This window comes from Thermobia domestica, chromosome 12 (genome assembly GCF_964235325.1).
Source record: "Thermobia domestica chromosome 12, izTheDome1.hap1.1, whole genome shotgun sequence".
Classification (NCBI taxonomy): Eukaryota; Metazoa; Arthropoda; class Insecta; order Zygentoma; family Lepismatidae; genus Thermobia; species Thermobia domestica.
The window spans coordinates 179,962,666-180,034,754 of NC_137465.1; the positions used below are offsets into that span (position 1 = coordinate 179,962,666).

Genomic DNA, 72,089 nt, shown 5'->3' on the forward strand with positions numbered 1-72,089 from the left:
CAATAAGGGTTCAGCTGTTGCTAAGCGGGAGGAAGCGAGTGGAATTCCTTCAGCCGATAGCAGCGCTTGCAACGGAAGACTAGGGATCAAGTCAATGTGGCATTAGTATAGCTGTACCTTTTGTATTTGGCAATGTGGTGATATTTGGCATATTTAACATGTGGTGGTATTTGGCAATATTATGGCATATTTAACTAATTCTAACTTAGTCAGAAACGAAGTTATTCTTGTCGAAATATACTGTATAACATATACGGTGCTTATTCTTCCTAATTAAACTAGTCGTGGGTTAATGTACACGCTCATTAGAGAACTGCGTGAACACTATAATCAGATTATCATATTTAACCATTACAAGTGACGCATTAGGCGAATAGTTTATTTTATGGGGATGAAAGGGAGAGGGAATATGAGGGTAGAGAGCAAGGACCTCTTGTCAATGATAAATCGTTAGTGATTAGGTTAAGCATTTGCAAGCGGCTGTAAATGCGCATACTACTTTGAAAAAAAAAACTAATGAAATAAAACCCTATTGTTTTCCTGATATATATCTAGACTATAGCCGTATATATTTCATAATATATGGAAGCAGAGCTATCAACTTTTAGGGCTATTTAACTTCCTCTAGATTTATAACCTGCGCTATTTTTAATGTTTGAGTAATGTGTACGCGTAACATGTTATTAACGTGTATGAAAAAATTTATATGCACAGAACGAATGATTCAAAATAGAAATACACGTATAAGGACATAAGTGCATACGTGTATGAGTACGGTAACTAAACATTCCAATCTCTGATCCTTTTCCTCCACAAAGATACCAACAGAATAATTGTAAAACACATTTAGGATACTATTAATTGGCTTATTTGTTTTAAAATCTTTTGTAGAGAATAACATTTACTGTTATTTACATTTAAGTAGTTTGGTTTACCAAAATTCCTTTATATATTTACCATTGGCGTATTTAAGGGGGGCTTCCAGGCTTAAGTCCCCCGAAATGTTATTTACTATTTTAAAGTAAATGAAATATCTTGCAGAATTTTTGCATTTCCAGGAATAAAGTTAACCACCCCCGAAACAAAATCGTAAATACGCCACTGATATATACTATATCTGTTCGTGTGTATCTCCGGGAGTCAAAAAAAAAAGTCTCAAGAACTACTTGACAGATCTTTATCAATTTGTTGCAGGGAGTACGGAATCAAACGTTTTGAATTTGATTCATTACCGTGATGGAGGTGGTCCATCCACCTGAAATAGTAAAAAAAAAAAAAAAAAAAAAAAATCAACCATTTTATTAACAGGAACAAAATATTTGCTGAGCAAAACAATACATTCACATTTAAAAAAAACTACATACTATTCTTTAACGTTGAAAACTATAGAGGAAAAGTGGCCATTAAAAGTGAAAAGCTGTTTCCTGCAGTCGATTTAAAGTGTCTCAAGAGTAATTTTATCTCCATGCTTCTCACTCCTCAAACCGGAAGTGATAGAAATCCACTACCATAGAGTAATTAATATAGTATGAGAGCTTGCAGCTGCTGTTCCCTCTGAAACTGTGACGACCGTAGCGCCACCACTCAAGGAAGTTGGGTACCACGAACTACTAAAAGAAAGAACGAATCAAATCATTCAGAGCGCCTTAGTCTGATAGAATTAGCCAAGGATACACTTGGCTACTGCCAGTAGCAGACAATGTAGTTAGTTACAACTCTAGCCGGTAGTGTCGCAGAATCACTTTCGTTGCATTGTCGGAAAAAAATTAATTTCCATGACTTATATAGGAAGTGGTTCATTAGGGTATTCAGTGACCACTACAACTTACGGATTCATTATCAACCTACATAAAGCAAAAACTACACCAATAGCCAGAAACATGTTGGTTTATCAATTTCTGAATCGATTAAGCGTCCTAAGAATTGGTATCTAATCCTCTATTCAAAGCGGAAGTAGCAGAACTAGGAGCATCATTTAGGAAGGACAGACGAAATTAAATCCTTCACTTACAGTAGATGGATGATTTCAATCGACGAACTTGAATTCTATGCTTAACAGTGGACGGATCACCTCAATTTACGAACTTGAATCCTAGGTATTAGCCCTCTACACTATGTTCAAACTTTATGGTGTTCAATGAAGCAATTCTTAAATTTTTTGTCTCCTAGATGAACGGACACACAGACGGACAGACAGGATAAATATCTATATGATACTGGAAAGATATGATATGTCACTTTTTGGTCATTTTCTATTCTTTTTATCTCTGGTAGTTCGTCACACTAAGATATACCGGTATATGCTGTAGAAAGTTGATAATGGCTTAATTAAAAAGTGGATTGAATGAATTTTTAAATTTAACTCATGAAGTTGTTATTTTTTGTTCCTACAAATGTGTATAGAATGTTTTGACATCCTCCTATATATATATATATATATATATATATATATATATATATATATATATATATATATATATATATATATATTGATAAACCAAACTCCTTTTAAAATTCCTCAAAGAATTAAGTCATTTTCTCAATAAGTGCTATACGATGTTCTTTTCCTTGAGATGAAAGTTACTTGATCCTTAATAGCAGTTTAAAAGTACCAACAAGTGTCTTTTCTTCGTATTTTGTTTGGTTTCGATGGATATCTAATGGTATCGAATACGTCAAACTATTAATGTAATAAAATTTCACTTTTATTCTTCTCATAACACTTAACTACACGAATTTTAGACACATTGCTATAATTTATCAATTAGCTCAATTAGATCAATTGTCTCAATCAATCAATCAATATGATCTTAGCTCATATTCTTCATGTTCCTTTATAACAATAATAAATTTGCGAATATCCCAAAACAACCTCATTAAAGACTTACGAACAACACCATGTATCAGTCTTGATTGTTTCATCCCGTTCTGGCTTCTATTATGATATATTGATCAATTATGTAGTAAGTTAACTGATCTTCAGAACATATATTAAACGTTCTAGTGATTTCTCGCCAGTATTTTGAAGAACACAATACAATAAGCATGGGATATCATTGCACTAAGTAGACATCCCTAAACACCTTAAACAAAAATTGGCAACCTTATAACTGGTAACATAACAAAAGTGAAAGGCTATAAAGCTGTGGAAGTGAAAAGTTCCCATATTCCATAAAGTGAGAAGTTACGTCTTCTCGAAGTGAAAAGTTACAGTTCCTTAAACTGAAACAAGTTAATAATATTTTTTCCGAAGCAAGAAGTTCCAACACTCCATTCGTCAAAACCTAGAATATTTCTGAAGTAAAAATTTACAACGCAACAGAAGTGAAAAGCACGGACACTCATACTGTGAAAAGTTACAACTCCACAAAATGTAGAATTAGCTACAACGCTATAAAGTAAATAGTTACAATCTTCAGCAAACACAAAACTTACAGCTTGTCGAAGTAAAATGCTCTAGTTCTCTGAAATGAAAAAATCTACAATATCTTCTGAAGTGAAGATAGTTAAAACACCCCATACGTCGAAAGTTAGAATACGTCCGAAGTGAAAACTTACAATACGTCCGAAGTCAAGAACTAGGACATTCTCCATACTAAAAAAGTCTGCAACTTCCCGAAATGTTAAGTTTTAATATGTTTTAAAGTAAAAAGTTATATCTTCAAGAGGTGAAAAGTTACAGTCTCGTAAAGTGAAAAGTTATAACACACTTTCGAAGTGAAAAAAAAAATTAAAAAAAACAGTTCTATAATGTCTCCTGAAGTGACAATATAACTTTCACTTTTCAAACCAAGCTTGGTTAGCGTTCAAAACTTCGTTTCGTCAAACAGAAATGAACCGTAAAGATTACACACGAAAGGCGAAAGTGACTAACCAATCGTCTACGAGAAAATATTTGAAAATAACCTCAAGAAAGAAAAAAAAAATCAAGCACTCAATACATAGAAACTCAGACATAGATAGAAACAAATATTGATTGTGACAAAACAAGAGACTTTGATGAAGAAAGAGAACGATCCAGAGAGAGCTTATAGAATAGTTTTTTGTCCGTGAGTTGACAACAGTGAATTTGTCACTTTGTCGACAGAAGACGGTCCCCTAAAATAAAATAAAGAAAAGAGTCGTTGCAATGCAAACAGTCGGGGGTGTCATTTTGTAGATTCAAGGATAACGGGAAAAAGTAAGAAAAAAAGACGAGAAAGAAACGGATATAGGACAAAAGGAAAGAAGAAGAAGGAAATTCCAAAAAAGATGGCCGTGAACTTAGTTAAAGGTGAGGGGACGTTCAATGAACTTATTGAGACAGAGAAGAAAACGCAGAGGGGGCTGAAGACGAAGAAAAGAGAGTCAATATTCACTCATATTCCTCCCACGCATAATTTAGAAGAAGCTGGTTGGTGAATCGATATTATGTAAATTGAGGAAATATGGCTGACATGGAGAAAAAGGTGTGAAAAATGGAAACAGCATTTTCGTTTGAAATATTGCCTTCAGAGGTAGCATTATAGGCTGCGGGCATATGTGCAGAATATGACTACTGCAGATAATACCTTTGCTGTCTTTTATGTACAAGAAAGATACACGCCAGTGTTTTCAACTAAGGTAATTGTGCTGTTTATTGATTAACATTATTATTATTATTATTTTAAAGAATAGCGGTATCATAGTCGGTAAGGACATGGTGTTGCCAACTACACGCAGGGATGCGCACGAGACAAGATTTGTGACTGTCTCGTCTCGAAAATGTACTGCAAAGGTGATGTCTCGACTCGAAAAATGTATATTTTTCTATTGGAAGAGACGTGTCTCGACTCGTTTTTGTCCGTATCCCTAACTACACGAGACGAGAAAGAATTTTCGTCACAAAATGCGAGACGAGACAAAATGCCTTTCCCATAGAAGTACTTTTCGTGGCGAGACAGTATCCTCAACTGATCTTTTCGAGATGCGAAGCTCCAAAGGTGGTTTCGTAGACAACACTACGTTACATAGCCAAGGCGACTACCTACAAAGAAGGCGCCCTGAATTTCACTCAGGATGAAGGCGGGAAACTTTCCTTGCTCTACTTTCGTTCTCGTGCGGCTATGAAATTGGTTCACCCAATCTAAAATGGGTTCCTGGGGAAACCTGGGGAAGTAAAAGGGGCTGAAGTATAGTGTTAACCACACCTCCTCAATGAATGCCGTAACCGTGGTGTATTTTGTCACTGTAAAAACTACTACTTCAGAAAAACGTAAGTGTAAAATTATGACTAGATTGTAAATTTTTATAGAGTATCCAAAATCCTGGACCCATCCTTCTGCGGCCCGCCCATCTTAGAATAGGAATGAAACTATACTAAAAAAAAAAATTAAAAAAAAAAAAATAAACGTGTAAATTTTTATGACAGGTCCCGGTTTTCTGGTCTGAAAATCTGAGAATCCAAGTTCTAGGCGTAATTTCCGGTGAACAAATAGTTTCATGTTAGCCTAATATCGCAAGGTATCAATACATAGCAGTGAACTCCAATCTCGCAAAGTCATATGTAAGTTAACTGCCATATTTCTCGTCGTTCGAGAGTCATTTCCAAGCATGGACGCCGGCGTACTTACATTAAAATTCTCATTATTGTCGCCTTGCTAGATTATATGTGGTGAACCTGACTGAACCCCTCGAAAGTTATATAGTAATCGGCGCTACTGGCTTCCAGCGATGGCTACAACATTGGAATCAGTGTATAGATGCAGCAGGTAAGTACTTTGAAGGGAATAAGCACGAATAGACGCTCAGTGCGCGACAATACGTTTTGGAGAATGAAGCGACAGGAGAGTAAGTCATAAGCTGGTGAGCACCATTCAGCTCTAAGCACTGGTCATTATCTTTGATTTTCTGTATACGTATTCCAAAATAATAGCAACGACGCCTCTTCTTGTTTCATTCTATTCACGTCGTGAAAGCTGGAGTGGACAAGTACTTTCCTAAGCGTGGACAAGTACTTTGGAATTAATTTAAACCAGTGGTTTCCAACCTTGTTTACCTATCACCCCCTTCATAACCTTGCATAATTCGTTGGTCATACGTGGTTTACTGTGACCCCTTCTGCAACTTCAGATGCAATTTTGAATCCTAAAATCTTCAATAATAATAATAATAATAATAATAATAATAATAATAATAATAATAATAATAATAATAATATAATAATAATAATAATAATAATAATAATAATAATAATAATAATAATAATATACTATTCTCATGATTTCATATTTGTTTTCAGTAAGACATCGTTATTCTTATTATCAAATTTGGTTTTTATGAAACAAGTATTTATTCAATAGTAATTTGTGTTTGTATAATATTTAATTTAACTCTCCTTTGTTACAGCATTTGTAACATTTGTAAGTTAATTACTGATAAGAAAAATCGTAATTGTGCCCCAATCTTTCTTTTCTTGGACTTTTACCCTATTTACTATTTCTAATTTTAACCCAAATATCTTTCATACAGGGGCGGATCCAGGACGAACCTCTGGGGGGGGGAGTTGTGATGCTGCTATTTAGAGCTACTTTTAAGAGCTCCAAACTTTAGGATGAGGTTTATTTATATATAAAATAAGAAAGTATCCTCTTCTGGGGGAGGGGCAATTGCCCCGATCGCCCCCTGGAACCGCCCCTGCTTTCATAGTAGTGCAATGCGAAATTAATATTCACTTTATTATTAAAATTTACATGTTTACAATTTTCCTATGCTTAAGTTGTAAATGAAAAGCAATTTGATGAAATAAGAGTTCAGCTCGATACCGTAAACTAAGAGTGTTGAGGAAGCTAATTGCTCATGGTCGCAAAAAGCCTCTATAAAATAACCTTACTTCTCAAAATCATTTTTTTACCACTGAATTTATTATATAGAGTATCTTGATTTTTCCAAGTCGGTGCTCGATAAGGTCACAATCTGATACTCCTTCTAAGTAAACCACACGGATAGGGCAAGGAGTAGTCAAGAAAACATGGGAGACAGAAAAGACTATTGATAGCATAGTGAATGCTTTTGTAGGCAACACTGCTCATGGATCAGTTATTAATTCTATTCTTCAATGCCATCCTCTTCTCTCCTTTGCTAAATGTGTTTCTGTTTGCCAATTCTCTGGCAGTGAAACCGTGTTTTAGCATCATACAGCGACTAGTTGGGAATGCCTGATCGATCTATCACTTACACATTTCAACTTTTTATGTTAATCTGAAAAAGCTTCTGGAATTCACTACTTATTTTCTATATACAGTATATTGGTCTTGTTCAAGATCTACTGGTCTTCCGACTGTCTTAGAAAAGTCCTGTATCCCTTATTAACAATTTGAAATAATTTAAATAAATGTGTGAATAACACTACCACAGAGAGTAATTGATATATTAATGAGAATTTTTCACTAGTGATTCTCAAACCTTTTCAAAGTGGGGGGTCATATTCGTCGGTCAAAATGTTCTATGGATCATCCTATTCTTGTTCATTTCAAAAGCAAATTTACTATTAATTTAATGTTTTGAACTACACTAATACTTTTTAAATAGTACTAATTAAAATTCGTTTATTTTTATACTGGTATTAGCACTTTGCGTTTTTGTTTCGATTGAGACTAAGGTCCTGGAGTATTATCGGCCAATACTCTATAATAGGAGCTGTCCGAGGGAAGAGCTCGATTAGGTTAAGCAAAAGGTAACATTAGAACTAGAATACAGAAAAGGGGCAAAATGTCTTTCTTAACTAAAATCAACGATAACAAATTATTAAACATTAATATTCTTTAATTTTTCGTTCTGTTGGCAGGTAATCTATACACTATAAAATGTCTGCACTTAAATTTTATTCGGAATCAACACACGCAGCACAATGACATTTGAAAGATTAGTACTTAATTTCAGGTTTTTATTGAATCATTCATTAATACACTGGATTGTGTCAAAAACATATCAATCAATTGGTGTCAATCGATTTCTTTTGTTGCCCTGAATTGATTGATGTGAATATTGTCTTTATGAGACTAATACAAATGGCCCTGGCCCAGAAAGTAAATAATTCCCATTAATTTTGATTTTCATTCAAATTTAATTAGAAATCACTTTAATTACACTATTATTATTATTATTATTATTATTATTATTATTATTATTATTATTATTAAAAATGTTATTAGATAAGGAAAACAGGATAGCTAAACTTTAGTTACTACCTAGGTGCTTTCGGACACAAACTAGGTTAACCAGAGAGGCCAACTGGAGCCTTCCTATTTCAAGCATGTCCTCGGAAAATATGTGAAACAACTTAGGCCCCACCCCTGCCGCTCTCTTACGGAGGAAAGTCTTTCCCTTTTCTTTGGAGAAAAAAGTGAATGATCTCGGCTGTGTTGCCAATTTGTCATTCAGTCGTTTGGTCTTGGCGTATAAAGATCGTAAGCTACTTCGAATGGCTAACAGGACAGTGCTCAGCGGAGTCCATGAAATGATTCATTGTGGCAATCTTGTCCGCATTTAACTATTGAAGGATCTTGGCCAAAGGACTTTGTCCCTCCTCTTCCGAGGAAAATACGGGAAAACATACATCCACAGAGCGCCAACAGGGGCACACTTGAAATTGAAAGGATCTACCATTCACTTTCCAGTGCTTTTGCACATTTCGACCTTGAGAAAAGAAAACGCACAGCAGAGGAAAATATAAATTCGTTTTCATATGAAAAGATTGGTCAAAAAATAGCAGATAATTTGCTAAAGCTTGGTAATGGTAAGTATTAGAAATATGGAATTTTGTGGTAGAAGCATTGGTCTTTTGCAAATCTAACCTCGTATTCCAAATGTTATTCCTAGTTATTGCAGGTAAGCCACTATGAATGATCGGCGTGACATCCTACTACTCTGGAACTCCGGCTACAGATCCGGATATGATTAAGTAATATTCATGTATATTAAGCTACAAAGACAATAAAGTGAATTGAAGTAATGTGCGAGGAAGGCTTCGAGGGTTTCTGATTGGTGTTTGCAGTGTTCAGGACCAGCCACGACCAGGTAGTTCATCAACTGTCGCAACTGTTGAAAACACATCAGTCATTCTGAAAATCATTTTAAAAAAAGAGCAGAAAGAAAAATACAGATTCATCATTACAAGACAGCTAACAGAGCACGCAGATATGGCAAAAGTCACTACCTTAACGCTAGTTTAGTGTTTGGGACACACACACACACACATACAATGTACTCTCTAAATTCTATGGTCCTTGACAAGGGAGAATGATGAAATCAGGAAAGGTGTGTGGTGATATTTTGGAAAGTTTTTTCTAGAGTTTATCCAGAATGTTTTAATGGACATAGCGTCACCGCATTTCATTCTATTTGGACGACTGAAGGCTCATTTGCGTGGAAAAAGTTTCGAGATGACAAGTCGCGGGTGCGCCTACGCGGTTTGAACCCCTCCTTCCAAAATTCCGTAACTCGACTTATATTAGTACCCTTTCTTAATAAAATTATATTTGTTTAGCAGAGAAGTAATTGATGTTGCAAGATTTCATCTGACACTTCATCTTCACTCTTTTCTTCGTTCTATCTGGTGCATGGGGTCCTTGGCTCGATCCCAGCTCCTGTCAAATGTGCTTTGTGATGAACAACCACCGTGTGCATGGGTTCTCCCGTTTCCTCCAACTTTTTTCATTCCACCCTTTCACTCATTTGTCCTCATCAGCGTCTCCTTTACCCTTTACCCGGCATAATCGTGTGACGTAAAACTTAAAGATTTCATTTTATGTTTCGTTATAATAACAATAAAGTTTTATCATTTTTTTTCTAGAGTATAGGCATCAATAATACTTTTCGTCTTTTGAGAGGTGTAGAATAACACTGGTTCAATAGTATATAGATGTATTGTCTTGTAGTATTGGAACCACTTTCCTAAAAAAACAAAACGAAAAAAAAACTTTAGACTCCTCTTAACAAAAATTTCTGGATACGAACCTTCAACAAACTTATTGTGCGTGTGAAAAAGGTAGTTCATGACCAACATCAAGACTTCTTTGAACGTGCATTCGCCTCATAAAAAAAAAAAAAAAAAAAAGTGGATCATGCATTAAGTGACATTTCCAAATTGCATATGATTCCGCTTACAAAATGTCATTTCTCTTGTGCTTACCATTACCAAGTTACCATTGTGGATTGTGTGTTACTTTTTAACCTACCTTTGTAATTTAAAGGCTATCAATAATTTTCTATAATAATACATTTATACTATTATGCTATAATTTATACTATCTTTACCTTAATAGTCTATATAATCCAATATTTACATGATCTATACCTATTTAAGATTCTCAACCATATGTATGATATATAATTCACTCGACTTTTCTTTTTCTTTCGTTTTCTTCCTTTTCCTTTCTTTTCTTTTCTCTCTTTTTTTTGTAGAAATGTTCAATCTATTAGGACTTCAAGGATATACCTCGAGGACGACTTCTGATCTGTGTACCACAGGTTGAAAAACATTACTGTATGCCGGTCAAGAACGTATTAATAACTTGTATCAATTATCACCAGCAATCTCGTGTTCAATATACTGCTGTATAAATATACACTGCTCTTTTTCTCGTCTCTTAATATTCTATTAATCAAACATTGTTTTTGCTCTCCTAACATCACATCTTCTTGCGATATGCCTGACCTACGTACTTCCATTTGAGTCCCTTTTCAATCACAATCCATCTGACAGTGGTGTACACAGAATTTCACCGAGGAAGAAAAGGTCAAATTTTCAAGTTCAAATCGTTTCAGAATTTCTGTTTACATTTTTTTTTATTTTTTATAGTATCTTGTTTAAGGAGAAAGATTAAAAAATGGAAAACTTATCATTTGTGCTCACCACTAACTGTTACTCTTATAAGACTTTTTCTTAGCTTCAATTTTATGTCAAATGTTAGTGAAGACATATCACTTCGGAATACTGATGCTCATTAGACAAAATAAATTAAAAGAATTTAACGTCGTCATTGAGTAAATCAATGAACATGAAGGAAAAATACACCTTTAAGAGGCCCAATCACGGCGAAATTAAAATACTGCTAATTTTACAGTAATTATGTGATATCTTCAAATAGATAAAAGATAATCGAAGAAAGGAACAAGAGCTCGCTAGACAATATTATTTTACATGAGATACCGTTATTATGACTCATTTATCTGCTTTTGATTTCCAGCTATTTAGAAAAATGGCTGCAAACGGAAAGCTACTAGGTGACTCGTGATAACAGTATCTCATGTAAAATAATATTGTCTAGCGAGCTCTTGTTCCACTTTTCGATTATCTTTTATCTATTTGAAGATATCACATAATTACTGTAAAATTAGCGGCATTTTAATTTCACAGTGATTTACGTAGGAATGAACCCAGTATATTTTTCTGTTCCTTTCTTAAGAGTTTACTAGGTGAATAAATAAGCTTTTTCTTCTTCACAATTTTCATCACTATTCAAACTGCATTCGAGAAAAACATAAACAGGTTTCTCTGACTGGGGTTAGCATTGTGTATTGTGTGCAGTGATGCCAACCTGAAATGCTATAAAATCTCATCCCAAGAGGCAAAAGATCCCATTTTGCATTTGAATTTCCCACGTATTATTATTATTATTATTATTATTATTATTATTATTATTATTATTATTATTATTATTATTATTAAATTAATAATATAGACAAAAAACTTAAGTAGGTCTATATGTTAAACTCTACTTTTCGCAATTTATGGGTGAATTATCAATAAATTTCGATCTACGTATATAGAATAGTTTGTGAGTACAATAGAGAACAAGTGTATATTGTAATTTTGTCAGAAATGCAGTGACTCCATGACACCCTTGTATCATCATATTATACTGAGTCGAATGATATCGAAAAAGTTTCGATCTGCACACATTTCATGTGGAGAGTTTGGAGGTAATTTTCCTCGTTTGATATTTTACTTGCTTTCTTTCATTCGTTCATTGTTTTGTTTTCTTCTTTCTTCAATGGTACTTGATTTTTAAGAATCACGTATGATTAAGTCACTCCTCATTAGCATGCACTTTGCCGATAACAAAGAAAAAAACTTTAGACTAAATATTGACAACATAGATACGCTTATTGATGACTCAATATATATGCTTCTTGTTCGTAGAAAATTTTGTTGGCGTAGATTATGTATGTAGTGAAAAATCCCATATATGTGATCAATTTCGACGAAAATTCCCTTTATCCAATTCCGAATAATTAATGTCAAAAAATTCCCACGAAATGGGATTTTTCCCATGAGTTGACATCATTGACTTGGTAGTGTGCGACTACTGAACGTGTCTGCGGCGGTCGAATCTGCTCGTGTGTATCGATCCTAATAAAAAAAAAAAGGAAGAAAAAGTAAAACTTTGATAGTTTAGTTTTAACATGACTGTACGAAATCCGTAAAAATGAAGCTTCATAATATACCTTCCAAGTTAAAATTTAAGAGTACAAAGGAAGTACACAACGACTTTAGAAGCCATAGTATTCCCAGTAAAATATGTAGATAGGTCTACATTTATATACGGTAAAGGATAAACAGAAACGTTTCCTTGCTTTTTTTGTATATAAACAATACCGACGATAAGAGAGAAAATGGCTTCCATTTATAGTCTCATCTCTTTAATGCTCTCCTTTTTCTTATTTCTTTTATCTTCTGTTCTTGTTACCTTTTGTTCTCCTTTCGTCCCAACCCTTCGTGGATCTTTATACTTTATATATGTGTGTCGCTTAGAGATAACATTTTCCCCCCATGAATATAAATCAATACTTAAATTGAGTTTTATAAAAATAGTTCCTTTCAGAAAGACCTGACAGAGTAACTAAAAGCAGAAATTTGCTTTTTCCATGGAATTGCGTATCATGAGACATTAAATTAAAAACGTTATTATAGAATCTCCATAAAATAGAAGTTCATTTTTGCTAAATATATTGTTTTGGGCGTTTTGCAAATTAAGACAGCAAAGGATTCTCTATTGTGTATTCTGTTTTCCAAATAAGAAAATTATTATGTAAATTTGTTTTCGTACTATGAAATCCTTGTATTCAGATTAGAATGATCATGTGACCAGACATTTAAAAAAAAAATTCTTTTGTTTGGGGAAGGGGGATTTCACAGCACAAATATCGTAACACATACGGAGAAAATTATAATTTTTTGCAACTAAACTTATTTTACGATCAATTACGAAAATTACATAAATTGTCTCCTTCCTTTGTGTTTATGCCCTTCCTCTTAGTCCAGTAGTTAGCGCGCGCGGCTTTGATACACCGAGCTCCTGGCATAATTCCCGATGAGTCTTGGAAAATTTGAATGTAGTACGCTGGTTCGGATTCCGACTTCAACTGTATGCCCACGACTCATATAACCTCGGTGCTAAGACGTACGCTAAAATTCCAATCCAACCAACCTTCATTCCGGTATAGAAAATAGCCGGTGGATATAAAAGGTTAAAAAAAAAAAAAAAAACATGGGGGAAGGGGGCAGTCAGAACTCAGAATATGATAGGTATATTATGAATTTACTATAAACTTTAAAATAATCTAAATAATGGTTTTAATTTTTGTCACTCAAAACGCTGGGAAACCTAGGCTCCCCGGCTCTGGGTTAGATCCGCCACTGTTTCATTCTAACAACTGGATCTGTTTTATTTCTGTGGAAATTGATCATCATAATAGTATCACCATCAACAATTGTTTATTAACACACACACACATTTACGAATCTTGAAGTTGGGAATTATCCATATCCATTAAAAATACATGTCTTCATTTTTCTAAAAACTCTTCTAGGACATTTTGTGGGACGGAAAAAGACGATATACCCAGCTAATAAGAGGACGTTTGTTACTCCTAATCCAGGTGCATTGAAGATTCTTATGACATGATCAATGTTCTTCACAATCTCTACTGATTTCGCATGAATTCCTTCCTGAAAGACGGCGTAACTTTCTGAATAAATCCCTACATATTGTAAGGTTCCCACATGCCTTCACACCATGCTGTAACTGTGTGTCTACTACACGTGCTTGACGCAAACAAACACACTACAGGCGATAGAATGAAGAGGACATCGCCAACATTAGACTAGTGACGCAGGGCCAGCAGTCAGAAACATTTCTACATAAAAGGAGACACGATACCACAGAAGACATCAATCTTGCTCGGTTGATCAAACTTCAAACTCTCTAAGGCGCCTGGTTATTGAGTGCATCATACACCTCCGAAGACGCTAGGTCCTTGAAAAGCATCTTAAGACGCGTGGTCATTGATCTCCTTTTCCTCTCTAAGACACTAGGTCATCGAGAGGTATCTTTCCTATATACTCTAAGACGTCTAATCATTGAGCTCCTTTTCCTCTCTAAGACGCTAGGTCATTGAGAGGCATCTTTCCTATATGCTCTAAGACACCTGGTCATTGAACTCCTTTTCCTCTCTAAGGCGCTAGGTCATTGAGAGGCATCTTTCCTATATACTCTAAGACGCCCGGTCATTGAGCTCCTTTTCCTCTCTAAGACGCTAGGTCTTTGAGAGGTATCTTTCCTATATGCTCTAAGACGCCCGGTTATTGAGCTCCTTTTCCTCTCTAAGACGCTAGGTCTTTGAGAGGTATCTTTCCTATATGCTCTAAGACGCCTTATCATTGAGCTCCTTTTCCTCTCTAAGACGCTAGGTCATTGATGCGCATCTTTTCTATATGCCCTAAGACGCCCGGTAATTGAGCTCCTTTTCCTCTCTAAGACGCTAGGTCATTGAGAGGCATCTAATCAACAAATTCCCATTCCATCTCTAAGACGCACGGTCATTGAGAGTAACCTAACCTGTCATTAGGTTCCTTTCACTTATTTACCTACATATTAAAGAAAACTTTACTTATTGCCATATACTTGTATTCAAGAGGAACTTTTTTTTTAATAAAAGTTGTTGGGAAAGTCAAATCTCCCGTGTACCGTATTTTGCTTTACCGTATAGAACAGAGAGAATTTTAAAATATGCAATGTCCCTATTACATTTGATATCTACAAAATAACACAATAAAGTAAGAAAACCTTTTCTCCAAGCAGAAGACGTGGCAATAATGTATGGCTAGCTAGCATGTTGAAAAATATTAGATGATTATTATGTTATCTCTAACCAATTAGTACCGAAGAGATGGATACTATCTGAAGAATTGTTCTCCTTTTCTCAGGCCCGTGGCTAGAACACTAAGACAGAATGATGAGATAATTTGGGGGGGAGGAGGGAGAGCTAACTTTAGTTCATATCGCACTCTTCACCACTTATTTTTTGAACTTATGTAGTATAGTTATTTGTATAAACAGACAACTGAAAATTTTAGGAGCTGAATATGTTTGTTTGAACATGGTTATGAGCTTCCCTTTGCGTTCCCTATAGACATCGGCCTTTCTTCTCCCAAAAATATTCTGACAAAAGAAACACTCATAATTAAACTATAAACTCCAGCGTACTGAACAAATTTATACTTCAACATTTAAACAGCGAAAATTGGTTAAGGCTTGATAATTGACTCTGTCAACTGTATATTGGGAAAGTTTCGATAGATTGTGCGGTAAGTCTCATTGACAATGTTCTTCTTTACTCTAGGCATAAAAGTGATTTTAATAGCATCTTCAGGGTATATACAGAGTCTTCCAAAAATCCTGCAAAAAAAGTAAAAAGCTGTAACTTTGTAACCATTTATTGTATTTGCACAAAACTTTTAGTGGACTTATAAGAAAGTCTGGAAGTTTGTTTCCAAGCCATTTTTTCAACACCAAACCTCCAGCTGAGCACCATTTACGTCCTAACATTGCTGAAGTCTTTTCGGGAATCCAAGAATGGCACTTCGACGTGTTTCATCCGTAACACTCCCAATCACATCACGAATCTTCTTCCTGAGGTCCCGAACATCTATCGGTTTTTGCTTGTAAACTTCTGTATCATTTTCTTACGAACGATATTGTGTAGCGTGGCACACACAGCTCCAAGGATCTGTGTTTCAACGATTTCTTTGGACTTCGCAACACGCTTCCCTGCACGGACTGAATCACATCAACACTGGTTTTTGGGCTTCCACTACGAGGCAAGTGCAAGACACTTCCTTTAACTAGAAACTTATCGTACCATCTCTTGATACTTGAACCTGCAGTTGGTTGTTTCTGATATTTTTGTCGGAATTTTCTTCTCACCAAAACACTATATTTTAACTCACAAAACCACGCCACACACTGCGTTTTCTTTCGAGTAGACGCCATCTTTCTCACGTGATTTGCGGTTATGACGTCAACGTTTACATGCGCTCATTGTTGCCAACATAAATTTAACATTTACACTAAACATTACAAACAAAATACAAAATTGTAAGTAGTACTTTCAAAGTTACAGCTTTTTACTTTTTTTGCAAGACTTTTGGAAGACTCTCTCTCTCTCTCTCTCTCTCTCTCTCTCTATATATATATATATATATATATATATATATATATATATATATATATATATATATATATATATATATATATATATATAAATCCCTATATTACCAAATCAATTTTCTCTACAACGTAGGTACTACATCCACGTGTCTCCTTTCTTCTCGTTGTGTCTCCTTTCTCCTCCTTTCCGTCATATCAAGGCTGTCTTTCAACGGAAATGTACTGGAGTCCAGGCTTCAATAAGATCACCTGTCGCAATATTAAAGAAATCCTTTTTTGCAGCTCTCTTTATTCTCCTGGGAACCATCTACGCCTTCATATTTCGTTTCAGATTTCTTTGTAGCAGCCTTGAAAGTATTCAAGACATTTTACATTCCTTAAATCTAAACGCACTATTTGATATCTTTTTATTGGATGGTTCAGTTACCTACTACTTTCAATAAAATATTAGAATTCATTCTTGTTAAGCAACATTTTTCATATTTACGAAACCGAAAACTCGAAAACAAAGTTATAAAGGAAACTCTTGATTTTCCTAAGTGATCAGCAACTTCGTCTGATAACTCTTATAACCAAGTATTCAATTTTATTAATATTTCGTGTCTTATCTATTCGACTTAAAGGTGTTTGACAAAATTAGACATTTGTCTGTCATTTATAAGTTCAACTATCTTTAACCTTGAAGTTAAATATACTATATACGAATCATATTTATTGGTGACATTACAGTCTTCAGGAGAAATTCCTCCGTGTTTGAAAATCGTGAAAATCCACTTAAATCTACTGCCCCGCGCAACAAAACTGATCATATACAATTTTGAGTTTCTGCAACAAGGAGCACGATAGCTCTGTGGTAAAGCACTTACCTCTGGTGTGTAGGTCCCTGGTTCGACCCCTGGCCAAGTAAGTTTGTGGTGGACAACATTGTGTCCATGGGTTTTCTCGGAGTACTTTCCCTATTTCTCAAATTCTCATTTCACCAATTGCTCCATTATCATTGGCTTGCCTTAGTCACTCGTTTCCCTTAGCTTAACGGTGAGGAATTCCGTTGGAAACCTCCCCAATCGTTTACGCAAACTGGTGAATAATAGTGGTGCTCATGTTTAATGTTAGTAATGCATAACAATTCTATCATTATAAGGAACAAAATGCTTTTTGTTTCATAAAAATCAGTTAAGTATTTTTTTTTTAAAAAAAAGGTATAAACAATTTTCAATAGGAATTCAATTCGCGCCCCACCCTGTATATTCTTTGTTCTTTTTCCGGGTACTAATAGCTCTCAATTTCGGCAAACCTATATAGCAAATCAGATTGTCAATTCAAAAAGAAATCAATCCTATTCACATATGAAGGTAAAATCCTAAAATCAAAAACTCAAAACATAAAATTGAAAATGTAATAAACTGTTATCAGTTTAACGTTCCACGATTTTGCCCTTTAGGCTAAGGGAGACGGATGATTAAGAAAAGTGAGTGATTCTGGGAGAAATGGTGGAACGAGACAGTAGAAGGAAACGGAAGTACCACGAGAAAACCCACGGACAAACTTCCTTCGGTGGGGATCGAACCATGGACCCCACCCTCCAGAGGTAAGCGCTCTACCAGTGAGAAAACGTACCCTCAAACTCAAAATATAGATTTCCCGCATAAGCTTTGTATTATGGGTTTACAATAACTCTCAAATATACGCAACAAATCAGTCTTGTAATTTTCAGACTTATATTCCATCTCCTAGCGTTATCATTATCTATATTCAGGCCCGTATTTATATTTTGTAGGCAAATAATTTGCCCACCCCCGCATAAAATCCCCCCTCCAAAAACGACCAATATTAGAGTTGAATTCATAGTTTTTATGGTCGCTGAGATGAATAGCGACAATTTTAATCCAATTCAACTTCAAGGACATATTTCAGTCATCAGGAAGGGGTGAGATTTTAAAAGTAATCGAAAACAACAGATAGAATACTAGTGCTGAATCCATAGTTTTCGAGGTCGCTGAGTTTAACTGTATCTATTTTCATGATGTTCAAGTTCATCCTCATCCAATTGCGTGGGGTGTGAGAGGATGACTTTTTAAAAACAATCAGATAAGCTAGCTAATTATTAACTACTGTAATTAGAGCGAATTAAACACATTAACATATTTTCTCGCGCTTGCGCTTGATTCTGCGGGTTGCTAATTTTCAATATTGCGTTATTGTGAATCTTTTAAAAAAAAATCCTGAGGACCATGGTGGCTCACTGGTAGAGCGTTCGCTTCTCGTGTATGGGGTCCTTGGGTCGATCCCAGATCGCGCCAAATGAGCTTTGTGGTGGACAAACACCATGTACGTGGGTTTTTTCGGGGTTCTCCCGTTTTCTCCCACTTTCTTCATTCCACCATTTCATTTATCCTCATCATCGCCGTCTCCTTTAGTCTTGCCAGCATAATCGTGGGACGTAAAACTTAAAGATTTCATTTCATTTTAAAAAATCCAAAATTTTGCCGCCTTGTGCTTGAGCACAGAACAGCACTTACCTAAATACGGGCCTGCCTATATTCGTTTCCTGTTTCTAAGTACTGTCTTTCGGCATTGAACGAAATTCATTATTGATCGCTACGCACATGATTAACACTTCCTATCTCCCCGTTTCGTCCATACTTCTGGTAATCTAATTAGGTATTCTACTGACACTTCACTGCCATACGATAACCGCTCACCACCTCCACGCTAATCTCCTAGAAGAGTATTGTTTGTACAGTCACGTGCCTGAAAACATTTCCATCACAGAATCTACACTGTCCTCTTTCTGAACTACGCAACTCCCTCTCCCTCTGATATTCATTTTTCTTGCTCTCCATCATTAGTAGAAGACAACTACATTTGTTTTAATTACACCATCTTTTATGCTATGCCGTGACTTGCATTTCACTCTTTTTATTCGAATTACGACTCACAATTTATTATAACAGATTAATCTCTTCCATGAATATCCTTACTTTTCTTATTCGCGTATGCTTCATAATTTTGGGCTTTTGTAAATGAAAACAAATGAAATCTTTCCTAAGTTTACGTCCCAGGGTTATGTCGGCTAAGCTAAAGGAGACGGTGATTATGAGAATGAATGAAATGGTGGAATGAAGAAAGTGGGAGGAAACAAGAGAAAACCCAAGCGCACGGTGTTTGTCCACCACAAAGCTCACTTGGTGCGAGCTGGGATCGAACCAAGAACCCCATGCATCAGAGGTGAACGCTCTGCCACTGAGTCACCGCGGCCCTCCTGTGTACTTACTAATGCAATAACAGTATATACATATTTTGTAAACATACTTTTACTTTACATTGATTATGCGAATATTTTCGATGGCAAATATTGTAATGGACATTAGGAAGGAAAAATAAGAAACACGAATTTCAGCTGTCTGCCATTCTTTAGACAATATTATTTCTACTTACTATAGACCCTACCACTATTACTCTGTTTTTTTAAACAACTTTTTAATTCTTACTACATGATTTACACTTTCAGTCAGACTCAAATCACTTACCTGATTATATCTTATAATAGCTATATATTTCTAGTGTAAGTTATAAAAATGATGTGCTATAAACGTGCCGGAATAGATTGTAAGGGGCCGTCCACATATTACGTAATGCTATTTTTGACCAATTTTTACTTCCTCTTTCCCCCTTGTCACATTTCCGAACACAAGGCCGAACCCCTCCTCCCTTTGTTAGTAACACTTTTTGATTTGTGTTCTTTCGCCAATTTTGCTTCTTTAGGGAGTTACTTTTAATAGTAAAACTTTTTATTACAAAATGCTTGTGTTCCGAATATATTTGTAGTGTTTTTTTGCCAACAAATCAAAGTTTTAAAAAATGGTAGTACTATAATAATATTTTAACTCCTAAGGTTGTTTAATTAACCAGTTTTAATTCTTCGAAATTACATACTGTCGTTTTCCCAAGGAGATCGCACAGGTTTTTTAGGTCACCAATGATCGGCAAGGTGGAAATCTTTCTGGAAGATACAAGTGAAACAGGATCTTAAGAACTGACATCGATTTTTTTCCCCCGGGATCCAGTATGCTTCGTGTATTTGAAGTTCGTCAGTGTCGACCATGCAAAGAAGTTATCTTCTTCGTCGACCACAGATTCAAAGCCGCTGTACACGTAAAGAAGCAGAGACATCTCGTTTATAAATAAGCCTTCGAGTATCTTCTTTGGACATTGGACTTCAGTTTATCTCTTTTCAAATTCTTTTTGTTCTAAATCAGTCTCAGAATTCGAATAAACTCAATTTCTCCAGAAGTATTCAAATCCAAAAATTAAAAAAAAAAAAAAAAAATCAGCACGAGATGAATTAGGTTTTTAATATCTTATTTTGCTTTGCAAATCGTGGATCTTTCCGCCATGGAAAATATTACTTCACAAAAAAGAGTTTCTTCTGTTTTAGATGCAAAACCCGTACAAGAATAGAGTGGGTCATGATACAAATTAAAAATTTTAAATAATATTCTCAGAAATAGCTATACAAGTGGGAACGCGAGGGCACTTTCAAGTAGTGATTACGATCACTACTAACTGACTCCAAAAAAGCGTGTGTGGTAAATGCAATGCTGTGATAGCCACAAAATAAAATTTTTATTGTAATACTCGAAGGGTTCGTCACCAGTCATGCTGGTGTCTCGTAGCGTTTTTGAATCCCTTCTGCACGATTCAATTTATATAGGAATAGATGTATGTTTATATAGGGTATATTAGCAATTTCCCCAAAACATGAAAAATGTTTATTTATTTATTTATAAAAAGAAAAGAACTGAATAAAATTGTTTGTTTAAAAGTTTGCGTACAAAACTGAGAATAAAAATAAAAAATTTAGCAAAAAGTGCGTTATGTAACGAAGACGTAAACCTCTTCCTCCCCCATTGTCACATTTCGTAACGCAACGCCGAACCCAGGTGGACAAACACCGTGTGCGTGGGTTTTATTGGGGTTCTTCCGTTTCCTCCCGCTTTCTTCATTCCACCATTTCATTCATTTCTAATCTTCATCTTCTCCTTTAGCCTAGCCGGCGTAAGCATGGGGCGTAAAACTCAATAATTTCATTTTCATTTTATTTGCAAGGCTAAACCCCTTCCTCCCTGTGGATGGCCCTAACACTAATACTAAAATTAAACTCCCTGTCATTATAGATCAAGAGCTGTGGCAGAGAGAAGTTTTGAATGACTTGGGTAATATGCATCTGATCCCATCGCTATTGTTTCTAGCGTCTTAACGTGCAGCTTGATGTCCCTAATTTATTGGGTTTTGATATTAACGTTCCATTCCAGCACCTAGACTATGTGAGACATGAATCTATACCTTAAAGTGAGATCCTAACTAGGTGAGCTCCATCACGAGTCGAACCCATGTGTCTCCCTTCAAAGGTATGTATGAGAATCATGAGATCAACAGGGAGCTCTTGAAACCGTTTAGATGAGAGATAGACATCTTAGCGACAAAATATGTTGTGTTACATAACGTACTGGCAATTTAGGCTTGGCCATGTGCTCCAAAGCATGCTGGCTAACTTTCAAACACACGGGAGTATTAGAGTGTGATGAAGAGAAGAATATTGTTTTCATTTAAAAATGTATTTCGGAAATAAATTTTAATAGAAAGGTAAGGATACTTTCGAGATCAAAATAAAGTAATCAGATAGATAATATTTGAATTTGAGGCTCAATAAGCTAGTAAATAAATAATAAATTTGAATACTATGGGTTTATAAAAAAATTAAAAATGAATTGAGTTGAGTTGAGTTGAGTTGAGTTGAGTTGAGTTGAGTTGAGTTGAGTTGAGTTGAGTTGAGTTGAGTTGAGTTGAGTTGAGTTGAGTTGAGTTGAGTTGAGTTGAGTTGAGTTGAGTTGAATTGATCTCCCACTCCAAAGGCGTGTACGCTAACCGCTTAGCCACGAAGAAGCTCCACTAAAAAAATGGTCTTAAAGAAAAGGAAAACGTTGTGGCTCAATGTTATCACCTTCTGCATCGGAAGTCTGGGTTCTTTCTCCTATAAGAGCTCAATTCGTTAAGATCTCACTTTTAAGCCATAGTTGACACATTGCACGTATCTTATATCGGTGCTGAAAACTAATGTTTACACAGTAGGACCACGTTTTACCTAACCTTGATATTGAACGAACATACTTATTACAAATTGCAAACATCGAAATATTTCAGAACGTATTTTAAAAATCAAATAATATTAATGTCGACTATATTAAGAAAATGTATGTGCGATAGTAAGATTAAATCAATATTCACACAATATACCAGTGGCTAGCAACATTAGATGTCGTACACATTAAATGTCATCTTTCATCTTCAAACATTAGCAAATCATTTCCATTACAGATCTGGATAATACTTTTTGACAGAAGGCTGCCTTTTGAAACTGATATGAAGCGCATACATCACAAGCAACGTCAATTACTGGGTTTGCATACTAAATGCTTCAATCTAAAGTGTCTACAATTGTGTGTCCCATCAGACGAGATGACTAGTTTGTATGCAACACACGCTCAATACTATAAGTCGAGCGTCTATTTGCACAGGTAATCGAAGCGTTGTACCATGGAACATCTACGTACATTCATTTTTTACTAATGAGTGTTTGTGCAATTACGCGTGATTCTCATTGATTACAATAACTATGGATATCGCGTACAGTAACCTTGTTTCTATTAATTTTCAATTTTAGTATCTTCAATGTTTTTTCATTGTTTTTTAAAACTTGATTTTCAATTCTCTGTTTAATACTGAAAAATGTGATCGGCATTCGTACTAGATATTTTTCAGTAGAATTGCAAAGAATCGCTGACAAGTATACTGCCAATGTCATTATTCATTGTCCTAATATTCTTTGAATATTATGATATTAATTTTATCCGATAATTGCTCGAATAATCATTCATTATCACAATAATTGGTTGTATATTTATTCAATATCAGAACAATTGTCTGAATCTTTATTTACTACCCCAACATTTACTCATTATCCGAACAATACTTTGTACATTGCAATAATGAATAATTCGAAGCCTCATTATCCCCAGTGCCGTGATTTTTTTTTTTTTTTTTAATTACGAATCTCAGAGAAAAACAATTTTAATCGAAGCCAACAACCGGGAAGATACAATAGCCCCTACAGTGCGAAGGTCAAAAATTACTAACAGGTTTATTGTGTAACGTAATCCTATAGGTTAGGCCGAATTTAGGGGGGCGGGGTGCAAAGGTGCTGCACATGCACCCCCTTCGTTGTAAATATACAGTACCTAAAATGAGAAGCTAGCAGTGAAAATACAAACACTTTCCGAAACTTTTTGCCATCATGTTTCCGTTTGGGGCTTAAAAGAAAGCAGAGGTTTGCAAAAGCAAAAGTTTAAGTCGATTTTCTAAAGGTTGAAGGAAAAGGATTCACTAAGCAAAACAACATAGCATTTGTCAAGTAGGTAAGAAACCAGAAGCCAGGAGGAGAGGAGAACATTTTTTTTTCCTGCATAACACTTGCGACCCACTTTAAAATAATTTCCTCAGTTCTATGCATCAGTGTTGTCAGGGGTAAAAAACATTTTCACATGTCACGTTGAAGAGTTTCAGTGTGATTGGTTATTTTAGTAGTTATTGGTGCACTCCCCCCCCATCAGACAATCCTGAATCCGGCCCTGCCTATAGACCTTCTCGGAATTGTGGATGAGTGGCAAGCTCTTCCTCTTTTGCTTTGGTTATGGCTTACACATTCTCTGATCACTTATATTGACGACCCGAGCAATATAAAGAATAAAACAGAGGTTTTATGCTGAAATACAACGTTTTTTTTTTTTTTTCGTGCTTGCATCTCCTTTGTAGTCTTTTTTCGGATTATCCACGATATTCTTACCGTCCGATTCCGCGGATAATCGAGGCTTTACTGTATTTCCAGTTTTAACATAGAAACTTATAGAGCAGAAATTGTAATAGATAGCCTGAGACGGTTTCTTGCAATCGATTTAGCGTCCCAATAATACATTTCATCTCTATTTTTATTAACTCTTTACTAAAGCCGGAAATGATGAAAAATCTACTACAACTTCCGGTTTCAATATTGATATGCACAAAGTTTACAACGAGAAGAGATAGCGAATATTTGTTTCTTAAAAGTCGATTTAGCGTTCTACACTGAAAAAAAGGGCTTGGTCAGGAATACCAAATTTGTTTGGTCAGAGCATTTGGTCACTTTTTTTGGTTAATTTAACCAAAATTTGGTCATTTTGACCAAACGTGTTTGGTCATGAACACGATATTTTTTGGTCAGAACATTTGGTTGATTAATTTGGTTATGCGAACCAAATTTTACCTGATTTGGTAATTATTTGGTTTTCCGGACCAAAATGTCTATTTACAAGGTCACATGTGTTTATTTCCATTCTGGATAAACATTTCGATTACGAAAGTGTGGATCGCAAAAATAAAAATACACGTACAACAACAATCATAAGGGACACCGTAAAAGAACTGTGTGTAAATGAGTGTAGTGTGCACTATACAACTTTCTCAACGAAGTCACAGTGATGTGAAGTGAGAAGTAATTGTTACTTTTCAACGACTTAATGGATCCATGATATAAATTTATTAAGAAGCTGGAATTTACCGCAGCTAATCGACGTGTTTCAAGGTAAGTGTACTTTTTCGTATATATTACTTTTGCTGTTAGTTCACATGTACTTATTCTATTGGCTGTAAATTTGGCGTAACAAATACGCCTTGGGTAAACTTTACAATGCACGCCCCAACTGCGCATCGATATGTAGAACCGCTTTCAAAGGTGTAGTAGATTAGAGTAGGCTAGGGTACAGTAGAGTAAGGTAGTTGTAGGAACGGGTTCGCTTAAGGTTAGGGAATTTTTGATCAATTTTCATAGAATTAACAGAGAGTAATTTCTGGTTTCAAAGTGAGTTTACCACCCGGAGCGGGCATTATTAAGTTAAACCTAGGCCCTTACATATGGATAAAGGGGGCATTGACGACACTAGAACAGGGTATAAAATTGCAGGGGCAAGAGTTGGGGTAATTTCTATTACCACTAGATACTTCCGGAAAGGGGTAAATAAAGTGACACTAACGCTAGTAGTTTGAAAAATAAATTGGTGCATTTATAGTTTACAGATGAACAAAAATCTAAAATTTACGGAAGAAATATGGGTTATTATTTAGTTTCTCCTCCAGATCACTTGGTATTGACTCTGATTTACATGGTAGGGGTTACCATTCGTTATTTGTAAATGTAAAGTAGTCATGAGTATAAGTACAGTGCGAACGTATAGCATAAAAACTACGCATAAAACACTAACCAACTTGTGCTATATGGACGCTGAAAACCATTTATGCTATCGAACAGAATCAGAACAGAAGCGTAGCAGCGGGGGCCCGACAGTTAGAAACGATGTGCGTCCGTAGGGAGCAAACGCGTCAGCGACGGTGGGTATTCGCATAAAAGAGGTAGTTAACAACAGCTTACTCTAAGTCACAGTACTGGGTCCTGAGCCGTCCATGGATTTGGGAGAGATACTAAATGTCATCCGAAATATAAAGCATAATTTTGAAAGAACATTTCGTGGAACGCAAATATAGAATCCTTACTTTTGAAATCGATATTTATCGTGAAAAACGCTGATAAAAGCGTGCATTTTTACTTTCGGTACACCACTTGAAATAATTGTTAAAAAAAATATAATTTTCACTAATTTACATCTTACTGACCCCTAAAAGACTTACGCTGGGCGACATGAAAATATCTCACTTATTACAGGTAAATATCGATGGCCCCACCAGAAGTAATTGTGGAAAAATCACAGTTCTTTTACGATTTGCGTATAAATAAAACTTTCTGATTGTCATAAATATACAGTGCATAAACGTAACCTGTGCTAGGTGGACACTAAAAAGCGCGAATGTTATCTAACAGTCAGGACTAAGCAAAGATGGTGGGCTGAAGTGGCAGCGCAGGGAGCAGGCACGTCAGTGATGGCGGGTATACGCGTAAGTAAAGATATGAAAAGAGGTGGGATATTGCAATGATACGAGTTTCAATAGCACTTGTCATGCTTTGACACTAGTAACGCTCTACTTGTAAACGTAAAATTCAGCTTGTGCACACTATATCATATTTCTTCTGTAAATTTTACAAAATTGTGCTTCCGTAACATGAACCACTACCCCCTCCCTATATATATTCGAGTGTATACTTCTTATTAGGTAACTTCTATTAGGTATTCGGAAAATATTACATTCTTCAAAGCATTCAGAGAATAGTGTATTATCTCCAAAAGATAATTCTGTGATTTGGAGCAAAACGACCAATGTCAGAAATTGCAAAGAGGAGAGAGAGAGAGAGGAGACAGGCTATGATTTCTGCATAGAACCTTTCATTGTTTGTTAGAAGTACATTAGTCTTTGAAAACAATCGGTTAGCATTAGACTTATTGTTAGCCATAGGTACCCGTTATGTACCAAATTACAAAATGATTTGCATGAGTTAAAAATGCTCTTAAATTCTTGTTGTTGCTTCTATACCCTTGTAACTTTGACAGTATGAAGTTACCATGAACATTTTTCTCTTTAGCTTAGCCCAAATACACCCATTTCTGTAAAGGCAAAAAAAAAAAAAAAAAAAAAAAAAAAAACTGGGGTGAGCAACTTCCTATACTCTTTGTGTGGCACATGATCGCGTAACATACCAAATTTCGCTTGGTAGTGTAATAAAACTTAAATGCTTTCACCAGTGTATAATTCTTTTTTCATATTCAGTAAATATCTGGTTAATTATAAACTTTCAATCTATATTTCAGAACAGGAAATAGACGAAGCAGCATTTAATTCATTAACTGATGAACTAATTACTCAGTTAATTCCCAAAATAGGGACATGTGCAAAATTATGAGCAAAATTTAAGGAATTTATAGAAACAAACACAGTTGAAATTTATGATGTGCTAGATGACGGTTCTCTCTCATTTGCTTCACCATCAGTGTCAACGCCAGATGACTCACCAGTCAGTGTCAGTTCGATCTGAAACTACAGAAAGCAGTTGTTCCATGCCAGCACCTACTAAAAGAGGAACTGATACGATGCTGAAACGAGAGACAAATTTCTCTACAGAGTCTCGGAGTTCGAAGCTCTTCAAGCTGACAGATTTTGTAAGTGTTCTGCCTTTAGTCACTTGAATATGAATTGATACAGTGATACTTATACTGCAAATATGAACTGTGCAAATATGATTCATTACCAGTCGAAATGTAAAAGATGTTGGCGTTCACCTTTTAATCTGGTGACAGCCTGCGTTATATTTATTCCATCTTTGTTAGTGCAAGTAACTTTTCTCGGGATATCAATCACATGATGTGCTCGTTGTCCAAAGTTTCGAGAACAGACGTTGTTCTCATCATCAGGGTCGGTATCATGAGAACAATGTTTGTTCTCGAGACTTTGCACAACGAACACATCACCTGGCTGATATCCCGAGAAAATTTATTTGCCTCACGATACCAGGAAAGCATCAGGTACATTGAAAGAGCTTTTGGAACGTCCCACGGTTATGCTGTTTAGACTAAGGTAAACAGATGATTAATGAAAGTGAACGATCGCATTTTTTTGTGCTCTCACCGGGAATTGAATCCAGGACCACATACATCAAGGATACACGCGTTATCCACTAGAGTAGCTGGGAGGGCGAAGAGATTGGTATTCAGTTATATTTTCGGTTACTTCAATTTAAGCGAAATGATATCACGATATGCAGGATCTTTAAAATTGTAACTTTTTTTTTTTTAGTGCGTTTATCTATAAAATTTATATTTCCTTGGAGTATACTATACTAAACGTATGCTATACTAAACGTGGAACATCACATAGAAGAGTATAAATATGATAAATTATTCTGTAGTTGTCTGAAATGTTTTTATACATAATTTAATTTATTAAGGTTATAATTCTAAATCTTACAGTAACAATGTCTTTTTTAGGAAGTGTATTATATTCCACCAAAGTCACAAGGTCCAAATCAGAAGATTTCAAAAGGAAAACTCGTTGACAAATATAGAAATACACGCAAGTCGTTAAGAAAGTTTGGCATTGTTGCAGAGTCAGGTCCTTCAACAGAAAAGCGTGACACTGGAACTTCTACGCTAGATGGTAATGTTTAAAATGTAATCTAGTAAATGATTTATTCATCTCTGATCATACGTTTAAAAATGAAAGTAAACCTTTGAGTTTTATGTCCCATAGTTATGCCAGGTAGACCAAAGGAGATGATGATGATGATAAGAAATGAATAAAGTGGGAAGGAACGGGAGAACCCCGAAAAATCCACGCAGACGGTGTCACTTAGCGCGATTTGGGATCAAATAAGGTATCTCACTATCTCACACGTCAGAGGTGAACGCTCTACCACTGAACTACCGAGGCCCCGATCATACTTTAAAAAGTGCCAATGATTTACCTATTTTGTGCCAGGGTTTGCAAGAACCATGTTTTAAAAAATGGTTTTGTTTCGTTTAATTCTTTTTCCTCTGCTAATTGAACGTATGGAACACACATTAATATAAGTCGATACTAACCTGAAAATATTCCTGTAAGATTAAAAAGTGGTTCTTCAATGTTCACATGTATTTCTGGCAAAAATATCGAGTGCCTTTCATCAGGATGGCTCAAAACGTAAAGTGTATATGCGTTCAAGCTCAGTTCAAGCTGAGTATTTCAATAGTATAAGGTAATAATGGGACTGTGTAGTTATTGTTACTGTTTACAACATAAAACTACAGTCGAGAAATTTTACACCTACTCTTCAGTTAAGCAACCAACTAATCTATTAAGGATTAAATAGTGCACTATATTAATCAATACTAAGATTCTGTGTGTTTCTATTTACAAGACTGAACAAGTCCAAATTTTGTATGCTTAATCTTTAAATCCTTCATTACAAGAGTTACTCTGTTCATAAGAAATGATAAGTAGCATTTATTACTAAATATTTTGTGACTTTCTTCGTCGTAGATAGTCATTATACTTATATAGTACCACTATTACGTTATACCATTGAAGTACTAAGCTAGAACATGTAATTTACATAAGTTCTACATATTTGAAGAATTAAACCATTCTGATGAAAGGCATTCGATATTTGTGCCGGAAATATAGATTAACATTTGAAGGCAATTTTCAAGTTCAGCTTCACAGGAACAGTTCCAGAACAGTTTTTTTTTTTTTTTTTTTTTTTTGTAAATATATTTCTTTCTTTCTTTTCTTTATTATATATTACATATGGATATAAATACTTGTACAGAGGACTTATGAAAATATAGAATCATTTTAACTGATATTTGAAAAATATAGGAATTTATTACTAAGTTTTTAATGTAATACAGATCTGTTTGGTAAGTTTATTCTTCTCTTTCAGAATGTGGCATAGATATTGAAAACACCTTAGCGTGGTTAAAGCATAGTGTCGAGCCCTGGCAGGAAGTACTTGATCTTTGGAAGAAAACGTTGAAAGTTCGATGCAAGCAAGAGGGCAAAACTGTTCATGAAATAATTTCAACTTGGCTAGCATTGAAGCAGCCTTTGGGCTATACATTGGTAAGTTTCATTTAATTAACCTTCATTCTGTTTTACTACTAAGTACTGTGTTGTTACTGAATAGGCCATAATTTACAAGCATTAAATTATTCTTTGGGGCTGAGAACATTCATATAAAATCTTTTACTTACGTCCAGAAGTTGATTTTTTCATAACGTACATTTTAGAACAGAAGTTTCCTTTAAAATTGTGTCGCGTTTGTACAGAAAATAGTAAAAACCTTCAGGATAAAGTCATACTAAATATTTAAATGACATATACTAGTTTAGGTATTTGTATGTCTGAGCTAATAGACCTTAGTTGTCATAAAACCATAATAAAAATATATATAAATGATGGACAAATAAATTACTTCTATGTCCTCTTATGTAATATCTGTTCATGAATGTTGAGATATGTTGAAGCAGGTCTGAACTGCCTGTGGGTTGGTGGTTATCGGTTCGATGCCCGGTAGGTGTATAATTGTATAAAAGTAATTCAGATTCAACTACAAATTATAGATTCCCTCCTGTGTAGCTCCGGTGATGAAAGAGGATAGAGACAATCAATGAATCTTAAAAGTTTTTGCAGTTTCCTTTTCAAAAAGTGAATATTTTGCATTGTATTCAGATTGCATGTTTAAAGAACTAAAACATGTCTTTTTAGCTGGAAATAATTTTTCTTGCTGGTTCTTTGTAACATATTCATCCCCACGCATGGAACACAAAGTGGGAAAGTATTAAGTTCAGTTTATTAGCAACTCGATCTTGCTTTGAACAACTAGATGAAATGCTCAATTGCAAGTCTGAAAACAAATGCTCTAAACCTAAAATTATTGTTTCCATTTTTAAGACGCATATGATTAAGTGGCCATACATTACGAACACTTGCATTGAGTTTACCTTGCAATGGAAAGAAAGGTAGTCATATACAGTAAGATAAAAATTGAGAACTGAGTTCTTGCAACACGATGTCACTTGTTTATGAAAGCGAGATCTCAGAAGGACAATACTTACTTGACTGATAAACAATCTTTCTTGTGATTGCGTATCAACCAAGCATATACGTACAGCAATAGAAACTTTGACGGTGATTTTTTTTTTTTTAATGCATAAAGTACTTTTCGATTCAATAATCCTTTTTCTCAGTAGATGGCAAATAGTGGTTTTATTGTCTGATAAACGCTAACAATATTGTAGAATTTTCTTCACTTTGCCCTTTGACAAATCAATATGAAACCCTAGTGGCCTTATTTCAGCATGTAGAACCTTGGCTTTACGTTCGGAAGCTTCCGGGCTCAAATCCGGTCATCGTGAGTGAAATTTCCCTGGGTTTTTCCTCAGTCATTCCAGCAAATGCCGGGATGGTACCTGTAATATTAAGTCCAGATCAATACTTTCCCCATCCTTGCCTAATCTATCCGAGTAAATAGACCTTTGTTTATATTAAGCAATATAACCAAAAACCATCATAACACGACGAAAGCCCGTGATGCCACAACCTCAATATGGGTCTAACTGGCAGTTATCGTCAATGTAACATCTTCTTGCACTACGTATGTGGCTTTTGTGGTCTACTTATTTAAGCTAGCAGTAAGTCAATTTCCTCAAGATGTTGGACAACACCAGGGGAAAGCAGGTTGAATTTGAACCCAAGTCCAAGTCCGTAAAAGTACACGCTGTAACCAGTAGTTTGTATTAAAATTGTTACAGTTAAAATTTCATTTATGCACTTAAAGGAAGTTGTGATTCTTATAACAAATAGATAAAATACTGACTGAAAAGTAAAATAATAAATGGTAAGGAACACATGTTTGTGGAAGTCATCGTGAGTTTATGTAACAATTAATGATATAATGTTATCAATGTAAATGTTTTAATACAATGGAATTCCATTTCCAAATTGATCAAGATAACAAAGACTTATATCCTGATCATACATCCTTGTTCGTGAAATGGGATTCTGTCAGTAAAAAATCGGAAACACTAAGGAAGAAACGGCTACATGACGCTTCAGCAGTCGAACTTTTAAGTCTGTTAGACACAGCAAGTGTCACTGAAGGTAATATTATTTTCATGCTTTTTATTCTTCCTTTATTTCTGTTTCATTAACTTGAAATTGTAATTACTTGTACGAATGAAGTAGATTTTTCTATCTGAATCCAGTTTTATTGCAACAAGTATGTTGTAATGATCATATTAATAGTTATACATTGGTTGTATACATAGGATTGTAGCGTAAACTAAAGTCACTTGTGCCTTTCAAAGTAGTATAAAACTGTTCCCGCCAATAATTCTCCCCCCCCCCACACACACACACTCTTCAAAGACATACGTTGGAAAGAAAATTAAGGTTACGCCAAGAACCCTGTTTTCGGAGTGTGAAGCTGAGCTACGACGTTTCATTACGTATGAACAAATACGAACTCGATACATTTATTTAATAATAACCAAAATAGTGGCCTCAGTGGCTCAGTGATAGACTGTTTACCTCTAGTGCATGAGGTCCCGGGTTCTAACCTTGCTCCCACCAAGTGAACTTTGTGGTGAACAAACACCGTGTGCGTGGGTTTCCTCGGGGTTCTCCAGTTTCCTCCCACTTTCTTCATTACACCATTTCATTCATTTCTCATCACAGTCTCCTTAAGCCTAGCCGGCATAACCGTGGGGCATAAAACTCAAAACTTTCATTTCATTTTAATAACCAAAATCACTTACTGAGGATAAATGTGATCTGTTCTATATTCTCTGTTGGTAAATGCTAGTGAGGAAGTTCTTATGTCTATTTGAGGACAAGCTGTCGGGTTTTCGTAATTTAGTAGCTTCTGTCCTTGTTTGAACGTATCGTTTTTGCAGTCAGATATAAATAGCTTTTGAAAACCTTTGCAGCTTTTAAAGCATTTAATAGCTTTTAAAACATTTGCACTATTAGTATTACTTACCAATTTTTTAGCTTCAAAATAACATATATTTATAGGCGCAAAATGCATATGTCATTGTAAATGTACAATAAATAATGCTTTCAGACTATTGAGGAAGTAGAAGTGTCTTTGTTCTTATATGTAAGAAAAATTATTTAAGTATGTAACATGATCAGTTAACCTCTCTCTGATTCCAACAGGTAATGGGTGATGTTCAACCTTTCATGGAAACGAGAGACCTGCAACATTCATTGAGTGTTCGTTGTTGGCAATTACGGAATAAGGAGCTGCTTAACGTACAGCTACGTTAAATAACTTTCGTCTGCAATATAGATTTTTGTGTTTCCTCCGAAAATGAACCCTAAGTGATTTGGCCCCTTGAAATTCGCGAAAACAACCTTCATCAATACATCTAAAGACTCCATTGGAGGATATTCTGTGTTTGAGCTTTAAATGAAGGATAAGTGTTGCTACTAGCATAAAATTTGATTTGTAAATTGAACAAACAGGCATTGTTACAAACAATTACATATAATTCATTCAATTACGTATAACGCATGGTACTGAAATAACATTTGTTTAGAGAAACGTGATTCAAGCAAGCATAAAATATCAGTAGTTGTATCTGTTGCGACCACTATTGTTTACAGATATTTCATATCAGTTAAAAAAAAAAAAAAAAAAAAAACAATCATATCCAACAATAGTGTATCGTCTGTTTATCGTGATGACTACTTATGTCATATACCGCTTTTTGCAGAAGAAGCCAAAGATGTTCCCCTTCCTTAGGGTATTCTGCGTTAAACACAAAAAAGTTTTAAAACATATGTCCACACCCTTGAGCACGTTGTCTAGCTCAGTTAAGAATAGTTTATAATTTATTTGAAAGATCTTCAATGCTGTTTGCTGGGAGTAAAATTATAACTTTTCTCACAGTTTTTTACCTCCTTTGTTATAAAGATTTATATTTGGCCTAAAAATGTTATTTTATTTTCACTAACCAGTTGATACATGTTAATATCATTGTTTAATTTTGAATAGATTTATATTTGGCCTAAAAATGTTACTTTATCTTCAGTAAACAGTTAGTTTCGTTATGTAATTTTGAAAAGATTTATATTTGGCCTAAAATGCTATTTTATTTTCAGTCAGCAGTTGATAAATGTTAATATCATTGTTTAATTTTGAATTTAATATTTTTGTTTAATTTTGAAGTCTGTATGACTCAGTTGCTATACTCAGTTATAATAAAATTCTTGTGTAGAAAAGTATTGTATGTACATGCTTTATATCCTAAATTCGTTCTATTTTTCTCCAAAAGATGATCTATAACTTCGTTCATATATGTGTGTACATGTATTAGAACTTCATGAAAATGTACATGTATTCATGTACATGCATGCTATTCTAGGAATAAACCGACAAGCCTCGAATATGTGTTCAGGACCTCAGTATAAGAAAACAAAGTTTATTTGCAACTTTGGTCGGAAGCGCCTAATTGTGCAGATGAAACCAATTTAAGATAATTAAAGACATACAAGAGTGAAAAAATGCGTCTGAGCCGTGACTCGAACCCGGGATCTTCGTCTTGCCATGCAGATGTGCTACCCAGTCCGCTCTCAGTAACAACAATACATTCTTTCACTCTTTATAACGATGCTGTTCCACAAGGTGGAAGAGTGTATGGCTGTTCTGGTAGCGGACTGAATGGTGCAGTGGTAGCGCATCTGCATGGTAAGCGGGAGGTTCCAGGTTGGAATTCCGGTTCAGTTATATGTTTTTCAGTCTTTGTATATCTTTGATTTCGTGCCTACAAAGGGTCTGGTGTGACAAAATTGGTTGTTTTCTCAATTTATCAATATATTGATGTAATTATTTAAATTGATCGTAGGATACTACATTGAATAAAACAATCGAGGAATTTTGGATACGGTTGAGTACCTCGATACGAGAGGGTTGTTTAAATTTGATCCGAAACGTTTGATTACGGAAAAGTAAGTATGTTCTACTTACCTTAAATTGGCCTCATTTCTGTAATTAGGCTTTTCCAACCGAAGTCGCAAATAAACTCTTTACTTATAGTGAGATTCTGAACACGTGTGCGACGTTTCCCGGTTGTTTTATTCATTGTAGCCGCTCCTGCGAACATTTCTACTGATTATCTTAAATTGGCCCCAGTTATGTAAATATGTATTTCCGACCAAAGTCGTAGATAAACTTTTTTCTTGCATTAACATTTTAAATATGTATGCGAAGTTTTTCAGCAACTAGTTTCTAATTTATTTGAAAAATCTTCAATGTTGTTTACTGGGAGTAAAATTACAGCATAAGTTTTCTTTAAGTTCTTTACGTTTTTTTCTTGAAGTTTTGCTTTGATCTAAAAATCTTACTTTCAGTACTTTAACAGATGTTAATATCATTGTTTAATTTTGAAGCCTGTATGACTCAGTTGCTGTTTTTTTTTTTACTATTATTATTGACAGTAAAATGATTTTGTAGAAAAATGTTATGTGTAAATTCTTTATATATTAAATAGTTTTATTTTCCTCAAAAAATTGATTTGAAACTTTGTGTACATATACATAGAATTTTAAATTTACATGTATTCGTATACATATTTCGTATGTTGCTTCAAAGTGTATATGTAAGTCTTATTTTTGAAGAAGTTCTTAATAACTAGAAGCAATAACTTCTAACTTTATATGTGGGTTACCGCAAAAGTCATGGCAACTTTTTTTTCCTTTCTTACGAAAATGGTCACGCATCAAAAACTTCTGAAATATCCAAATGGAAGGTTAGCATATACGTAAACGTTACATGTAAGGAATTGTGTAAACATACACATCTCCATCAGAATATAGCACGAGAGAAAAAAAAGTAAAAATAATTGTTCGTATTATGGGATGTGTATTTATATCCAATTTATACGTAATATTTACATATGTATTAACTTTCTATTTGCATGTTTAAGAATTTCTTGCTTTGTTACCATTTTCGTTAGAAAAAATTTCCCATGAATTTTGAGATAACCCTCGTATTATTTTCAGTTTAGTACCTATAGCAACAGTATTTGGTAATTGCTACCAAATGGTTTGGTCAAATTCACTAAATACGGGTTTAGTATTTGCAACCAAATTATTTGGTTCCAAGAACCAAATTTCGTTCATTTTAACCAAATTTTTGGTATTCCCAACCAAATTCTACTTGTTTGGTCATTATTTGGTCAAAATTACCAAATGCATATTTGATACTGGTAACCAAATAATAGGTTCCTGCAACCAAACAAATCGTGACCAAATGATTTAGTGCTGGTGACCAAGCGTTTGGTTGGCGCTATATTGACCAAACGATTTGGTAACCAGCACCTATTTTTTGGTCAATTTGACCAAACTTTTTTTTCAGTGTAAGAATAGGTACAATCTTCTCTCTCAACCCTCTATTCAAACCGGAAGTGACATAAATCTAACGTTTCCGGTTTTAATATTGATCACTATACGGTAATATATAGCGAAAAGGGGTTTTCTGAAATCAATTAAACGTCTCAAGAATAATTATATTGTATATTGTAATTATATTGTATCTCTACCCTATTATCTCTACTATAATCGAAGTGGTATAAAACGATTGATACTTCGTTAGAATTGTGATTGAAAAAATAGCACGCAATACGAAACCAAATTCCTTCACGTGGTGTACTCGTAATACTCCTATTTGTTTTACTTTACAATAAAAATAGGACATTTTTCTAGTCTTTTCCTAATAAGGCAAAAACATTGAGTTACCCCATCAAAATGTATTTTTTTGGAGAATATTAGCAAAATATTGTTTTAAAAGCTTTTCTTGTTTTTCGATATTTGTTCAACTTTTAATTGTATTGTAGAAGGTTTTAGTCTCTTTTCTCTTAATAAGGAAAAAAAAATACTTAAAAACTTGTTGATATGGAGTCTAACGGAACTCCTTCTTGTTGTCTGCAACGCATTAAACACAATGTGAGGGTTTGGGTCGCAGAAGTTGCAGCTGCTCAATAATTTATTGATTTTACAATAAGAAAAAAAAAAAAAATGATGTTAAAATTTTGTGTTGTTATGTGTCTGACAAACTTTTAGAGCCGTCGTTGCAGTGTTGCCAATTAAGTGATTTTATGTCTAAATCTAGCCATTTTTCATTTGCTGATTACCTAAGAAAGAAAAAAAGACCATGGTTTAGTTGTTAGCTGTAATTTCAGTCAATTCTGCATCTACATAATTGCTAAATTCTATCCGTCTGTTCTTAACACAGTTGAATCGCTTTTTCTATCAAAATTTCCATTAAAATAATATGCATTCAAACGAATTGTAGCATGTAGTTCTTCAACTGTTTACTCCCAGCACCACTTATGATATTGCCATACCAGAATGTTTTTCTTGTATCGCTTTAGCGTGTGTCACACCAAGCCCGTATCCAGGGGGATCTAGGGGGCCGGCCCCCCTAAATTTTTGCTGCCCCCCTAAAATTTTCACGGTAGGCTTCCAAATAAACTATAATATGGTGATGAACTATAATATTGCTGGATCGGGCCCTCCTTAACTTCAGCTGGGCTCCCCCTAAATTTTTGGGCTGGCTACCGGCCTGTGTCACACTTACCTATTAGAGGTGCCAACCGTCCAGTATTTTACTGGACAGTTTCAGTTTCTGTCCAGTACGATCTCAAACCTGGACGTTAAACGTCCCGTAATTTTTCCTCTTACTAAACATATTCTCTCTTCTTTTCAGATTATTTTAGAGTGAAGAAAGGAATCGTTTGTCGATGAATATGGTTAAAGCAGAGGTCATAATTCGCTTTGATATCGACCTTTTGTTCGTGGAATTTGCTAAAGAGTAAGGCAGGAAAATTTACTGAACTTATCAAAACTGCTAAAGGTCAACGCGCAGGTAGCACTGCTTCATCCTCAGCGACATCTTTCAATTAAATAATGCATCCAGATCCAGTACAAACGTGTATTCATTATGAGACATTACCAGCCAAAGCGAAGCTGGTAAAGCTATTTTTCAAGTATATTTTGTGCATGCCATAATTATATTGCCAATTGCATTTGCTTTTCAGTTTTAAATACGATGTATTATTGATGGAAGGCTACAAAAATTACATATGATAACTCTAACAAACCTGGGATAAGTAAGTTTAAAAAAATGATTCAAAAGAAGCTAAAGTTAATATATTCGAACTCCGAATCGCTCAATTTTATGTGAAGTAACCACTTTCAGATTGTTCACATTTTTAACGAGTGATGATATAGCAATCTAAAGAGTATACGTACTCCAGGAGTGTATCCGGTATTTAAATTTTCAAAAGTTGGCAACCCTAGTTACACTTCGAATTTTTGAAACTTTTGCCTTCGTATAGCTAAATCTGAATTCGATCACATTTAATTTGTGTGTGATTTGTTCTAAAAATATATTTTTGCCTTTTTTTTTTAACGTTTATCCTCTTTCAGCTAAATGAGACGAATGCTTAATGAAAGTAAACGATTTGTCAAATTAAAACTTTAATGCTATCAAATCGGGAATCGAACTCGGGACAACCTGCATTGAAGGCTCACTAACCATTACACCAGCGTGAAAGGCTCCATTTTTGCTTATGTTTTGTTCTTTTAAAATTATAGTACTGGGACTAATGAGGACTTTTTTTTTTTTTTTTTTTTTCAATTTTAGATTTGGGTCTGAAAATGTTTCTTCCACTTTTCTCGATCTTCAGCTTCCTGTTTTAAGTCCCAATATTTTCTCCTATCTTTCAAATCAACGATCAGCTGTATTCTTCTTATTCCTATTCATCGCTTCCTTTCTATCTTTCCTTCTATGGCGCTATGAACAAGACAATTTCTTCGCAAGATGTGTCCAATCCAATTGAACTTTCTACGAAGGATGGTGGCTAGAAGTGTTCTCTTCTCTCCTATCCGTTTTAAAACATCATCGTTTGTTGCTCTCTCTGCCCATTTTATCTTCTCCATCTTCCTCCAACACCACATTTCGAAGCTCTCGGTATTTCTTCACTAACTTTCGTAATGTCCAAGTCTCTAAACCATACAGTCCAATACTCCATACATAGCACTTGACCAACTTCTTCTTAAGTCCAATATTGAGCCTGCTAGTTAAGAGTGATCTTTTCTTGTTGAATGCTTCTTTAGCTATGGCAATTCTTGGCCTGATCTCTTTGGTGCAGTAAGCGTTTCTCGTCAAAATACTTCCCAGATACTTGAAATTATCGACCTCTTCAAGTTCTCTTTCAAGTTCTACTCTGATCCGTAAGTGCATGTTTCCACGTGATATTCTCATGACTTTCGACTTTTCGATGTTAATTTCCATTCCATACAGTTTTCCAGTGTCAACTATTTTGTCAATCATCTCCTGTAGTCCTCCTTCGGCTTTAGCTATTAGAACCGTATCATCTGCATACCTGATCTTGTTAATGATCTGCCCTGCTACACTAATTCACTAAAATATAACCAGTATTAGCGCAGGAGTTGGATAGAAAGGAGAAAATCCAAGAGATTTTACTAATACTTTTAGTCAATAAAGGATTATAACGTACTGTAAACATTGTAAGCCTGAATGTTAAAAGTGTAAGATCCAAGAATTTTTAAGTGAGGATGTTACAACATATTTTAAGTTAATAAATGAAAATTAGGGAATAGTTTGCTAACTTCTTTTTGTTAAATTCTGGTAACTATAGAGTCCGTGCCTCAGTTAGCTACTTTCTGGATTCATCTGTTGGCAACACTATCTAGTCGGTATGCCAGTGAATAAAATTTAAGTTCCAAGGTTTGACTCTAACAAGCAGAAAAGTAAAATAATAATAATAATAATAATAATAATAATAATAATAATAATAATAATAATAATTTCCGAAAAGGCTTTTCAAACTTTCAGAATGAGCACTGTAAAGCAAGGGGAAGATACGTGAATATTACAAAAGAGCAACGGAGAACGAATGAAGGACTTCAAAATGAATTGGTCATCATTTTGTTTCTTGTTTTTGTGGAAATAAATACGGCATTAGTTACCACCACCTGTTAAAAAAAATGGTAGCAAGGTTTGTCGAAGTTCAAATTATCAACAGAACATCAGTTCACTAATTACTAAGGTGGAGCGAAAAAAAACAAAAGTTGTCCAATTAAATAGCACTAGGTGACAAAAGTTGTGTATTGACTAGTATAACATCCGGAATTTTTTCATAAGTTTTGTACTTCATCTTCATTCCCCGCAAGGGTATTAAAATTTTCCAATTTTTATGAAAATTTGACTTTTTTTTTGAAAAAATATTGTTTTTTCCTAAGCTGCCCAATGAAATCGAACTTGGTGTCAAAAGTTGCATAATGACTAGATTGACTACACCATTCATGATTTTAAAAATATTTTGCATTTTCATTCCCCTCAAGGGCCTGAAAGTTTGCAGTTTTTTATAGTAAATTTTGAAATTCCACTTAAAATATTAAAATAGTTTTCAAAATCCGCCAAATCACTTCACATTTGCTTAAAAAAAGAGTTGTGTTCACTACTATAATACCTATGAAATAAATTTTGTGCTTTACCTTATTGCCTGCAGAGGCCTTAAAAGTTCGGGAATTTATACAGTAAATCTCACAATTCATTGAACACATTGAAATTTTCAAGAATTGTCGAATAATAACCTACTATCTCTCAAGGCTTGTGCGTGACTAGTATAATTTCGATTATTAAAAAAATATATTTTTCCTCCATCTTCGTTTTCTCCAACAAGTTTTAAAATGCAGTTTCACAGTAATATCTAAAAATACATTGAGCATAACATTAAGAAACACTATGTAAATTTAACAATTCTGCATTGAAATTATTTTTGATGTGCAGCTCTTTGCTAGTTCCGAAAACCACTCAGAACTCACCTCGAGGAGTTCCGCCCATCTTCCCATCCTATCCACCATACCTTTGGAGATTATCTCTTTAACTCTTTGGTTTGTATTCATATTTTGTTCCGAATGTGGGCATAATTGACATATCGCAAAGTTTTCCTCTGATAAATCCATCTAGAACTAAGACACCACACACTTCAGACGAAACTTCGTTAACAGTTTTAACGTACCTCTTGGGTATGACATGACAAGTGGAAAACAGGCGGAAGGACAGATGAACTTCTGTTACACATTTCTGTAGATCCTCCTCCGATAATTGTCTCGTCAGGGGTGGCCCGGCTACTTCACGTTCCTGCTAGTTGATTAGGTGGATTGCCTGAGCAAGTGGATTGCTGGAATACTGAACTTGCGTACAGGAGGTATTTGGTTTGAACTTTTGATCTTGTGTCAAGGATTCTACGTATAACTAGTTCTCGAATATGCTTTCGAACATTTGCGAGCATAGATACCAGTAAATTCTCTGCATACGCGAAGAAACCATTTCTGAATTGTCCTATCTACAATGAGATTCAGTTCGTTCCTTAAGTACCATGAAAAGGCTATAGTACGATATAAGTTCAGAGGAGTATGCTTGATAGTAGGTCTACATTTAATGTAAATACTCATCGGAGCATACACTTTCATGATGAATGTAACGAACTCCTTCAAGTTCGAAGATGGGTCAGTAGTGCTTATGTACACTTTAAGCACTATGTTAGTAGCACTGATCCATCTTGCATTATATAATTTTCCAGGACTCCTTGATGCAAGATTCAGTGAACACTCACCAGCAAAGATTGCTCTGCAAATATCCCACATAATCTATATACGGTGCTGTGCTACGGTTTCTGACGTCTTTTTCTGCCATGGACGGGAAAGTTCCTTCATTCGATTGAAAATTAACGATTGGTAAATCCTCACAATTGGTAAAGTTTTTTCCTATAGTTCCCGAGAATTTTTGAGGACCCACTGTTGCGCCATCTAAATGCTTTAGAATATCCTTTAGAATATACCATAAGAAATACAAAATTTCAGGCCCTTGCGGGAAATAAAGTTGCAAATTATTTTTTAAAAAACATGAATGGTGTAGTCAATCTAGTCATTATGCAACTTTTGTCACAATTTCATTGGGCAGCTTTAAAAAAATAATATTTTCAAAAAAATTCAAATTTTCATAAAAATTGGAAAATGTTAAGGTCCTTGCTGAGAATGAAGATGAAGTACAAAAATTATGAAAACATTAATATATTATATTCTGGTCAATGCACAACTCTTGACACCTAATACTATTTAATTGGACAACTTTTTATTTATTTTTTCGTTCCACCTTACTATATACCCTCTGTACCCCTGTAATTACGCTGAACTCGTGCACTCTGTCACGAGATGTCCCCGATCACGGTGAGTTCGTGGCGAACAACATAGATTCTGTGGGTTTTCTCAATTTCTCCCGTTTCTCCTCATGTTCTGATCAATGACAACGCCAATTCTAATTTCTTGGAGAACAGACAGAGGGACATAGACTTTGGGGGGGGGGGTGTCTTTTAGTATATGGAAAAGTATTGTTTTTTCGTGTCTTACTTATATTCAGTATTTCAAGGCCTGAGGGAGTAGAACCGGGACAGAATTAGCCACCGGATGGACGTCCGCCTCCTTTTAGCCCTCTAGCGTCGTTTCTGATTCTGGTTCCACAGGCTAAAGAGAACCAGACGTTCCCGTGGGACGTTAAACTGGGGATTTTACTTCTTATTTCATTTGTCACCTTACGCACTGCAACTCCGACTCGAAACACCGCATCAGTATGTTTCTCTTCTGTAAGATCATTATGTGTACAGTCTTTGTTCATAAACCTTGCCAGCCACGTCTTGGAAAAATCCATAGATGGAACTAAATGAACAAATGTGTATATTTCTTGGGTAATTTAGATGTTTCTTCAACGGTTTCGAAAGTTGTGGCTGGCAACTTTTAAATAGCAATTAGTGTTTATTAATAGAGACTCATATTTTCATTTGCCATTGTTTCCTGATGCCCAGGAATTTTCGAGCCCTGCGTATGAGAATAGTGAACCTATGTATAGGAAAATCAACTGAACTTAAGAGTATCATTTGAGATTCAGTCAGCGGCGTAGCATAAGGGAACGCCTGTATGCCCGGCATCCCCTGTTAATAAGAAAAAAGTACGTGTTTCATTATATTTATAAATTGTTTGCTTATAATTATCACAATTATTTCCACTGCAATCTTGTGGATGCGCTCTCTCGCTTTACTTTGGCAAGCGGAACCTACGCATGCGCATCACTCAGATGCACATTTTCTGTCTTTCCTCTTGTTGGACGCTGTGTTCCTCGGGCATCCAGGCCTACTGCAAGCATCGCTGTTTTCGTCTGCTTTCTGTCGAATGCGCATGCCCAACTACTCCCCGCCATCCCTTTGCAACCCAACATCTGCTTTAGATATAAGCTGGCGTATGCTCAAGTATTGCCAACTCTATATATTTTGAACTAAGCTATGGTTTCTGTATAGAACGTACGATCGCTGTCAAGGAAATAGAACAAAACATAAATAGTTAGTTCAACGCCATTATGAAGCATGTCGCTTATGTAAGTGATAGTATAAAAATAGTTATGCTTTAATCGTAATTAAATGCATCGTAATTGTAATAGTAATTAAAGGCAAACTAATAATCTACATCACAAACACATATCATGTCCCAGAATGTAGCCAGATATTCTTTGAGAGGACTCACATACACAAGCATAACAATAATGCATTCTGTAGAATCACGGTCACCGATCCGGTAGGCCACTCTCTGCCCTTCACAAAGTTTACTTGTGCTCTTCTGTATCTGGATATCTGACAATGAAGTAGATACACAGAAATAGGCCCCCAGAGTTGCTTTAAGTGCTTTCTATTTGTATCTTCAAATGATATAAACACTCAGGCCCATTTTCACGAACGGGCACCTGAGGTCCGGACCCAAGATGACAAATTTCTAGGGGTTACATTAAAAAAGAAAAACCGAGATTGAAGTATGGTATGCGGAGAAAGAAGCTAGCCACGTGAAAGAAATAAAGGGAATTATACTGAAAACAATATTTATACAAAAGTGGAGCCGGTTTTTCTCGTCACAATGCTAGTGGCAGAAAAGGAGCTGAGACAATTGCTTATTGGCGTCTAACGTAATCTACGCATTTGCTACTGTATGCCCCACCAGGCGTGCAATTACGGGTGCCTGGGCCCCTAAATGTTTTGGCCTCCTAATTATTAAGAGTAGTTATTGATAATAGAGATCCAGAATTGTGACGATTGGACCCCCTAGCATATTTGAGCCTCTCTCCTAAACTTTAATGGCTGGTTGCGGGCCTTAATGAGCAGACTCAGCATGTTAATCTTCTATTTGTGTTGTGTAAAAGTATGTGATGGTTGCAAATTATGCCGTGCTAAATATAAAGCTTCTGCAAGTTGTTTAATGAACATGGCTTTACACTCCTTTCTTGTGATAAATTATTGGCAGTAGTAATCGCGGGACTTGAGGCCATTTTTACCGCCCCCTAGAGCGAGGCGCCCGCCGCCGCCGCCAAAAATGTGCGCCCCGGGCGCCCGGGGCCCATTTTTGGGGTTACGCGGCCCGGGGTCAATGACCTAGGGGGCGCCCCCGCCGCGAAAATTTTGCGCCCCGGGCGCCCGGCGCCCATTTTTGGGGTTACGTGGCCCGGGGTCAATGACCTAGGGGGCGCCCGCCGCCGCTAAAATTTTGCGCCCCCGGGCGCCCGGCGCCCATTTTTTGGGTCAATAACCTAGGGGTACATAGGATCACCCCTTTTAGATTTTGGTAGGGGTACCATGGCCCACCCCCCTAAATTTTGGCAGGGGCACCTAGGACCATCCCCCTTAAATTTTGGAAATTGCCAAATCTAAAAATTTGGTGTGGTAGCCTAGTACCATAGTATGTACTTCTATCAGTATTGGGTGTCTATGTCATTCCCTTTCATGGGTAAAAAAATTGCCAAAAATTCAAATTTCGGGGTTTTTTGACCTAATTTATCCCCTTGGATGAGGTGTTATTATCCTATATGGTTATATGGGCGTATACAGGGGTCCATTACCTTTCATAAGATATGGATATATTAATGCACCCCTTGAAAAATTTGGGAAGGGTACCTTGGCCCACCCCTTAAATTTTGGAAATTGACCAATTTAAACATTGGGTATTATAGTACTGCACCCTAATATGTATTATGATAAATTTGGGTGGTCCACCTCGTTCCCTTTTAGGGGTACAAAATTGCCAAAAATATAAACGTAAGCAATGTTGTACCACGTGTTTGTTCTTTTGGCCCAATTTATTTCCTTGGATGAGGTCCTATTACCTTATATGGTTATATGGTTATGTATAGGGGTCTATTCCCTATCATAAGACATAGGTACATTTGTGCACCCCTTTAAAAATTTGGGAGGGGTACCTTGGCCCACCCCTTAAATTTTAGAAATTGACCATTTTACATATTTAGTATAATAGTACAGGATCCTAATATGTATTATGATAAATTTGGGTGGTCCACCTCGTTCCCTTTTAGGGGTACAAATTTGCCAAAATATAAACGTAAGCAATACGTTGTACCACGTGTTTGTTCTTTTGGCCCAATTTATTTCCTTGGATGAGGTCCTATTACCTTATATGGTTATATGGTTATGTATAGGGGTCTATTCCCTATCATAAGACATAGGTACATTTGTGCACCCCTTTAAAAATTTGGGATGGGTACCTTGGCCCACCCCTTAAATTTTAGAAATTGACCATTTTACATATTTGGTATAATAGTATAGGACCCTAATATATATATATATATATATATATATATATATACATACATATATATATATATATATATATATATATATATATATATATATATATATATTACTATAAATTTGGGTGGTCCACCTCGTTCCCTTTCATGGGTACGAAATTGCCAAATTTTAATACTTTCACGTGTTTGGTTTTTGACCTAATTTATCCCCTTGGATGAGGTATTATTACCCTATATGGTTATATGAACGTATACAGGGGTCCATTACCTTTCACAAGACATGGGTATATTAATGCACCCCTTGAAAAATTTGGGAGGGGTACCTTGGCCCACCCCTTTAATTTTGGAAATTGACCAATTTAAACATTGGGTATTATATTACAGGATCCTAATATGTATTATGATAAATTTGGGTGGTCCACCTCGTTCCCTTCTAGGTGTAAAAAATTGCCAAAATATAAACGTAAGCAATACGTTATACCAATGGGTTCATTTCCTATCATAAGACATGGGTATATTGATGCACCCCTTGAAAAAAATTGGGATGGGTACCTTGGCCCACCCCTTTAATTTTGGAAATTGACCAATTTAAACATTGGGCATTATAGTACAGGATCCTAATATGTATTATGATAAATTTGGGTGGTCCACCTCGTTCCCTTCTAGGTGTAAAAAATTGCCAAAATATAAACATAAGCAATACGTTATACCACGTGTTTTGTTTTGGCCCAATTTCTCCCCTTTGATGATGTTTTATTACCCTATATGGTTATATGGTCATGTATATGGGTTCATTTCCTATCATAAGACATTGGTATATTAATGCACCCCTTGAAAAATTTGGGATGTGTACCTTGGCCCACCCCTTAAATTTTGGAAATTGACCAATTTAAACACTGGGTATTATAGTACAGGATCCTAATATGTATTATGATAAATTTGGGTGGTCCACCTCGTTCCCTTCTAGGGGTACAAAATTGCCAAAATATAAACGTAAGCAATACGTTATACCACGTGTTTTGTTTTGGCCCAATTTCTCCCCTTTGATGAGGTTTTATTACCTTATATGGTCATGTATATGGGTTCATTTCCTATCATAAGACATGGGTACATTGATGCACCCCTTGAAAAAATTTGGGATGGGTACCTTGGCCCACCCCTTAAATTTTGGAAATTGACCAATTTAAACACTGGGTATTATAGTACAGGATCCTAATATGTATTATAATAAATTTGGGGTGGTCCACCCCGTTCCCTTTTATGGGTAAAGAACTACCAAAAATTAAATTTCGGAGGTTATTGACCCCTTTGATAAGGATTTAACATGTTATATGGGTATGTACAGAGGTTTATTACCTTCATATGTTTATGTGCCCTTTTAAATTTGGGAATTATCAAATAACAAAATTCGGTAAACCTTTTCTAGGACCCATTGGTGTTCCTCTTATGGCCAAATATTCAAAATTTAAAGGTTATTGACCGGCTTTATTATTGAATAACTACAGGATTTATTACTTTTTCATAAGACACAGGTGTATTTGTGTACCAATCTTTAATTTTGGGAGGGGTACATTTCTTATTGTCATATCAATAATTGGTAATTGTTCTTAAAATTGGATAGTATCTCATTCATTGGGTAAATCATTGTCAAATATGAGTATGATCACGTGATCAGTTATTGACCTATAATGGGATTAGGAGTCCAGGACATTGGTACATTTAAACTTTGTAGGATAATTTGAGAATGCGTCATTGGTTTCGATTATTCCAGCCAAATATAAACGTAAGCAATACGATGTACCACGTGATTGACCTTGATGAGGTAGTGTACAGGGATACATAGCTAACCTTATTGAAACTTATGACTCATAGTCTTAAGGGAATACATGCTACAACACTGGCAAAGTTATTGTTGATGCAATTTGATTGGTTGATCACTATCTTTCGTGCAATCTGATTGGCTGATCACTATCTTTCGTGCAATCTGATTGGTTGATGAGTTTCAAATCTTTGCTGCATTCAGTTTTGTTTTAACATTTAAAAAGTTTGAAACTTTGGTTTGACATTTTTTCGTTTGATATTTTTAGTTTAAAAATGTTTGTTTCGAAAATTTTTGTTTGAAAATTTTGTTTCAAAATTTTGTTTGAATTTTTTTGTTTCAGAATTTTGTTTGAAAATATTTTGTTTAAATTTTTTCGTTTGAAATTTTTCGTTTCCAAAATTTTTTTTCTGTTTCAAGATTTTTGTTTGAACAGTTTTGTTTGGAAAATTTTGTTTCAAATTTTTTTGTTTGAAAATTTTTGTTTGACATTTTTTTTAAAAGTTTGTGCACTCATTAGTAAAGAACCGGAACTGTTTAGAAACTAAAACCTCTGGCAACATTATGGTGCAATAGTACACGTCAGAACATGATAATGCAACGTCATCAGTTTTGCATCATATATAAGTATCGTTCGAATTAGTATTCATGATAACATCATCATGGCTACTTGTCTGCAGTTTCTAAACACGCGTGATGTGATGAAATCATTTACCAAGATTACTGATTTACAACAGAATGTACCTTATAGAATCTTAGCTAGCCAAATGATCCCTACAAAGTTTGGATTAAGAATCGTAGTGAAGCTTGAAAATGATAAGAATATAATTTTACCAGCAAGATATTTACCCATGGAAGCATCAAAACAAGAAGAACTGCTGCGTTTCTTAAATACTGGATCTGTATCTTTATGTTACAAAGGATTCTTGGGTCGAAGTCATCAATTTGAATTTAGTACACAGCCAGATTCGTCACCAATTGTGATGAAATCATGAATTCAAACGTCAGCACGTCAGACATAGTTGTATGAATTTGGTTGGTCAGCATGACGTCAGCAACTGTGATGAAACCATGAATTCAAATGTCAGCAATTTCCTTACCAATGACGTCAGCAATAACTATAAATCAACCAATACACTGTCATCCCACGAAATCATTTGAGCAAGTGCTTTTCAGGAGGAAAGATGTGTACTTCTAACGATAAAGAGTTCATCTTCGCAAGCTATTATCCAATAAATATATTTCAAACAAAACATGTGATGATTGGTATCAGTGCTAGAACATTTGAACCAGTGATTCGATTAGGCAAAGCAGAACAATTTGGTGTACAACTGACCTTTGAAGAATGGCAAATATTATGTTCACGAATCGACCAAATGAACGATTATTTTCATGATGAGCTAAATGTGACCATAGTCAAATCATTAGGCTCAAATCATGAAGTGGTGCTGCGTACAGTCCTCGAAGAGAAGATGGTGCTGTTACGTAAAAAGAGTACATTCCATGTCCCTCGCAATATGGTGTATCTAACACAAACGGAATGGAACAAATTCATCAGCGTATTTCAGTGTGTGAAACATGCAGTGGAAGTGTGCAACAAAACAAGTATATTCCTGAAAAAGTACTATTTTGAAAAATGTGTTATGCATATTGTACAACATGTATCTAGATATTGTGATGGTTGTCAACATCGTTCGTGGGTGCATACCTGTATTGATAAACAGTTTATTTGTGATCAAATGGACATTGAGTTTCCACCAATTGATATTGCAATAGATCTTAAAAAACTTCAATTGGAATTAAAATTATATGCTAAAGACAAACTAGTGCAAGAAGTTCAAAATACATTGTATCGACAATATCCAGAACCACTATCTGGTATGGATGTATGTGGAGTGTAATAAAACGATCCATTTCAATGATTTGTGTTTTTTCATTTTAAGTACAACCCCAGGTTCTGACGTGTACTATTGCATCATGAAAAAAAAAATATTGACAAAGGTTTTTGTTCTAAACAGTTCCGGTTCTTTACTAATGAGTGCACAATCTTTAAAAAAAAATGTCAAACCAAACTTTGAAACAAAATTTTTGAAACGAAAAATTTGGAAACAAAAAATTCAAACAAAATTTTGAAACGAAAAAATTCGAAACAAAAAAATTTCAAACAAAAAATTGTATACAAAAAATTTCAAACAAAATTTTGCAACAAAAAAAATCGAAACAAAAAAATTTTCAAACAAAATTCTGAAACAAAAAATTCAAACACAAATTTGAAACAAGAGTTTTCAAACAAACTTTCAAACAAAAAATTTTCAAAGTGAAAAAAAATTACGTTTCACGGTTAACCGTCAAACTTTATCCGGTTTTTAACTATTCGATTAACAAATAAACGGTTTTGATCATATTTATTAGTGAGTGCAAAATGTTGAACGAAACCAAGATTTTTAAATGTTAAACAAAACTTAAAACTGAATGCAGCAAAGATTTGAAAATCAGCAACCAATCAGATTGCACGAAAGATAGTGATCAGCCAATCAGATTGCACGAAAGATAGTGATCAACCAATCAAATTGCATCAACAATAACTTTGCCAGTGTTGTAGCATGTATTCCCTTAAGACTATGAGTCATAAGTTTCAATAAGGTTAGCTATGTATTCCTGTACACTACCTCATCAAGGTCAATCACGTGGTACATCGTATTGCTTACGTTTATATTTGGCTGGAATAATCGAAACCAATGACGCATTCTCAAATTATCCTACAAAGTTTAAATGTACCAATGTCCTGGACTCCTAATCCCATCATAGGTCAATAACTGATCACGTGATCATACTCATATTTGACAATGATTTACCCAATGAATGAGATACTATCCAATTTTAAGAACAATTACCAATTATTGATATGACAATAAGAAATGTACCCCTCCCAAAATTAAAGATTGGTACACAAATACACCTGTGTCTTATGAAAAAGTAATAAATCCTGTAGTTATTCAATAATAAAGCCGGTCAATAACCTTTAAATTTTGAATATTTGGCCATAAGAGGAACACCAATGGGTCCTAGAAAAGGTTTACCGAATTTTGTTAATTGATAATTCCCAAATTTAAAAGGGCACATAAACATATGAAGGTAATAAACTTCTGTACATACCCATATAACATGTTAAATCCTTATCAAAGGGGTCAATAACCTCCGAAATTTAATTTTTGGTAGTTCTTTACCCATAAAAGGGAACGGGGTGGACCACCCCAAATTTATTATAATACATATTAGGATCCTGTACTATAATACCCAGTGTTTAAATTGGTCAATTTCCAAAATTTAAGGGGTGGGCCAAGGTACCCATCCCAAATTTTTTCAAGGGGTGCATCAATGTACCCATGTCTTATGATAGGAAATGAACCCATATACATGACCATATAAGGTAATAAAACCTCATCAAAGGGGAGAAATTGGGCCAAAACAAAACACGTGGTATAACGTATTGCTTACGTTTTTATTTTGGCAATTTTGTACCCCTAGAAGGGAACGAGGTGGACCACCCAAATTTATCATAATACATATTAGGATCCTGTACTATAATACCCAGTGTTTAAATTGGTCAATTTCCAAAATTTAAGGGGTGGGCCAAGGTACACATCCCAAATTTTTCAAGGGGTGCATTAATATACCAATGTCTTATGATAGGAAATGAACCCATATACATGACCATATAACCATATAGGGTAATAAAACATCATCAAAGGGGAGAAATTGGGCCAAAACAAAACACGTGGTATAACGTATTGCTTACGTTTATATTTTGGCAATTTTTTACACCTAGAAGGGAACGAGGTGGACCACCCAAATTTATCATAATACATATTAGGATCCTGTACTATAATACCCAATGTTTAAATTGGTCAATTTCCAAAATTAAAGGGGTGGGCCAAGGTACCCATCCCAAATTTTTTCAAGGGGTGCATCAATATACCCATGTCTTATGATAGGAAATGAACCCATTGGTATAACGTATTGCTTACGTTTATATTTTGGCAATTTTTTACACCTAGAAGGGAACGAGGTGGACCACCCAAATTTATCATAATACATATTAGGATCCTGTAATATAATACCCAATGTTTAAATTGGTCAATTTCCAAAATTAAAGGGGTGGGCCAAGGTACCCCTCCCAAATTTTTCAAGGGGTGCATTAATATACCCATGTCTTGTGAAAGGTAATGGACCCCTGTATACGTTCATATAACCATATAGGGTAATAATACCTCATCCAAGGGGATAAATTAGGTCAAAAACCAAACACGTGAAAGTATTAAAATTTGGCAATTTCGTACCCATGAAAGGGAACGAGGTGGACCACCCAAATTTATAGTAATATATATTTATATATTAGTGTCCTATACTATTATACCAAATATGTAAAATGGTCAATTTCTAAAATTTAAGGGGTGGGCCAAAGTACCCATCCCAAATTTTTAAAGGGGTGCACAAATGTACCTATGTCTTATGATAGGGAATAGACCCCTATACATAACCATATAACCATATAAGGTAATAGGACCTCATCCAAGGAAATAAATTGGGCCAAAAGAACAAACACGTGGTACAACGTATTGCTTACGTTTATATTTTGGCAAATTTGTACCCCTAAAAGGGAACGAGGTGGACCACCCAAATTTATCATAATACATATTAGGATCCTGTACTATTATACTAAATATGTAAAATGGTCAATTTCTAAAATTTAAGGGGTGGGCCAAGGTACCCCTCCCAAATTTTTAAAGGGGTGCACAAATGTACCTATGTCTTATGATAGGGAATAGACCCCTATACATAACCATATAACCATATAAGGTAATAGGACCTCATCCAAGGAAATAAATTGGGCCAAAAGAACAAACACGTGGTACAACGTATTGCTTACGTTTATATTTTTGGCAATTTTGTACCCCTAAAAGGGAACGAGGTGGACCACCCAAATTTATCATAATACATATTAGGGTGCAGTACTATAATACCCAATGTTTAAATTGGTCAATTTCCAAAATTTAAGGGGTGGGCCAAGGTACCTTTCCCAAATTTTTCAAGGGGTGCATTAATATATCCATATCTTATGAAAGGTAATGGACCCCTGTATACGCCCATATAACCATATAGGATAATAACACCTCATCCAAGGGGATAAATTAGGTCAAAAAACCCCGAAATTTGAATTTTTGGCAATTTTTTTACCCATGAAAGGGAATGACATAGACACCCAATACTGATAGAAGTACATACTATGGTCCTAGGCTACCACACCAAATTTTTAGATTTGGCAATTTCCAAAATTTAAGGGGATGGTCCTAGGTGTCCCTGCCAAAATTTAGGGGGGTGAGCCATGGTACCCCTACCAAAATCTAAAAGGGGTGATCCTATGTACCCCTAGGTTATTGACCCAAAAAATGGGCGCCGGGCGCCCGGGGGCGCAAAATTTTAGCGGCGGCGGGCGCCCCATAGGTCATTGACCCCGGGCCACGTAACCCCAAAAATGGGCGCCGGGCGCCCGGGGCGCAAAATTTTCGCGGCGGGGGCGTCCCCTAGGTCATTGACCCCCGGGCCGCGTAACCCCATAAATGGGCGCCGGGCGCCCGGGGCGCAAAATTTTGGCGGCGGCGGCGGGCGCCTCGCTCCAGGGGGCGGTAAAAATGGCCTCAAGTCCTGCGATTACTACTTTGGCTCACCTCTCCCTGGCTATGCCCTTGCGTTCTGTACTAGATTTATGCTTTTGATTAGCAACATTGATCGTTGGTGGTCAAGAAAAATTGGCGGTATAATTTTTTTTTTTTTTTTTTTTTTTTTTTGCGTTGTGATTTGAAATGAATATTTGTTTTATTTTTTTACTGTAGTATGAAGAAAATTACATTTATAACTAAGAGACAAAGCTGTGGAAAGTGTTCGGCTGCTACAAGGTATAGTACCTTACTAACTTTTAGCAAATGATGACTACGATAACAGTACCAGACATAAATTTAATTTATTTTTTTATCAACTACCATATCTCGGTTGACTTACGAGCAGCTGCTCTCTGAAAGGGATACGACCTACCCCAAAGCTTTTCATAAAAACGACAACTAGCAATTAGTAGCAAATATTTCAGTCTTCGTGGTATGATGATAGGTTTTCTGGGCTTTCTGGGTGTTCTGTAGGGAATAAAATGTTATGTTGCGTCTGCATTATGTTTGGGGCAAAGGAGTCGGAGTGGTGTTCAAACGGTATTTCTGATTTGGGTAATTTCATGAAGAAAGCTCTAAAACATGAGTCATCGAAACAACATTTGTTGCATAGTGAATCTTTTCACTTGTTAAGGAAAATACACATTCAACATGCATTGCATTGTATTGTATTATATCAGACAAGTGACTAACTTTGGCATCCCCATTTCGGAATACCACGCTACGCTACTTGATGCAGTCACCCCAATCGACCTTACCCATGGAGCTACCACTGAATGGCATTAATTTCATTGCAGAACTATCCCAAAAACCATTCAAACTCCGATAGAATATTGCAACTGCAATGATTGATCCAATCGATTATAAACCTGTGCAAAGATATTCATCAAACTACAAAAAACCGTAAATATCCACGGGCGTTGCTGCAGATATACGTCAATTGAACTTACCCGGGGCCTCAATTGGTTAGGTAAACGAAACTCAATGTAAAATGTGCGTGTCAGTTTGCAGGAAAATTGCTTTAACGAATTTGTGATACGATGTGAGTAACGCAAATTTTGTATTTTGCGGTCATCTATCCGCTGCATTGTTAAATTTGCACCTGTAAAAAAAAAAAAAAAAAAAAAAAAAAAAAAATGCTTTACGCTGGAAGCCGAAATTCTGTGGAGCATAATGGAGACCTCTGGATTATTTCATGAAATACTGCAAGAAATGACTCTCAATTGGGCTTCGTTAGGAAAGAAGATTGTCAGAAGCAAGTATAATTTTCCATCAAAATTATGTACTCATATAATGTTTAAAATGTTTTTTTTTTTCAATAATGATCAAAAAGAGCAATAATGATGTAAATGTACTTTATTGTTATATCCATATATCTATTTCTCATAGGCAATTAAGGTATTAAAATTATGAGTTGTTCTTCTTCAAATTGAGGATGTAATTTAAATTCATGAATCGTTTGGTTGTTCTAGCGCAGTGGTTCTCAATCTAATTCCTATCACGACCCCATTTGCCACATCCTCTTGCCAGCGACCCCCTTAATTTCTGCCTTGTAACAAGCTTCTCGGCAATTTTTATTATCGATCTGACGATATTCAGCTATTGCGAAGATCTCACGATATCCATTTATTTCTATAGAAATATAATAATAAAATGCATTTTTTGTATATAGTGGATAGAGTACAAGGTGACCAGACGTCCCGTTTTAGCCGGGACAGTCCCTTATTTTCAACCCTTGTCCCGTTTTTTCTGATTATCAAACGGGACGCCTAAATGTCCCATTTTTAAGCAAAAATGGCCCAGGTGTCCCGTAATTATTATTCAAAATATAAATGATCAATGCAAATTCTACACTCTTCCGTACCGACACTCATTGGGAAGGTTCAGCCTGCCTAGAACTTCTGAATGTTCAAATGAGAATTGAGTGTTCTGAGGTTCAAGTGGGAATTAAGTGGGAAATCTGAGTGTTGAAGTAGTTAAAATATTGTTGGGTAGTACTTAAGTGAGAAACGCTGTGTTATCATTCTTATTTGTGTATTTTGTAAATTGAATACACTGCTGAGTCCCATAATGCAATGTGGAAGTCACCCCCACCCCCAAATCGCCGACTCGTATCCGTCCCGTTTTTGAAAGTAAAAGTTCTGGTCACCTTGATAGAGTAACTTCCCTAAAAACGAATGGTTTAAGACCAAATTTCGTCAGTTCATTGATATTACAAATATCGAATTCAATACACCATACTGTTTCAAATGGGAGGCCGTTTGAAAATTTTAAAACTTCATAACCCTTAATTTTGGGTCATATGATAAAAAAAATATTTCTAATTTTAGTTAAAAAAACTTGGACAGTTGTTTAAAAAAAAAGTTATTAAGTATTTTAAATGATTTGATAATGTGTGTCACGAAACTTTATAAACGTAAAGAAGTAGAATAAAAATAAAATAATTTTGTTATTCACCGGCTGGTTTAGCCATTGTAAACGACTATTGTAAGCTTTATTATTAGTAGTATTATTATTCCAGTACGGTTTTCTAATATGAATCTCAAAAACTATCTTCATGGACACATATTGAATGATCACTGTGACATTTTAACCGAAACAGAAAATTGTGAAGCATTTATAATCTGGAATTGAACAGACATGACTTCAAAGTCCATCTCCTATACAGATCGATAACTTACATATTCATTTGTATATATTGCTTAATGTTTATGGATGATATTTACAATATGGATACCTTTTAGAGAACGGAACTAGTCCATTTAGAATCAGAGAAAACTCAAGATAACACAGAACAACATTAACGAAATCAAATATGAACACACAACAACCCAACAATAACAAACAAACAACTATTGCGCAACGGAATTTCTAAGTTCATTTGGCCGAAATTTGTCATAATTTAAAAGAATACTAAACGCTGTTCCAAATTCTTGTCAGGGACAGAACTCCACCATCCACTGGATCATTGCTTTCTTCATTAAACACAACTAAATTTCATTTCATTTCTTTTAATGACTCCAATCAGACCCGAGTGCCAACTATATCAAAAATTTATTTTAAACGGTTTAACTATTTCTTTACCTGTATTTTTGCCACTTAACCCTGTTAAGGTCCTCGGGTTCATTTTGACTCATTTTCGTTTTCAATGTTCAATAATTCCTAAGGTATATCGTCTAAACTTCTCATACTGCATGACTTTTATTAATTTTACAATGTTTACATATCACCGTATGTGTTTAAGTTAGAGAGCTATATTTATTTTTACACTTAAGTCCCTCTGGATCCATTTGGACCCATATAATTTACTACGTAGGTCTTATGCTGTGTTTGGACCAATACTCACTATTAGTGAGTCACTAAGATTCATCTGTTTATGATCACGTGTTGCTTTTTTAAACTTTTTTTTTTATCATTTCTTTGTGTAGTCAAACACCCTGTGTGTGGGTTTTCTCTGGGTTCTTCTGTTTCTTCTCATTTTCTACATTCCACCATTTCATTCATTTCTCATAGTCACCGTCTCCTTTAGTCTAGCGGTCGTAACTGTGGACGTAAAACTTAAAGATTCCATTTCAAGATTTTATTTTATCATTTTTGGATGTTGGCGGAAAATTTCCCACAAAACGGGAAAATTCATAGAGACTGCAGAAATGAAGGGAATTCTTTATCCAGTAGCGCAACCACAAACTTTCCTCTCGAGGGGTACGTACCAGCGTCATTGATAGATATTGTAAAGTTCTGCGTGTCCAGGAGTAGGTAGAGCAAATTAGTCCGGAGTGGTATCTCACTAACGGTTTTTTTTTATTATAAAACCCTGCATTAACAATATTTTACAGAAATACTACAATAATGTAATTTCTCTAATATTAGATAAGAATAGGTGTCCCCTCGACCTGATGGTCTTGGGAAGAATTCCCCAGTAGCGAACTACGTCAGAGTTGTAGGGAGAGGGAGAGAGAGGTTAGAGACCCCCCACAAAGCTCTACTTCAAGCTAGGCCAGATTGTGATTAGAAACATCTCGTTGCTCCACTGCAAGCAGAAAGAAAGATAAAATTTCCCACAATGCTCCACTGCAAGCCAGAAGGAAAAGGAACGGTTAGCTTCTCTGCAAGCTAAGGTTTTGGGTTTAGGCGAGGTACTTCCTAGGCTCCACTGCAAGCTAAGAAAGGGAATATGATCAGTCGAAACCGATGGCTGTCCATGGCGGCGCTACTGTTCCCTCGTCTTCATGTAACCAGTGGTGTCGCTGTCAGCTCCGTCGCCTGCAGCTTTAGTACTCCATAGTAAGGTGCACGTGCTTGTTGGTTATAAATAGGAGCACATGTTCGGTGTTTGTAAACATAAGCACGTGGGGCATTAGAATTATATAATTTGCATTATATGTATATTGCATGGATATAATATTGATGTCTGACCAGCACCTTCCACCATGTGGTTGTACCACTGCCTGTTTCTCCATATTTTCGCGAATATGTTTAAAATCATTCCATTTACATTATAAACCATAATATTTCTATGGACATGCACTTTCAGATTTATTGAATTTTTGTATGTTTGCGCATTTGTGCACCGAGGAAAATATTGAATCAGTATTTTGCATAACGTATTTTGTAAAATATTATTTCTTTTACTCTAGTATAAATATTTTCAACATGTACTTACACAAAGCTACTGTTATGATATTTACATAGGACTACGAGAGAAATATAAACAGAAGTTTATTACACAAATCAATAGCTTAACGACCTGTGCATGAGTATATATAAAACTAGTCACTAACAGTTTGTTCAAAATCGTAAGGGTGATATGCACATTCCACTCCTGCGCCCTTGTACAATGTACAAGATTTTAGTACACAAGTCAAGGATGTTTAAACGATAACACGTAAATAAATAAAATCGCTTTATTACTTCAACATTTAAGCACATACATGAAAAAAAAATGCATAATGGGTCCAAATGACCCCAAGGGCTGTATGTGTAAACTCCAAACGAGAACCTTAAGAGGGTTGCAGAATATAAAATGGGAAATTAAAATAATATAAAAATTGCCTCCTTACCCTTTGGAAGCTGAACTTTCAAAAACATAGGTACAAGAGACTAATTACTTTTTAACGAGGAGTTCATATTAAGTTGGTGCGAAGTAAATGTTCATCTTTTCAAAAAAAAAAAAAAAAAAAAAAAAAAGGAAAGATAAAAGTGAAAATGAAGATCAAAATTACAATTCTTGGTAAATCAAAAAGGTTGCTGTCGGCAAGCCCATAGTTTTACTATCACTGAGTCAACAATTTGATTCCTTGGTTAAAGAAGTCTGCGAAGTGACGAAATCCTCAATTACACACTCGTCCAACAATTAGGAAGTCTACTTGATCAAAAAGTGATGAAGATAAAGAAAGATATAGTAGTCGGAGGAAAAGAATTCAGCAGAATGCAGTAGCAGTGTTGAATTCAGACATATTCACCCGGGGGGGAATGTGAACTCCTCGGGGGGGGAGGGTTGTTTTTTTGTATTTTTGCAAGAAAGCAGCATATTTAAGAATTCCATTCACATGTACATCTTAGCTAATATTGAGACTAATTGCTGATAAATATTCAATGTTAGATTATAATTAAGAAAAAGAAAACAATCGTTTAATTTTATCTAAAACATTAAACAAAGACTGGCAAAAATATTTTAGACTAAATTTTAACTGCTATTTACAGTAGCTATTTTAGTTATTTTTTCCTATATTCAGTAGTTACTGTTTGTTACTAATGTAGAAGTTTTTAAAAAGATTTAAATTAACTCAAAAATCTTTTGTCCTAAAACAAACATACATAGGAATATCTTAACAAAAAGTTATCATTCTTTCTCACACTTCTGATTCTAAATCAAGCATATTACCCTTGGTTTCTTCACTTCATACACATCAATAGTTTAGTTTACGAAATCTTCAGTAGGATTAGTGCCGTGCCGTGGAAAGTCAGCGCTTGGGGCGAGAGTATACGACGGCACCCCCGAACATAAGAGTGAGATCGACAGACCAGCTGCGAAAGGTGAAAACATTTTAAAAAGTAAACCCTGCTTTTCCTTGATTTTGAGCACTTTTTATTACTTTTTCCTTTCATTTTATATATGTGCACATGCCCACATGTGCACATGTGTTTCATTCCTCTCTTTTTCTTTCCTTCTTTTCTTTTCTTTTTCCCTCCCAATCATGTGCCCCTTACTTCGGTGTCCGGGGCCATCGTCACCTTCCGGTGTCCGGGACCCGCTTGCCCCTCCTTCGTCACCTTCATTAGCAATCATTCACTTATATACTACTATTATATTGATAAATTCTGTATAATCTCTAACCCAGGAGGGATAACTGTTCCTCCCTGATCCCTGTAAATGACGCCCTCTGAATCTCACCCTTTAACTGACTTATTTTTAGTTAAAGAAATGTGTGTTTACTTTAACAATCGTAAAACACATTTACGTCTGTACTTCCCATGCGAGAAATGGGATTTAGGCGCTCTATTTCAAGTAATGCGAGAACTGTACATTTTCAAGAATTAAAGTCTGCTGACATCAGAGATCATATGGAATGATCGAAAGATCTTCCCTATCTTTCCTTTCCTATCTCAATCTGTGCTAGTGCTACCTACTAATATATAATATAGGGCGAGAGTATAGTACCTACAAAAATTCAAACCTTTCTTCAACAGTTGACAATTTCATGTTCTGCCAAACTCGGTCATAGCGTTAAGAAATACAGATTTCATTGACTATTTTGGTATTCTATCTTAGATGTTACATTTTTAATATTTATATAGAATGGGTCTGCGTCATTTATTATATGTATATTGAGAGATCGGATTTCGGCTGCATGTGCACGGAAAGAAAAACAAATAATTGGTGAAGTAATTTCTACATTTTGTGACTGAAGTTTGAGAGTTTCTCCGGGGGGGGGGGAATGAATTTTCTTCAGGGGGGACATTCCCCCTCGGGCTACCCCCTGAATTCATCCCTGTGCAGTAGGTGAAGGGTTTCATACCGTAACTCATGGAGAATCTGCAACGTCCTTTGAGGACATGTGGGCATGGATTGTCGTGTAACATTACAACACCATGTTTATTGGCCACTGAACAAGTTCGAAATACATTTCAAGGACCTTAAATCTGCAGCTACGGTGTGATAGTCTTTTCTCGACAGAGAAACACACATGATGGATCACAGTCGCAGTAACAGCAGCGATTTTGGGTCACTGTTCTGGACGTTCATAACAATCCTACAACTGAAATAATAACTGAAGCTTTCCTGGTATCGTAATGATCGTAGTTGCTCTCGGGCAATCAGCCACGTGAATTCTACGTTGTCCAACGTTTCAAGCACCCATTTTGTTCTCATCTTCAGGATAAAGTATGAGATACCAAAAACAGAAGCCTTTAACATGTATATATTGACCCTGTTGACAATGTTGTCGTTTCTCGAAACGTTGGACGACGTAGAATTCATCTGGTTATTGCCTGAGAATAACTATATTATGTCCAATAATTGTTCTTACCATTTACAATTGACATAGGCGATCCATATTTACATTGGAAGTGACACGTACATATACATACATAAACATGCATGTTAGGCATCCGTAAGTCCAATTCTTTTGTCTTATCGATCTCACAAACCAGCTAAACAACAATGGTATTGTGCATGCCTTATGAACATTCCAACGAAAAGTTCCGTATCCGTCTTCGACTCGGGAGAGCCAAGTTCGATTCGCGGTAGAAGTAAATGTTCGATCCCACGTTAAACTGTAATTCTACATCTTATATAAACAGCACGCTATACTCCAAATTAGCCAATCAATTAAACGAAAAGTTCCTGAGGAGTACATCAGCGCATGATGTTGATCGGTGCCCATGTGGGTCATTTTGAAATGCTGTGTTGTTGGAACAAAATTTTAAAAAACAGACGGTGAATGTTGTGCTCACCAGTCATCCCTGATACAAATGCAGTGTTATTGTCTTGTAAATTTGCTCTGCGGAATGACCCAGTTTGAATATGTAGAGAAAAAATCACACGAAAATGTGTGTTTTTCACCGTGCATTTTGACATTACTCAATACAACAACGTGTTGCCTTCTGAATGTCTGAGTACCACAGTCTGTTTACTGCAGGTATACAGAGTTCGTGATGTTAGGTATGTGATTTTAGTACATTCCTGGGTTGTCTTACTGACGTCAAGGTCCTTACACAGACGATGTGACTAACATTTCATTTGCACTAACCTAAAACACCGAGTTTCATTTGCATAACTTAAGGATTTCGTGGGAAACTCTTACTGGATTGGTATAAATTTTGTTCTCCGCTAATCCCTTAGGGAAAACATTTTAAAAACTTTTACTAGTCTACGGTCTCTTCCCTATAGTTATCTCTAGAAGTGTGCGAAGGCACCAGTGTGTCAAGTTAATGGTGTAGAAATACACAAACGTTCAGCTTAATATTAAAGATTTAGTCAAAGTATGAATGAAAGAAAAAGTTAAAAAAGACAATCCTATCATTTATATTCTTACTAATGAAGTAAAAGTTAGAAAGTAGTTATATTAGTTTGCAGGATAAAATTTGACCTTTCTGTATGATTTTGAAAATTGTGTCATGTTAGCTGTTTTCTACGAGAAAAGAATAGCACTGTAAATCTACTGAAAATGAGCACCAATATGAACATACGAAGAGCAAGGTTATGTCGTCAAAAACTGAAGCTGCATCAGATGGAAGAGACAAAAAAAAAAAAAAAAACTCCCAAAAGTGACAGATGCATTAGAACTAGACGAAGTAACAGCTCAGGCAGGCTGTATGGATGGGAACATGGAAAGCGCAGATGCGTTTGAGAATGTGACATGATTGATTGATTGATTGATGCGGAAATAATCGGGACATCAACCCGTCGGGAATATTTGTTTCCGCCACTTAGAATATGTTAGAGATTAATCATTAAACATATCTGCTGCTTGTTTGTTTTTCTCAGTAAGTATATCATCACTTCAAGTTATATTTTATGAGAGATAAACGGGAATTACTGAGCATAACACATAAATTCGAAATTGTATCAAAATAATCTTATTCTTTTTGTATATATCTTTCATCAGAAAATTTCTCATGAACATTCTTGTTTGGACACCTTACACATTATTTTCTTACTCTGTAATGTGGACATTTTCTGAACTTAATTTATTTGTCGGTTGAAAGTCTATGATCAATGAATAAGTAACTGCGTTGAAGAAATCCACTATATTGTCTATCGGTCCTTCTAGCATTGCTCACAGTAGTAAACAAATAATAAGAACTTGAGCTCGCTATTCTCAAGATTCTCGCTACATCGATCTGGATATCGTTAGCTTCGTTGACCTCCTAATTACTGAGGACTCAGGCTCGCTATCAGCATTAAAACTCTCGGTAGATTGATCACGCAATCCTTACTCTCAACGGGCTCGCGTTCCCTAAGGTCTAGGGATCGCTTACTATTCTCACTAAGATTCGCGTTTGTTCGGTCACGCTATCATGAACTTATTAGGCTCTCGTTCACTAAGGACGAGGGCTCACTATCTCAATTAGATTCACGCTACATTCATCACGTTATTCCCGAACTTATTGGGCTCTTGCTTCTAAGGAGTAGGGTTCACTATCCTCAATGAGATTCACGCTAACTTGATCTCACTATCCTCAAAGGCTCTCACTCACTAAAGGTTAAGGCTAACCATTCTTTATATCATTCACGCTAGCGCAATCTCACAATCATTAGTATCTTTGGACTCTTGCTCCCGAAGGAGTAGGTCTCGCTATAAGCAATGGTAATCTCGCTAGATCGACCCCGCTATTAATAACTTCGTTGGCGTCGCGCTTACTAAGGGCATGGACTCGATAGTCGCAAAGAGATTCTCGCTGGATTGGTCAAGCTATTCTCAGCTTCTATAAGCTCTTGATCATTAAAGGATAGGGTTGATTATTCTCGATGAAATTCGCGCTAGTTCAATCTCGCAGTCACGAACCTCATTGGGCTCTCGCTCACCAAGGGCTAGAGCTCAATATTCTCAATGAGATTCGCGCTAGCTGATTTAGAGATCAAACCTCATTGGTCTCCCGCTCATTAAGGGTTACTGCTAACTATCCTTAATGGCATTCATACTAGCCTGATATCACAATCCACAACCTCAATGAGCTCTCACTCACTAAAGATTAGGGCTAACTATTCTCAATGAGATTCACGCTGGAGCGATCTTGCAATCATTAATCTCATTGGGCTCCCGCTCACTGGCTCGCTATTCTCAATAAGATTCGTACTAGTACGATCTAGCTATCCTCAACTTTATTGGGTTCGCTTTCACTAAGGTCTAGGGCTAACTATCCCCAATGAAAGTCTCACTAGCTCGATCTCGAGATCATTAACCTCACTGGGCTTTCGCTTACGAAAAGTTAGGGCTCACTATTCTCAACAAGATTCATGATAGTTTGATCTCGCTATCATTTTTATCGTTATTCTCTCGCTCACTAAGGGCTCACTATCTTCAATGGATTCGCGCTAGCTCTATCTAGCGATCATTATTCACATTGGGCTCCTGCTCATAACAACGAGATTCATGCTTGCTTGATCACGCTATCACTTTGGATATCTCTGCACTGAGAGAGAGAGAGACTTATTTTTAATCTAGAAAATCCGGAGAGGCAAAATTTAACAGCATTCTGTATCAATCTCAAGATTTTCAGTACTATGCTACGTAGAGGTTTGCTCCTTACCAGGCCGGTATTCAGGTTGGTCTAGGAGAACCTGGCCCCCTAAATTTTTGCTGGACCCACTAAAAATTTCACGATAGGCTTACAAATGAACTATAGTATGGTTGGACCGACTCCCAATAGCTTCAGCAGGCTCCCCCCCCCCTCAACATTTTTGGGCTGGCTACCAGCCTGCTCCTTAGCATGATTCAATCTGTACTGCTGAAAATACACTAAAGTCATGTGTGAGTTCCGTCTGCAGGATACAATTAATCATGGTTATGTAGCTTTAATTAACATTATCTGGTTGTGGCAGTCAGCACATAATCCAGAAAATCAGCACACAACACAGATTTTCTAGGATTACAGTTCTTCTGCTGTGGCAGGAGAAGGTCCAGGAAAGCCACCCGTAGGCAGTATATACGGATTTTCTTTCTAAATATATTCATTGTTTCTCTCCGTGTTGTCACTACAATTGTGTCCGACACTAATAATAATGGATCTTGAGCTTAACAGCTTAACGATTGATGTTCTTATGATAAAATTATCTCAGCGGTAAAAATCAAAAGCCAGAAACACTAAACGTTCTTTCCGAGGTCGATAACTGCCACATACCTTCTTCTCTTTACACAAACATTGAAACAAAAACAACGAAAAACTACGGTATGTCTTCGGTGAATTTAGAAGATTGTATGTAGTAAAAAGAGAATTAACCCAGTTGGAATTTCCTGTTTATTGTGTACTGTTCTTTCACAAGTAACAATACAAATCCTTTGTGATATGTTGACAGTAAGCTCTATGGCAACCAGTGATTGCACATATCATGCAGACGAATGGATACGTCGTCAAGACAACATATTTATCCAATGTGTATGTTAGTGTAAGTCGAGAACAAAATTATTAAGTTCTTTCAAATCTTTTAAATATTTTCCTTATATTTCCTTTATCTTCCGTTGAGGAAAACAATATTTTACGTGGAACGATCAATAAAGCTTACAGTGTTTAGTTGAAGAATATTTTCTTCTATTTATTTTAATGTATGTACTGTACCTTCAAGTTTTACATTCCACGTTTTTTCCATTTCGTTAATGAGAAATGAACGATTACAATGAATTGAGTGATAAAAGACCACATTGAAAGACACATACCCTAGATATCCGGAAGGGATATCTGGAAGGGATAAACATGAAATTCTACAACGGCATGTGTATTGTATCATTTTCCAAACTCCACTCTACAGTCACATACGTCTACAAATGGTTATCAAAGTAATGGGAACATTTAGTTGCAACACGTAAAGGATTTCGATTCCCGGTGGGAGCCCATGTGGTTTGGATTCCATGTTAATCAGTAGGTCCACGTCTCATATAGCCTTACTGCTGAACGGGACGTTAAGCTCAAAAAACAATCAATCGACATTTAAAGGATATAGAGATGGTAACACTGAGGATGCGTATGAAACATATGACTGTTAGTGATGTGCTAGATAATTGTTAGTAGTATGTCAGGTACATATTGAAGCCTGCAGACGATGATGTTGCAAAAACGGGAGACCTCTTTGAGTTTCAAGGATCACAAATTATGTGTTTGCGGTTATATTGCCCTATGAAGTTTTCGATTATTAATATAACAATTAAATGTCACGTGCACATCACGTAGAGAAGTTTGGTTTCTTTGAATGGTGTGATACTTTCTCATTTAATGTTAAAAGCGAGAGTGATAGTTGGTTTCCACCACTTCGGCTTTTAGCAATTAGATTAGAATGGAGGTAAATCATATTTTTGGCACACTTAATTGATTATACAAAACCGTTTCTCTCTATCTATTAACGTTTTAAAGCTATACTGATTAATGTTAATTAAAGTGTTTGATTTCTGCCACTTTCGGTTTGAATAGAGGGTTAAGAGAGAATACCATACATATTCTTAGCAGGGGCGGATCCAGGACGAACTTTTCGGGGGGCGGTGGGATGTAATACTTCTATTTAGAGCTACTTTTAAGAGCTCCAAACTCTGGGATGGGTTTTATTTATATATAAAATAACAAAGTTTCCTTTTCTGGGGGAGGCAATCACCCCGACCTTCCACCTGGATCTACCCCTGATTCCTAGAATACTACATCGATTCCAAGCAATCATTTCTCCCTATCTTAACGTTTTTACTACATGTAGATCAATATCGAATTCAACGTATTCTCGAGACGCTTAATCGAAATGAAATGAAATGAAATCTTTGAGTTTTACGTCCCACGGTTATGCCGGTTAGGCTAAAGGAGACGGTGATGATGAGAGATGAGTGAAATGGTGGAATGAAGAAAGTGGGAGGAAACGGGAGAACCCCGAGAAAACCCACGAGCACGGTGTTTGTCCACCACAAAATTCACTTGGCGGGGGCTGGGATCGAACCCGGGACCCCAAGCACCAGAGGTGAACGCTCTACCACTGAGCCACCACGCCCCCCAGACGCTTAATCGATTACAGAAAATCGCTTGTCGCCATCTACTGTCGTTTGTTTTGCTCTATAGTGATCAACATTAAATCTGGAAATTGTTGTTTTCTAACACATTCAACTTGAATATTATTGCCACAAACTATTTCGATTCCATTTTTTTTATCCTCTACATCATAGTCAAAATTCATTCTCATTCTTCAAATATTTCTTGAGATTTTTTGTCTCCCGGATAGAGGACAGACGAATATATGAACCAAGTGAATAGCTATATAAAAGAGTTTTGGTAAACAATATTCTTTAATAAATTAGAACTTGAATATGCTCGATTAAGCTTCCATAGGAACAGCTGCATTAGCGTATCTTTCAGTTACAATCGAACAGAATAAATAGCTATATAAAATAGTTTTAATAAACCATGTTCCTTAATAAATTACAACTTGAATATGTCCTATTAAACTGCCATCGGTACATCTGCATTGGTGTATCTCTCATTCACAATCGAACAGAGTAAACAGCTATATAAAGGAGTTTTGGTAACACCTTGATAAATTAGAACTTGAATATGCCTCAGTAACCTTTCATCGGTACAGATGCAGTAGAGTATCTCTCATTTACAGTTGAAATAAAAGCAAGGATAGGAATGGCGAAATAAGCCTTTAGGAGGAGGAAAAGTCTGTTTCGTGGGACCTTGAATAAGGAGTTGAGAAAAAGATGCATAAAATGCTACGTGTAGAGTATTGTACTGTATGGGACAGAAACATGAACATTGTTCAAAAGCGATGAAGAACGACTGGACGCTTTCCAAATGTGAAGGTGGAGAAGAATGAAGATAGTTAATTGGATCGAGCGGGAAACGAATGAGGGGTCGTTAGAAATGGTGGGTGAGAAAAGAACACTTTTACATATTATTGAGAAGAAGAAGAGGAACTGCTTGGGAGACTGGCTAAGAAGGAACTGTATCATGAGGGACGTGCTAGAAGGGATAGTGGCAGGAAAGAGAGGAAAGGGACGAAGGAGACTACAGTTAATGGACGATATCAAAAACGAAAAATCGTACGTAAAGACAAAGAGGTTAGTGAAAGGCCCTGAAGCATGGAAGCTTCCCAGTTCAGCCAATAATGGCAGAATACCTACGATGATGATGATAATGATTTACAATAAACTATTGTACGATTAAAAAAAAGAAAAAAACTCAGATCTATAATGAAAAGTGATTATGACCCATGCCAAATTGAATCTCTTAATCCACACTAATTGTATTTCTCCTGCTCCCTCTTAATAATTAGATATATGTACTGATACATATAATCGGGCATTCTCTAGCCCTGAGTATTCCCTGTATATACAGCTTTGTAAACCAACCTAGTAATACAATTATCTACGCTATGATTCTCCTCTCTCTATCTTTCTTTTTAGTTACGTACACATCTTGAACTAGATCTGTTGCCATAAACTATCGAATATGTATGATCAACCATCATCACTACTCAAAGCAGCGTCGCCTAATTTCCCACAAGATTTCACTAATATATTCAAAAACATGCACACGTCTCACCTGGTGTTTAACATGATAAGTCACTATGTTTGTTCATTCAAGTAGAGCAGAAAACAGCAATATTCATAAGTAATCTACTTATGTTATGTGTTTATGCATCTAATACACACCTGTTTACCATTGAATGAGTCTCATGATTTGCAAAATGTAAATGTTTATATGGTGTTGTTCAGGTTGTGTTCATAATATATTAGCAGAATAATGAATCTAAAACTTGACACCTGACTGCAATACTCAATGGTTAAAATAAAGGACTCTCATTGTCTGGTCTCTCTTTTCTTAATTAATGGTTGGACATATTATTCTTCAATGATTGGATGTACAAAAGTCTGCTTTTTAATGTAAAAAAAAATATATATATCTGAAGAAGTATTGATGAATCATCGTAAGTTTTTTGGCAGGATGTAGACGATCAGAAGTTAGGACATGAGTTCCTTAATGAAGGTGATCAATGCACCAGAAGTGATAGAAATTAACGATTTTCAGTTTTTAACGTTGCTCTCTCTTACAGCAAAAAAAAAAAAAAAAATCCTCACTAGACAGCAATTAGTAGTTTTCTGTAATCTCTTAACCATCGTTACGAATACACTTCATCTCGAACACACTATTATAACTGAAAGTGATAGAAATTCATTTTAACTTCCGGAATAGATCATGATTTGCATAGAACGAAAACGATAAGGGACAGCAAGAAGCGTGTTCTGGGGGGAGGGAAATCGGTTCAAGAATAGGTACCGTATCTCTTAATCCTCTCTTAAAACCGGAAGTGGAAGAAATCAATCACTTCCGGCTTGAACGTTGATCACTACACAGCAAAAATTAAAAAAAAATAAAAGAGAGAGAGAGAGAAAAGGCGAGAAGCAGTTTTCTCTGATTGTAGAGTTTATTATCCCTTATATCCATTGTAAAATTTACCTATGAAAAACTTGAGATTTCTTAAATGTAAGACTTGCAAGACTTACATGCAAGACCAAGACCAAGACCAAGACTGGGTGTGCAAGACCGAGACCAAGACCAAGACCAAGAGTTCCAGTGCAAGACCAAGACCAAGACTCAATGTGCAAGATCAAGACCAAGACCAAAACGATAAGGGACAGCAAGAAGCGTGTCCTGGGGAGAGGGAAATCGCTTCAAGAATATGTACTGTATCTCTTAATCCTCTCTTAAAACCGGAAGTGGAAGAAATCAATCACTTCCGGCTTGAACGTTGATCACTACACAGCAAAAATTGAAAAAAAAGAGAGAGAGAGAGAGAGAGAGAAAAGACGAGAAGCAGTTTTCTGTAATCAACTAAGTGTAATAAGAAGAAATTCTAACTCTACTCTTATATCCCTACTAAAACTTGAAATGTTAGAAATGTGCCACATTCGATTTCAATGTTAATACAAATATACTTCTTCGCGTGGTGTACACTGATAGTTGATTCTATCAACAAGAATATACACAATTAAGAATCAAGTTGAAAGCTAGAACTTAATGAGTAACAAAAATATGTTGGATATCTGTATTAGAAAAGAAGGCCAGAAGGAGATGCGTTACGACCTATCTGGATGACCCAGTGGGACTTCATGTGTTACACGTTGAACTGTGGGCCCACTTCCAATGAATATAGCTATTTACAAGAACATTAAACCTCGAACAATACATATACTACAACTTACGAGTGAGCACAAACTGAATGGATAGTGGATTTATTCCCTTCTCTTAAACGCATTACGCGATTTTTTATACTTAAGGTTCACTTCAGGCAGGAATTCTGTAATTTCCATTCCTCTTAGCTGTAAGAAATCCAGTAACGTTAAAAGATTTTTCTAAGGTATGGATGTTCTCGTAAAACAGTTCTTCCCAAAGTACCCCTCAATGAAAATCTGGGAACTCAAGTCTGAAAACGCCCCTTGATGGAAATATCCCAGGCAATATGTAGCAAAACACCCTTTTTGGTTAATAGGTGCACGCGGCAAGATCTGAGGTTGTTAGACAACGGGAATACCAAGAAGTTAAACTTCAGTATACATAGCGTCACTCAGCATTGGGCTCACACAATAATTCGGTCAAGAAGAGCGATGAAAAGAGCGGTATGGGAATCAGATGAAAGGTATGCATGCATCATCATAGGTATTCTGCCTTTATTGGCAGGTCACTTGCCGCAGCTGAGAAGCTTCCATGCTCCACGGTCCTCCGCTAACCTTTTCGTCTTCGCGTATAATCTTTCTGTTTTAATATCATCCATTAATTGTAGTCTCCTTCGCCCCCTCCCTCTCTTTCCCGCCACCATACCCTCTAGGACGTCCCTCATGATACAATCTCTTCTTAGGCAATGTCCCAACCAGTTTCTCTTCCTCTTCCTAATAATATCTAGAAGTGTTCTTTTCTCACCCACAATTTCTAACACTTTCTCATTCGTTTTCCGCTCTACCCAACTAATTCTTTCCATTCTTCTCGACACCCACATTTCGAAGGCTTCCAGTCAATTTTCGTCACCTTTACGTAATGTCCACGTTTCCGCCCCATACAGTACAACACTCCACACGAAGCCTTTTATGAGTCTTTTTCTCAACTCTTTATTCAAAGTCCCACAAAACAAACTTTTCTTTCTTTTAAAGGCTTCTTTCCCATTCCTATCCTTGCTTTTATTTCACGTTCACATTTCATGTCATTACTAAGAATACTACCCAGATATCGAAAACTATTCACTTGTTCTATTTTCTCCCCTCCTACTTTTATATTTGACACAGACCCCTTCGTTCCAATCACCATGGCTTTTGTCTTTCTAACATTTATTTTCATCCCATATTCTTCAAAGCCCTTTCTCATTTTTTCTAACCTTTTATTGATTTTCTTTTCAGATTCTGTAACAAGCGCCATATCGTCTGCAAATCTTATGCATCTAATCATTCTACCTCCTACCGAAATGCCATCATCATCATGTAGGCTCTTTTTCACTATCTCTTCTACATAGACATAAAATAGTGTTGGCGAGAGGCAGCATCCTTGTCGAACTCCTCGTCCAATTGCACTCTCTTCCGTCAGTTCTTTCCCTATTCTAACACTTACTTGTTGGTTCATATATAAGTTTCTTATGAGTCTTCTATCTTTCCATTCCAACCCTATCTTTGTTAGAACTCCCAACGACAATTTCCAATTCACGCGGTCAAAAGCCTTTTCTAGATCAATAAATACAACATACACCTCTTTCCTTTTTCAATATATCTTTCACCGATCGCCCTTAATAATCCAATAGCATTTCTTGTGCCTTTGCCTCTTCTGAACCCGAACTGCTCCTCCTCAACATCTTTAGTTGTTCTTCCGTATAACCTTCTGTTCATGTATATTTAATAATTATGTTATTATTAATAATACTATTTTGAGGTTTGTCTCCCAAAAAGCCTGGCAGGTGGAAAAATTGTGGAATGGTCCTCAGAACCCGAAGAGTCTAACAGCTTTACCAGATTGTGGAAGGACGATGAGTCAGTAATTTGCATCATTATTATTATAACTGTTTTCTTTTTAGTTTGTTTGCATACATAAGACAATGGAAGTCATAGAGAATGACAAAGGACACCCTAAATTTTTATACGAAGGGTATATGTACAACTTAAACAAAATCTAAAAATATGGATCCAAGTATGCGTTTAGAGGTACGAGAAAATCAATTCGTGTAGAATTGGCTTAATAAACAATTCTGATAATATAAATCTTTCACATGCACATTCTTGCATTGTAAATGTTGCAGATGTTGAGGTTTAGAAAAGTAAATCCAAATGCAGAAAAGGCAAGGGAGGACCTAACACCAATACCAAAGATTTTTGAAGATAAATTTCTAAATGTAAAGATTTGTTACTGTTTTGCCAGGTTTCAGTGGGTACCGATCGAGCATGTACACTTGCAAAGGACAAGAAAAATGATTTTTGGAGTTCCAGTGTCAGTGTCAGTGCAGTTAGAAACGGATGTTCGATTTCCAGAAGAGTTGCTCAGTTTAGATACCGACGACAATTTCCTGCTTTTTGAAAACAGTTCTTCTGAAAATAGGAATGATGAATATGTACAAAGACAATGGCCAAGTGAAACAGCACATCAGAAAATGAAAATAGTGG

The 72,089-nt window shown here is 35.8% G+C and overlaps 1 protein-coding gene across 2 annotated transcripts; it reads left to right on the forward strand.

Moving 5' to 3' along the window:
* Positions 1-24,705: 24,705 nt before the first annotated feature.
* Positions 24,706-34,277, forward strand: LOC145666871 (uncharacterized). Of its 2 annotated transcripts, XM_081734454.1 has the most exons (5): positions 24,706-25,149; positions 27,323-27,670; positions 28,496-28,664; positions 29,929-30,107; positions 33,207-34,277. In XM_081734454.1, the coding sequence occupies exons 2-5, from the start codon at positions 27,470-27,472 to the stop codon at positions 33,315-33,317; spliced, it is 660 nt and encodes a 219-aa protein (XP_081590580.1). In that variant the 5' UTR covers positions 24,706-25,149; positions 27,323-27,469; the 3' UTR covers positions 33,318-34,277. The 2 variants fall into 2 exon arrangements, with proteins under 2 accessions (XP_081590580.1, XP_081590581.1); XM_081734455.1 differs by lacking the exon at positions 24,706-25,149 and having other exon boundaries at positions 27,163-27,670.
* The last annotated feature ends 37,812 nt before the right edge of the window (positions 34,278-72,089 follow it).

Coding starts and splice junctions, on each gene's coding strand:
- LOC145666871 (XM_081734454.1), top strand. CDS start 27,470: ATGACGGTTCTCTCTCATTTGCTTCACCATCAGTGTCAACGCCAGATG. Junction 27,671..28,495: donor TCTTCAAGCTGACAGATTTT/GTAAGTGTTCTG, acceptor TGTCTTTTTTAG/GAAGTGTATTATATTCCACC. Junction 28,665..29,928: donor TGGAACTTCTACGCTAGATG/GTAATGTTTAAA, acceptor CTTCTCTTTCAG/AATGTGGCATAGATATTGAA.